At 32.6% G+C, this 64256-nt stretch overlaps 2 protein-coding genes across 4 annotated transcripts in view; both read left to right on the top strand.

Moving 5' to 3' along the window:
• Positions 1-4105, top strand: part of LOC123538650 (histone H1.3-like) — a 4666-nt gene extending 561 nt beyond the window's left edge. Inside the window, exon 2 of the mRNA XM_053520641.1 lies at positions 3767-4105. Within this exon, the coding sequence (XP_053376616.1) occupies positions 3767-4105 (339 nt within the window). The remainder of the gene's footprint in view (positions 1-3766) is intronic.
• Positions 4106-35178: 31073 nt separating this feature from the next.
• Positions 35179-60478, top strand: LOC123534052 (sedoheptulokinase-like). Of its 3 annotated transcripts, none has more exons than XM_045316092.2 (5): positions 35179-35272; positions 41000-41630; positions 43205-43380; positions 55828-56028; positions 59562-60478. In XM_045316092.2, the coding sequence occupies exons 2-5, from the start codon at positions 41026-41028 to the stop codon at positions 60023-60025; spliced, it is 1446 nt and encodes a 481-aa protein (XP_045172027.2). In that variant the 5' UTR covers positions 35179-35272; positions 41000-41025; the 3' UTR covers positions 60026-60478. The 3 variants fall into 3 exon arrangements, with proteins under 3 accessions (XP_045172027.2, XP_045172026.2, XP_045172025.2); XM_045316091.2 differs by having other exon boundaries at positions 35228-35327; XM_045316090.2 differs by lacking the exon at positions 35179-35272 and adding an exon at positions 39310-39522.
• Positions 60479-64256: the final 3778 nt, after the last annotated feature.

Here is a 64256-nt window from a genome sequence, read left to right on the forward strand (position 1 = left end):
ATGTAAAATATACAATAAAGTATGACCTTTTATGTTGCATAATTAGCATTTTAACTTCAGCATTACAACTTAATAATCGTAATCTAACCTTATTCTGCATGTGCTTCTGTCTTCGCTCAGTTACCGAGCCTGTAACATTTTCATTTATGTTGTATTGGGAGACCTATTGTTTTCCACTTTTTCAATTTTTTTGGTTGTGCTCCAAGTTAGTATCAAACCCTGGGTTATGAAGCCGACACCTTAATCATTTAAGACAACCGCTTCCCTTACCTACAGCTTCTTGACGAGTGACTTATCCCAACAAAACAATTCCAATACCAGAAGGCTCTGGCATGATATGTGACCAGGATAAACATGAAAATTATCACACCAGAAGACTTTAGTTAGTTGATTTGACCAGGAAAAATGTTCTGTGTGGTCACAGCTTTCAGTTTCACGTAATGTTAAAATCGTTTTGAGGTAACTATTTGTTCATGCAAAAGATGAAGTGAGGGTGCATATAAATCATGTAAGCACCTCTAAATGATTAATCATAAGAAACCAGTAAATAAATACATAATCATTAATTAACATTTTAAACTTTTTATTAAATAAAGCTCTTCAAAATAAATAAATATTACCATATTGGTTCTTAGCTATATAAAAATAAAACTATTTGAATGCAGAGGTTTTATATACAAATAAATTATGTAATACGTGTTCTATTATGAAAATTATAAAGCTTATCACAAAGCTTTTTTTAGTCGCCATATAGACTATAGTTGTGTCAATGCGATGCTTAAACTGCCAGAAAAAATTAACAACGTGTTTATGATGCAAATAGGGCCATGAATGAAAATGAATCATGTTGCACATCATTTGAAGGATGAATGGAACTGCCATCTGCATGTCATCTTACGGCAAACATTTGTACCATGTAACTAGCGGACAAGCAATACTGCCTTTATATCATTTGATCTACAATGTACACCAATAATATAAAACTGATGTTGCGTTCCACATGTGGTCTTATTAAGACTAAACTTACAGAACGGACACAACTTTGCGACAGACATACAAACAGACGGACGGACGAACGAACGAACAAATCAAAAGGAACATGTCATCTGCAAAAAATTAGTCGTCACACATATTCATCACCTATAGGTGTATGATGATCAAGCAGCACATTATATAGCTTATGCTGTTTGTACGTAAAATCGTCTTATTTTGAAAAAGAAGACATTTTAACGTACGTACGGACGGATGTACAGACAGACCGTTATGAAGCTTATCTTGACCCTAGGTAATAGCATGAATCAGATTACACATATATATGTATCAAAAAAGAAAAAAAAACTACGTTTTACTAAAATAGCTTTTTGTTTTAATGGCGGCCATTTTGAATGTTCTGAAAATAGAATTCAAAATAGTTGTAACCTTGGCCCTTACAGCCAAAAGTTTTAAATTGTCCCAAGCTACCGTTGTACAAAATTTGGAATTTTATCCAGCCTGTCTAGATCTTTCGAAATTGGCACTCCACTACATGGAGGATATTAATAATAAAAATTTTTTGTTTATGTAAAAACTATTTTTAAAACATCAAAAATGATTTATTTTCATTTACAGTAAAAATCAGGTGGTTCAATCGTTTTTTTTGGTTTTTCAAAAAAGGGATTGACCACTTGATTTGTAAACAACTTTTGAACACCCATCCGACAAAGCAACAACGGGGTTTTAACCCAAATCATTTGGGCCTCCAAAACCGTGGTTCGGCTAAAAAATGAAACAAACAGAAGTTTTTTAATAAATTTGGGTTTTTGCGTCTCTGTCAATTATAAAAAATTTTTTTAAAAATAAAAAAAGTTTAAAATTAATATAGTAAAAATTTGGGGGAAAAAAAAATCCCTTGACACACTATATAGGTACTAAAAGAAACAACATAAAAAATGAAGGGGTGAAATAAGTTGTCTTTTCTTCTAACTATAGTTTTTTATCATAAATGTATGGGTTAATTTTCCACTTATTCCAGTCCACGGGAGGTCATTTTTGCCCTACTTTAGCGTGAATTATGGTAAAACACTCTACCTACCTATAAAAAGTTTTTTATATAATTGAGCTATGCCGCCCAATGGTTTAAACCGGGTGGCAGGGTAAACAACTCAAACACACACACAATGGCACGGTATCTTCCGTTTTGTCAAAAACTAAAACACACGAAATCATGTTGGACTTGGAAAGGGGAGGAAAAGCGAGGGAAAGGGAAAAGACCATCTAAGGGGCAGGTTTCATTCCCAGGGGAAAATCCTCGTCTTCTGCGCAAGGGAAAACTACCCCCGAGAGATTTGGAGGGGGTGCCCCCGTGTACCTCGCCGCCGTTCTTGAATACTTGGCCGCCGAAGTGTTGGAATTGGCAGAAATCGCTAGAGACAAAAAGAGACGAGTTTTCCCCCGTAATCTCACTTGTTTCCGCAAGCGAGGAGTTAAAAAAACTGTTTCTGGTGTGACCATCGAAAAAGGTGGTGTTTCTCCCAAAAAATCCAGGCCGTTCTCCCCCAAGAAGACTGGCAAGGTTCCCAAAGTAATGTCTTTTAAATAAGACTATTAAAAAAAAACGGCCCTTTTTAGGGCCACTCAAGTACTTCCGAGAGAAAGTACATTTTTCAGTAATTGTCATTGATTGGCTACAAAGCGCAATAGGTTACTAATGAAAAACGACGCCTTACATTTATCGGGGTTTGCGAACTTTTTTGAGGTTTTTCAAGAAAGCCACTTTTTTATTTGTACATGAAAAAAGTATTTATTGACACTTTGAACTTTGTTAAAAGTAAAAATGCAGTGGGAAGGCCTCACAAAAAATTTGTGTGATAAAACAGCATTGTGTCTTTCACAATGACGAATTTTTTTAGAATTGGGGAAATAAAAAAAGATTGAATTTTTAAAATTTTTTTTAAGAACAGTTGGGTTTTTTTTTCTTGCTTTTAGAATTTAAAAGAGTTTGGATAATCAGGTAAAGCAAATGCAAGCAGACATTGTGATGCTGATTAAATTTAAACAAACCTAGCAAAAAAATTTTAAAAAACCCTTTGGCCTTACTCAACCCGTATTGGTGATTGTATTTGCGAAATGTAAGGTATTTTTGTGAACGTTATGTGAAAGCCATTTGCTTCAGATTTTGAAAAATATAAGTATAGGTGTTGTACCCTATGCCTGGCCAGTGTGTGTTTTCCACTGCCCTGTTCATTTTTTCCCATTTTTTGTAAAGTGTTTGGATGATACCCAATCCTACTACTTTTTCTTGCGGGGACTCAATGCAGACAAAAATTCAAAAAACCTAAAAAACGTAATCCTGCTAACATGAAATAAAATCAGGTAACTGCATGTGTGGTCGTGATGTGACTGTGACTTTTACTCATTTGGTCCACTTTGAAGAAGTATATTTCGAGAACAGTAACTCCAGTTGTCTAACCAGTGATTGTATTACACGAGGTAGAGTATGACCTTTCATTTGATACCAAATACTTACGGAATTAGTACAGGTTCCGAGTGAAAACGCCCAAATATAGGCAAGTACGAAAACACAAAAGTCAAAAATTACTCGCGCGCACCTGACATATTTCCATCCGGTTCGCGGGCATGTTTCTGCGCCGACCCCTTGCATATATTGACGCAATGCTGTTTTGATTTTTCTCCCCTAAATTTTGTCGGCAAACTAAAGTACACCCAAGCCAACTACAAATTTGGGGGAAATGCGGCGTCAATGCTCACTTAAAAAGGCTTTTAAAAGGGAGTAGAGGGGGCCCCTGAACAGTCCAAGGGAACCGGCGCATCTGGATCTTTCAAGCTTGGGGAAGTGAAGAAGGCTGCCAAGAAAGCTGCCAAACCAAAATCAGCTAAGCCAAAGAAGGCAAAGAGTCCCAAGAAGAAGGCGCAGCCAAGAGCCAGCGCAAAGAAGGCGCATCCAGCAGCCCCAAAGAAGGCAAAGTACCAAAAAGCCACACCCAAAGAAACAAACACCAAAAAAAGGGCTGCCAAACCCCAAAAAAGGCGCAATCCCCAAAAAGGCAAAAGGTCCCAAACCCAAAGGCAAGAAGCCCCCAAAAAGGCCGCAAAAGAAAAAACTTGAACTTTTCAGGCCCATTCCAATTTTTGGGAAAGAATCTCTTTGGTTTTGTAAATTTCTAAATGGAAATGCTCCGAATATATTACGGCCATTGGTGTTCTATGTTAAGTCTGTTACCTGACCTCATAATTTCATCATGAAAGCATTTTCTGTATTTTGTTTGCTCATGTAATGTATCTATGTATATCTATGTATATAACTGTCACTTAAATATCACTCAAGTATTGAAATATCACTTCAACATGAACAAAATTGTGGAAAAACAAGTCCTTATTCTGTGTACTGTTTGTAGCTGAAATCATAAATTGCATCCTTGTAGCTGTATTTTTGCAACTGGAGGTAATGTGAAAAAGGACAACACCACATGTGTTATAAATAAACCAGCAGTTTTAGTATCCTTGCTTAATATTAAAACCCAAAAATAAAAAAAATCATGAAAAAATATAAGTAAAATAATTCAAAAGTACTTAAAATGGAAATGGAAAACCCTATTTAAAAAGGAACTCTTTAAAAAGGCCTTTTGTAGACTAAAAATAATAAAAAAAAGAACGTGCAACACATAAAGCTTAAAGAAGTTTCATAAAATATTTCATGTTTATTGAAATTTGCGTAAATTTTCAAATTTTTCAAAAACAATTTTAAGTGGGCGCGGAAAAAAATAAATAGTGCCTAGTATCACGCATAAAGCTAATTACCTAAAAACGCCCGCAGAACTTTCTAAATTTTTACTCTATTCAGAAAAAATACTAATGTAAAACATATTCGTTTTAAAAAAAAAATACAATGGTATTTTTTTTTAAAGTTTTTAGCGAATCTATTTTTTTTGGAAATTTTAAATAAAAAAAAAGCTCGTTTTTTTTTGCTTCATTTTATTAAGCGAAAACGTAGAGTAATTCCGATTAAAAAACATTATTAAAAAAAATCTATTATTTAATTGTAAATGTGTAAAAAAACTGGGGGCACTTTGCTCCTACCCCATTTGTTTTCATTTTTCCAGAAAAAAATCTTTTTTTCCTAACCTTAAGGGGCCCTACTTCACATTCACGCATTTGTTTTCGGCAAAAAAAAGTTTTATTAAGAAATTTAATAGCTACAAAACGGCACGGGTTTAAAATTTTGTTTTTTTTCTACATATTTTCGGACGTATTGTGTAAAAAATATTCAAATTTTGGGGAAAAAAAAATAGGATGGGGTTTTTTTTTAAACGAGCGAAAAATATTTTTTTGCGAAAATTTAATAAAAAAAAAACCGCTTTTTGGCCTATTTATTAAGCGAAAAAGTAAGCAAATCCCATTAAACTCGTCTGGAGTTTTTTTGTCACTTTCATTTCATGTAAATTTATGGGTTTTTTTTTAAAAATTTGCCCGGGACAAAAATTTTAAGGGAGATTTTGTCCCCGTTATTGACGTCAAAGGCGCGAATGGGCTGTTTCGACGTCATGGGAAAAGTCAATGATCATTAAACTAAAAATACACAGATCTAAAACAGAAATATCTTCCATTTTGGTTGTACCCGTCAATAACGGGGCTCTGAAAAAAGTTTAGTTGGTTCCCCCTTAACCCTAAATTCGCTCTGATTTTTAAAGGGTTTAAAAAATTCCCTTTGAAAAGGTATATTTCAGCCAAAAATTTGGCAGGTAAAAAAAGATTAAAAAAAAATTCAAGATATTTTAAAAAAACGAAAATGGTCAACTTACTTACTCCTTTTACCATATTTTAGGGCCACGACTTTGGACAATGTTTTTAAAACCCCACGTGTTTTTTTGAGTAACAAATTAGCGCGGCGCCTTGGGACATTTTTTTTATAAACAAGATGGAAAAAAACTGTGAAAGTGGGCAAACGTTTTTGAAGGTCATCTTTTTGTTTCAAAATATTAATATATTAAATTATTCTAATTTCTTTAGTGTTACATTCTATAAGACAGAATTATTTAAGCATTTTCATAATAAGCACATTAAATGTGCTTTAAATACATTCATATATATATAAGCAAACGCACCTACCACTGGCGGTAAATTCATTCACAACAAGTGCAGTACACAGCGGTATGACCATTTTAGATAAAGTCATTTCCAGCAAACTTTGTGTCCGGTTAAAGACACTGATACAGCCCACTTTTCTGGAAATAACCAGTACTGGCCTCTTAATTTGTTGTGATACATTATAAATATACTCAGAGATGGTTTTACTTTCAAATGACTTAGACATCAAATGCACCTACGTATTGGTAATGCATGACTTTGTATACAAATTAAGAGGCCAGTACTGGTTATTTCCAGAAAAGTGGGCTGTATCAATGCTGAAGAGGTATTGCGTATGTAAGTATGTGATTCCTTAGATTTTCTATAATTTTAATATATTTTTTTCACGTGCATTTGGTGTAGCGATATGTCAAAGTACACCTAAATATTGGATGTAACATGCATGTTGTACTACAGAAAAGTGGTCTTGATTTTTTCCTACGGCCAGTAATAAAAAAAAGTTACAATAAAGTAAAATTTCAATGGCTTTATATTATAGCCACAATTTATAATGATGCTAGATAATATGCCACTTAGATGAGATATATGCATAGATGTAAGTGATTTAGGTCGTGACTTTGACAAAGAAGCAGAATAAGCAAGTGTTAATAAAGCAAACTTTATTTCTTAAGTAATAAGCCAGATAAATAGATACTTCAGGATCATAGTTTAGTAAACAACAGTCAAATTATTTGTGTAATAAAATCGCTTACCAAAACGTCTGTTCAGGACTTTTGGGGACTGAATAAGACGAAAGAACAGATATACAATTAAGCAATGATATACTTGTGTACCAGCAAGTGTGTCATCCTTTGTCAAGCTTTTCTTTTACTAGTACTTTACTAATAAATACGTTATGTCATGACATTTAATTATTATTGACATACACAACGATTGTTTTGTTTTAGAGCGTAGTAAATAGGCATGTAAAGTAAATGAAAGTTGAATACTTCTTTGTGGAAATAACAGTGCATACTTTTGCCAAGTACAGCGTTTTGGTACGTACGTTACTAAATAAGAATATGTTAAATTTTCAGTTTAAATGTGAATTTTTATATACGGTTTTTTTATATATGCACAGAGCTAAACACTTCAAAGTTGGATATCATTACAAATAACAGGGTAATATATTCTGCCGATCTAAACTTAAAACTGTCTTACAAAACTTACTTTACTTACTTATTTGTTGATGATACAAGTGTTGGTATGTTACAATATGTCCACGGAATACATACCTTACCATATTGGCCAATACTGTTTTCAGTTTGAGATGAAATACAGTCATGAAACATGTAATGCCAGTAGAGTGATAAGGGTGCACTGATTGATTTTACGCTTGACTGTGTTTGTTTGTTTGTTTGTTTTTTTTGTTTTTTTGTTGTTGTTGGTTTTTTTTGTTGTTTTTTTTTCGATTGTTTTTTCTCGCTTTTCTTCTATTTAATTTACAATCTTAACTCTTCTACTATATAAGTAAATTTATATTTGAAAATTACATTTTTGATAAGCATACATTTTTTCCATTCTAGTCCAAACAAAAATCCGCCATTTAGTTTAATCTAACATTAATGTGACGGCCGGGGACGGACCGATTTCTTATGTTAGTAAAACTTGTGGCCCAACCCTTTTGTATTATCGCACCATTGCTGTCACAAATTGACATACGAGCCTTATTTTATCTGTAGTGTAAATGCAGGTATTGCATCATCTTTTTGTAAATTTTTGAGTTATTGAGGTAAATGTCAGATTTCGTGCATAAAATACCTCTGATGTTTTTCTGTATTTCATAACATAAATTTCTAGCAAGAAAATAATTCAGACATAGATTCGTCTATAATGTCGGAAGGTGGTGTGCGCAAGGCGTATCTAGTCCAGTCTATTTAAAGGGTAATGTCCCGCCAAATACTAAATTTCATGGGATTCACGGATAATCTGTAAACTCTTGACTATTTGCATTTCCACGGGATTCACGATATAGCCGGGGAATCTAACTACTTTGGGCGCGAATTTAAATTGACAATTTGAGGCCCATTATAGTGGTTTTGGGGATAAAAACATAAATTACTGAAGTTTATAAAATATCAACTTTATTATTACTGAACCGAATTAAATGAAATTTAGATGGAAATTTAAGTTACGATTTTCCTGGTGACGTCATAACCCGGAAGTACAATGCCCGAGGTTCACTTGTCTTCACTCGCCTGGATGTGATATTCCCAGCGCAGAGCTTACGTCCCATGGTTGTGCCGTAAACCGCAAAGACGATGATTTTTGTTATCCTCTGAAGTCAGCTCAGGGATGCAATCACCTACCACCATAGGGAGCCAATACGGAATCAACGTATTCACGATTTAAAGGGACTGGATTAGAAGATATGTTGTCATATATTGTTTGTGCTACTGAAAGTTCACAATTAAATCAAAGAACTGTGTCACGTCAGATTAGAATGGAACTATAAGAACTTTTGTATCTAGAGATACTGAACTTTCTTTTTTTTTCTTTCTTATAATCAGTTGTTTTTCTTTTCATATCATCTATTCATTGTTAATAATCATCTTTTGTAAATAAATTTGTAATTATTGTAAAGGGTGTTGATTTGTTCTGATGGTTACTGTCGCCGGTACGGCCTTTCCTGTCACAATTGCAAAGTTACCGAATATTTCTTGATGTACAGTAGCACTATGTCTTGATGTAATGATAGTTTGCTGTTGCATATATATTTACATATGTATCTGTATATTATTGTCTTGATGTAAATTGACCATAATGTCTTGTGTGATAATTACAATAAAATATGATTAAACTCTAAGTAGTTATTGACAAGTAGTACCTCTCTTCAGTGTGAAATAACTTTTCTTTCACAAATATGAGGTTAGTGAAAATATCAGAGATGATTCTTTATTATGTCGAAATGTGTAAATAGCAATAAAATTCAAATTTCTAGAACATTTTTTTTTCATATGAGCCTCATTAGTGACATTGACTGTAAGTCCAGCATACAAATTACCATAATAGCTTACAAAAAGTGAATACCCTTAAAAAGGTTTGAGTACCTTTCTCAAGCTGTAAGTTCTTACGGAAGGTTCATGTTAAGTTATAAACATTTAAGTGTTTGAGAATAGACAAATCTACTACAAGTTACACATGTATATTATACATATCCCAGTTACTCCCATGTGCTAAAGGTCTGCAAATTTTGAACTTTTTATAATGTTTATACTCGTTACATTTATAACACTTCTGAAGAAAAGCTATATTGTTATGGTAAGTATCTTCTAATAGAATTGACAAAGAGTTTTTCTTTATGTTTTGCCACTTATTTATTTATTGTCTCCCAGATTACTCGCCACTGGTATGAAAACAAAAAAAAACACACTGTTCTGAATTCTAATACAAAAATGATGAATCAGGCAATAGCCGCGACAGAAATATTAAATGACCTTGTCTGCAGGTGTAAAATGTGCAGCGAAACTGATGCATATGCTTTGCACAACTATGCACAGCGGTATGTTGTTGCTCCGGGAACACTTACTCAGGTGACATGATGTGCAACAGCGTTTATATACTGGCATCAGTCTTCGGCGATCGGATGATGAATAAAGATTTATTAACGTGTTTATGTAAGAAAACAGATATGATATTATGATACTCTATAAAATCGGATCAACAGAAAAATATATGCTGAAGTATACTGGCATTTTTTAAAAAACTAAAATTTCAAGCTGGCATGTGGCATAAACGTATCCCAAATCCTCACACTGAACGAAAATGTCAATACGTTAGATGATGAGTTTCATTTTGTACTGCATTAGAATGCTCGCTTTTAATGATTTGGGGAAAAGGGTATATAATAGGGTTATTATAATAGTAGCTCGATCCAGAATGCTGTATCCGGCTAGGGTGGATTTTTGCCAGATCGGATCTCATGAGGCGCGGAAGCGCCGAGGGTTATCCGACCTTGCAAAATCACAAAATCACAAAATCACAGATCTAGTTACTGTTATAATGACCCTTTTATCATATACCTCAACCCTTTGATTGGTGTTTTGTTTTTAAACGAAATCTTCACTGTTTATCGATGTTAAAATGGAACTTTGTGAAGTTTTTATGTGCGCTGTTTATAGAACTGTGTCAGGTCTTGCATATTAATAATACAGTAAAATTCCTACTTACGACCACGCCGAAATTACGACGCACCACTAATTACGACCGACTTTGCAAGAGAATTTTTTCCTTTTTAAAACCAATGGTCTTTTTGTTCCAAAATGCGACCAGACCGTTTAACCCACTAATGCGACTCCCAATTTCAGAAACTGTTTGATTTTTTTCCACTTAATTACCGAAAATTACGACCACTCAAATTTTTCTGTATGTTCCGGAATAGGCGAGGGGAATTAACACGTGCGACATCGTGTTAACACTTAAGCTGTATAATGTTATTTTTCCTTTAAATTGCTAACAAGCCTTTTAAAGGTTATCAAAACAGCTTTATCAACCTGTTTTGATTGTCTGAAATTGTTATTTAAAGATTTTTGGTGTTTTCATCGCTATTTTAACATAAGAAATTTTTGAATAATTAATTGTTTGTAATTAGACGAATGCCCTTATCAAATTAAATGGGTTAAAATGGATTTAATTAGATCAAAATGGTGTTTGTTTTATTTTTAAATGTAAATACGTTTGGGATTTCAGCGGATGGAATGAAGTTTTGAAATGTTTGATACTGTTGTCTGCCCAGACCTTCCCCGTATAGCCTTTGTCCACTAATCAGCCCAAGACCGCTATTAAGCCAGTTTTACCAAAGAACCATGGTGGTTTTAAATGGGGAATTTACGTAGTGTCAGGAGCAGTAACTGAAATTAAAAAAGGGTACAGTCGCATTTTTTCTGCCTGTTCATTTTTACTTGTGAAATACAAGCCAATTTTTTGTACGATTTTAAGGGTTTATTAAAATGTATTCATTTTTTCATTATGGTCCATGCAAAGCTAAAAAAGTTATTTATCAAAAATTTTCTTTAAATGCTAACGGATTTGTCGTTTGGGAAAGGAAAAAACTGTATAACTCTAGGTCATGTATTGTGACTTTTCACCCAAATACAGTGGACGGCCCTCCAGTCGTTCGCAACAACAACAAAAAAACAAAAAAAATTTATTTTTCGTATGTGGAAATTAAGCTTAAGTGTCAGGGGGGGTTTGAAGTTTTACAAAAAAGGACGGGTTCTTTGATAACTGTCATGTTTTCTTCTGTATTTTACGGAGTTCCTGGAAAACGTTACAGGTTTTTTGAATCTTTTTAAAAAACAGGAATGGGCGACAAAAATGGAATAATAAAAATCTTTAAAAAGTAAAAGAGGTGTAAAACTAAGTCTGGGGAAAAGGTTCCCTAATGATTTTTCTATGCGTCAAAAAAAAAACGGGTTTAGGTCAAAAATCAGCGCCACTTTTTTTAATCAAGACTTTTGAGTAAAATATCGAAATGTTTGCTTATTCTTTCATATTAATTACCTTCACGTTTCTTCATCCCACCACACGCAATACCCCTTTTTTTTAGGCAAAGCTGCAAACATAAACCACATCTAACAATTTTATGCCCTATTTTTCAAATGTTACGGAGTTCAGGTGATAACTCTGAAGATGTCACAGAGTTCTTATGATGACTTTTGTTACTACCAGGGTGTTTTTTGAGCTATGTTTAGATACTTTTTAGCTAATTTTATTATTTAGAAAGGGTGTTAATCATGTTCTAATGTAAGATATTTATCCAAGGCAGTATTGTGGTTATATGATGTATGATATGAGTCTTTTGTAAAGTTTAAAACTATGTGCAGTATAATGACATATATATAGTAAAATGCGAAAATAGGTAACAAATGCAGTAAATTGTATTGTTCGTTCTATCAATGGATGTGCCATTGTTCGTGAACAACGGTTTACCGGATTCCGTTTGGATTGATTAACTGAATTAAAACAAATCCTTTATCTCAATTTAGGGTACATCTAAATGCTGAAAATTTGGGAGAAGCTGTTTTTTTTTTGAAGTGGTTTATATGCATTACTATGTATGACTGCTGTTGTCATCTCATGCGATTCAATTGCTTGTCTTGTTAAAGCATTTTTCTTTTCTTTACTTTACGTTGGTTGATATGTGGTACGTGAAAAGGCCATATGCTAGACGAAGCTTAGATTAATTATCCTTTTTTTCAGGATGCGACAGTCAGATGTAAATACTGTCACAAAAGATTCCTGACACCGTCTGAAGCAGTTGCTCATGTTGTAAATATTCATCCTGAAAGGAAAGTCACGATTTCAACATTTAGGCCGTGTGGCAAAATTAAACCATGCGTGACCATGCTATGACAAGAAGGAAATGATTCTAAATTAAAATTGTTATTGTATGATATTTGTTGATTAAGGACCATAATTTGCCACGCGTCAGTAGATTGTACTCCATAATCATAAAAATCGTACAATAACTAATTAATAAGTAAACGGCGACAAGAAATTATACTTAAACACACAAAAATTATAGCTTCAAATGTACATGACAATATACATATAATTTATCAAGGATAATGGTGTGTTTGCGATTTTGTTAATGTTTATCGCATGACCATTTTCATTAAGTTATAGACCCAAAACATTTGACCTTAATCCGAACGCTTTCGCATACTATGTATACAGTTGTATTAAAATTCATATCAATAAATTTTCATAAAGAATGTAATAATGATAATAATAATGCTATATATTATCAGTAACATAATTATAACTTTGCCATCATAATTCTTCTTATCCTTCATATGGTAGAATTATAAAAGTTGACGCTGAAAGAATACAGTCACAATGCGACATTACCCAGAGGGTGAATTTAAATGTTACTGGCGTAAATTCTGCGATAAAACTTAATTGGTATTATCATAGCATCTTACAGAATGCATATAATTTTCAATGCGCTGAATACTGCGTACCAAAATAGGTTTTGTCATCCTCGTACATGCATATGCTATTTGTCTTAAAGAATATCATAATGCATATTAATGTGAATTTTAAAGTGCTATCTATATAAATCCTTCACCAGAAACGACCTTTGCATTTGTCAAAATGCTATAAGATGAATAGAAATGCATTTTGAGTTTAGTTGGAAATATTGTTAAGTAAGAGGAATAGTTAACAAGATCATTATCATGAGCGTACACAGTCCCGTTAAAAGTAACATCTAGTTCGAATTAAAAATATAACACTTAAACGTTATCATTGGAACTCAAAAACACACATACCATACGTCATATAACCACAATACTGTGCCTTGGATAAATATCGTACATTAGAACATGATTAACACCCTTTCTAAATAATAAAATTAGCTAAAAAGTATCTTGACATAGCTCAAGAAACACCCTGGCAGTAACAAAAGTTATCATAAGAACTCTGTGACATCTTCATAGTTATCACCTGAACTCCGTAACATTGGAAAAATAGGGCATAAAATTGTTAGATAGTGGTTTTGTTTGCAGCTTTGCACTAAAATTAGGCTATTGCGTGTGGTGAGGATGAAGAAAGTGAATGAGTAGATAATAAACAAATGATTTCGATATTTTACTCAAAAAGTCTTGATTTCAAAGAAGTGGCGCTGATTATAAGACTTAACAGTTTCCTCTGACGCATAAAAGAAAACATTAAGCAACCTTGATCGTCAAACTTTAGTTTTACACCCCATTCTCTCTTTTTTAAGATTGATGATCACAATTTTGCCAACCGATTCCTTGTTTTGTCATACAGATATCAGAAGAACTCTGTACCGTTTTCCAGGAACTCCGTAACAGATATCAGAAGAAAACATGACAGGTCATCAGAAGAACTCCGTACTTCGTGTAACACTTCCTCCCCCGTGAGTATGATTTGAAAAATTACTGACAGACTATATGATAAGGAAACTTATAATTAGTTGTTTTTTACTACTTTTTACGATGAAAATCGAAAAGCGTTTGTATCGCTTTCCTTGAGATTGTAAATGTCTATATTTATCGTGCGTTAAGCACTAAATCCTCCATAACGCTATTGGTAGCTAACACTATTGGTAGCGGTAGCTAACACAGTTGGTAGCGACAGCGGAAAATTGTTCTAGGTTAGAGACCACCAATTGTTTTCCCATAGACTTACATTGTAACATTATGGCGTGTACAGCCTTTCATACATCGAAACATGTATATCTAATTACAAGTTTTTCAAGAACTATCTTAGTTCTACCAAAATATCGGACCTAAAACATATGAATAGTGATACTTTATTTAAGTAATTTTCGTGTGAATGAGATGACCCCCTGTTTACATCATTGACATGGCGGGAGAAATTCGTTTGATAAAACTTTTTTCAATACACATAAAATGTAGCAGATTTTGTCAAAATGTATAATAAAATACTGTAAATGCAGGGAAAAATATCAATTTTGAAAAAATAATCACTTCCTGGGTTTGTTTACATGACTGACCAATCAGAACGCACAGATTTTACCTTATTCCCAGGTATACACTTACCTCATTCCCAGTAAGTTCTCTGTACTTTTTTGAATTGCTGGTCTCTGACCTATAGATGAATATTTCGTATCACGTTTTCCAATTTTACAGTGACATTGTGAAACATGATCCATTACCAAATGTCTTAAAAAGTTTCACCAAGAAAGGTTCCGTTTTAAGAAAGATATGGACAGTTTACTGAGGTCACCCCCTGTCGATTTATAAGCCCAGACTCTGTCCCTGTCGTCGTCAGATTGCAATTTGCCGTGAAAATTTCAGTTATCTGCATTTGATTTAACTTGGAAGCTGAAATACGATTCATTCCGTAGTAGTAATGTAAAATAAGGGTTTTGAGCCAATCTGACCTTATTTAACCTTTTGACCACTTCTGAGAAAAACAAAGTCAAGCAATTAAAAACCAAAAAATAAACAAGTTTTCATAGTACTATATGAAAACCTATAGTAAAATATGATTAAACACTTTCACCAAATATATGTCAAAATCCTACCACGAAAACAGGGTCAGTTTAACCACACTTAACCTCTTGTTTCTATTTTGTAAGTGCACAAAGTTTAAAACCCGGAAGAAATTTACAGGTGTCACATTTTATTGGATTTATTTTCATTCATAAAACCGATATGTTTACATTTGTAGTACAATTTCGTTTAAACTTCCCCGTGATTGATTTACGTTTTAAAGCTGCTTTAATATAAGTGTTTTATTAAATATCCACTCACACAATTAAAACACAGGTTTGTAACCTTACTTTTGTTTTTTTTTTCGTACTTTCGGAATACCCGGATATAAATAGCTGACATATTTTCTGAAAATGTTATATTGGGATTTACGTTGTATTTTCTGAAAATGATAATGTGGGAAACCATAAATTCAACCAATCAAAAGCCTGCCATTTTCTGCCACGAAGGCAGCAAACTGTCAGTCGCTTTCACTTTGACAAAACCTTTGACAAAACTTTGGCAGGAATTTGGCAGATTATTTTTATTAATAAAATATAAGGTATTTGATTTTATTTTTAATTAGTAAGTACATTATTAGACATATAAAATCATTTTACCGTTTGAGTATGTCACACGCTTAAAAGTCCATTACACTTATACAAAGTAAACGCATCGGTCAACTTTATGAATGAACGTATTTGCGACACCGGTGTCATTTTACTATCGGCTGACTTTATGAATGAATACCACTTTTCTTTAAACTTCCCTGTTTTGTTTGATTTACATTTGATACTTCGCTTTACGTTTTACAGCTGATTTAATATAAGTGTTCTGCTATAAAACGTTTTACAACTGATTTAATATAAGTGTCCTGTTATAAAATGTTTTTACAGCTGATTTAATATAAGTGTTCTATTAAATTTAAATATATATAATATAAATGAGATTACAGAATAAAATATATTGTTTGAAAGAAAGAAGATTTACTGATAATATAAATCCTCATTATGTTACAACAAGATACGGGAGAAAAATGATAATGGCTACCTGTGCATCTTGTGGAAAAATGAAATCAAAGTTTGTTAAAAGTACAGGGGGTAATTTAGATATTCACAAAGCAATGTTACCTTTATTACCTAAAAAGGGTTTAGGTCCTTCGGGATCATTGATTTCAACTCATTTAGATTTGAAGATTGAATACTGCTTAAGCCGGTGCTAGGGGGCGTGGGCAGTGTTGCATTTTCCATTACTGCTCATGAACAGACTCAATCAAACCGAGTCTGCAATTTTCACTGTTTGCATTGTTTTCGGTGCTTCCGAGGGATCTACTTTCCAGATTTTATTTACTTCACAACAGCGAGTGTTAAGTGCTGTGTGGCGGCCGTAAAAAGTCGCCCCGACTTCATCTCAGTGTTGTTATATTTTCTGGTCCTTCGGGATCACTGATTTCAACTCATTTAGATTTGAAGATTGAATACTGCTTAAGCCGGTGCTAGGGGGCGTGGGCAGTGTTGCATTTTCCATTACTGCTCATGAACAGACTCAATCAAACCGAGTCTGCAATTTTCACTGTTTGCATTGTTTTCGGTGCTTCCGAGGGATCTACTTTCCAGATTTTATTCACACTTCCAGGATATAACTATTGTGGCCGGGAAACCCCATAGATAATAGACCCCCATCAATGAACTAGATGCGACATGTAAGACCCATGACCTTTGCTATGACAACAGCATTGATAAGGCCAAGTGTGACAAACAGATGCTTTCCGACTTAAATAACACTAAATCAAAAACATTTGGAGAAAAGATTGCAAAACATTTAGTTGTGAAACCTTTAATTAAAACGAAATACAAACTTGGGCTGGGACAAAAACGAAAGTCAAAAAACCGGAAAAGCGGGGTAGAGTATACCCCCGAAATCACATGGGCGATAAATTAGCAAAGAATTAACAAACCTTAAAAGAAAATTAGGAAAGAAGAGTGTTTGTTCATGATATTGTATCTTGGTCACTGATTTAGTTACATGCAACTTTTTCAAAATAAAAAAGGTAAAGTACTTGTTAACCGTTATTGTTATTTAGTAAATATGCTTGGGTTATTCCATTAAAAAAAAACTGGAGAATTTTTACTGAAGCATTTGAAAAAATTTTTCTAAAGATAAATTCAGGGCGAAAGTCCCGAAGACTAAAAGGTTTCCCAAAAAATTTTAGGGGTAGAGAAGGAAAAGAATTTTTAATAAAAAATTTGAATCTTTTTTAAAATAAAAAAAAATTTAACATGTCCATTTTTTTTAATAAAGGGGAAAGGCTTTGTAATAGAAAGATTTAATAAAAGTTCAAAGAGAAAAATGTGAAATATTTTACGCAAATATTTAACTTATTTAGATAATTTGCAGGATATGTTGAAAAATATAACAAAAAAAACATTCTAGTATAAAAAATGACACCACCGAAGCTATAAAAATTAAATAAGGTATGTTTACTTTAATTAATTTTTGGTTTTTAAAGATACCAAGAGTAAAAGAAAAATTTTTAAATTTGGGTGTCGGTTCGTTAAGCAAACTGAAAAGACTTTCGAAAAGGGGATATACCCAAACGGGACAGGGGAAAAATTTTTAAATTTTTAAAAAAATTAATAATACAAATCCCAGAACATACACTATTAAAGTTTAAAAAAGAAAAAAAATTTCAAGGTTCTTTATGAACAAGAACTTTTACCTACTACAAAAGGGTTTTTTAAATAGAAAAAGTTAAAATTTAAATTTGGGTACCATTAGTGAATTGGAGAAATTTAATTTAAAAAATTTAAATAATTTTAATTAAAAAATGAGTCATAAAAATCAAATTTTCTAATAATGGAATAGAAAAATGATCTTAACTTCACTTAACAAAATACTGTGCTTACAAAAAAAGTTAAAAATTTTTTGTGGGAAGAAGTCCGGATAAATTACAGCAGGTATTTTTGGGTTCAGCTGCATTAGATTTTTCCAGCTATTCCTATATTGTAGCAGTTGCGGCGCTGTCCATCAGTATTACCATAAATAATAGACAAATTTGACGAAAAAAAATTTTTTTTAAAAGCACATCATCACAAAATAAAACAACTAATAAAAAAAGCACGGATTGGAAAAGTAAATAAAGAAGATAAAAAAAGTTATTCAGGATATTTTTAAAATATTTTAAAATGCAAAAAGAAAAAAAATTTTTCAACCCTCTTAAATCCATAAGGGAAATTTTAAACTTAAGGGATATAAAAAAAAAAAGAAGAAGAGTTGTTTTAAAAAGATTTTTAAAAGAAAAAGATTTTTTTTATAAGTATTTTTATAAAAATGAGAAAAATTTACGTTGAAGGTAATATTGCATCAGGAAAAGGACTTTTAGATATTATTAAAGAAATAATCCACTTTTAATAAATTTCCCAGAACCATTCACAAATGGAAAAAAGTTATGGACCCAAGTTATAATTCAATAACCTTTTTTGAACTTGCGCCAAAAACCTTCCAAATATTTTTTTCCCTTTTCACTAACAATTTTAAATGTATTAAAAATGTTATTTTCGCAAACTTTTTGAGGGTGTTTCTGTCCTTAAAAGTTGTTATTTAACTAACGTAACTTTTTTACAAAAAAACACACGACAAGGGTGTTATAAAGACCCCCAGGGGGCATAAAAATCTTTTTTAACTGACATTTTATAAAACCATAGGGGAAAAAACCAAATTGATGGATTTTTTATTTTTAAAACCCGCCCAGAAAAAATGTTTTAAAAGCCAAAAAAGAAACAGAAGGGAAGAAAATAAAATTTGGTTTAGTTTTTTTTAAAAAAATACCCCAAAAACACAAGAAGGTTAAACAGAATGTTCAAGAAGGATTAAAATTTTAACAGTTGTAACAATTTAGAAAAAAGACTTTAAAATTTTATTCAAAAGATATAGAAAAATTAAACAAATTTCCAAATAATATAATTTTTAGGGGGTTTTATAAAGATTTTTTTCTATAAGTAAATTATATAAAGGGTTAATAGAAAGGTAGAAAAAATATTTGCCAAAATTATCTAGCACTTTAGGGAAAAATAACCCTTTACAAAAATTCATAAAAGAAAGTTCAAAAGAAGAAATCAAACTTGACAAATAGTTAGCGATAATATAAAAATCATATCTTATAAAAAAAAATGTTTAGATCCTTATTTTTTAAAAAAAAATTTTATTTGAATAACTGTGGTTGTCTTTTAAAAGAAGAAAAAAAATGCTAAAAGATTATGGATTGTCCCAGCCCCAAAAATCACGAAAAAACCCCAAAAAAACTTTGAAACCCAAATTGTGATACTAATAAAAAGATAATAAAAAACCGCGTTTTTAAAAGCCCTTGATATTAATTTGATTAATGAAAATGTCTGCGAAGGGAAAAACGGTAAAAAGTGAAATACAAAACTAAGGAAAAAAATATAAATTTAAATATTTTATTTCTTTTTTAAACTTTATTTATTTTTTTTTTTTTTACCTTTTTTTGTTTAAACGAATTTTTTTTTTCAAAATGAAATATATAATGGAAATCGGAGATCTAAAAACAATTTATAAAAATTTTGAAATTAAAGTTAATAAGAAAAGATAAAAGAATCAATTATATTTTAACTAAAAACGACTCTTACAAATACTTAAAAATCGAACTAAATTTTAAAAAGGTATAAAAATAAACGTTTTTTAAAAATAATTTTGCAAAAAATGGATAAAAATGTACAAAAAAATCGCTTATTTTCAATAAAAAGCTTTAAAAAAATTTTTAACACAAATGAAATAAAAAACCTTTACGTAAGCTTTTGATGAAATAAAAAATGAATTGGTTTTTTGGATTTCAGAAGGAAGGGGCGGGAGTAAGTCAGTTGATCCCATTATAAAATAGATAAAGTATAATCCTTTGGCTGCTCAATATTTAAAATTACCAAAAACCCTTACAACACCAAAAAGGATTAATAAATATAAAGAATATGATAACGAACTTTAGAGGGTGTCATTTAGCTTAAAAAATTTCCTGTAACCCAAAAACTTTTGAAAGAGTTTCAAATTAAAAAAAAAAACAATAAACGATCTTGATTATACTGGAATTAAATTTCCTGTTACACTAAAATCAATCCTAAAATTGAATTTTTTAAATAAAATATCTTTAATAATTTGGTTTTGAAAAACCCAGGGGAATTTATCCATTGTACATATCAAAATATCAAAAAAACACGGGAACATGTTGCAATTCTAATGTAAAATACCTGATGATGACGTAAGAGGCTAAAGCCACGTACCCAAAACATTATGTTTTGGATAAAAGACTTTAATAATAATGTTTAAAAAAAAAAAAAATGTAAAAATAAAAAAATTTTTGCAAATCATGTTTAAAAAATTTTTTTACAAGAAAAAGTTTTAAAATAACCATCCCAAAAACGTTTACTATTAATGGTCCCCAAGGGGTGAAAAAATGCCAAAAAGGGAAGTAAAATAAATTTTTAAAAATTTCAAAGGTTAGCAGTACCTTTTGTAATTTAAACTGATTTTAAAACAAAACTAAGAAAGTTTACTGCTTTACATCAATGAATCTTTCTTTTACTAAACCCATATAAAAATATATAGATTTGGTTACGGCTATAAATTGTTTGTTGTTATGATAACATTTACCCAAACCCGTTTTGGGGCCCCAATGCAGTTTATAAATTTATTGAAAAAAATGCTTGGGGAAAGGGGAAAATTTTGTAAAGCCTTTAACTAGAACTAAGAAGCAAAAAGGAAAAAGTGTTTAAAAAGCGACACTTGCAAAATTGAAAAAAAGAAATAAGGAAAATGAAAATCCGTTCGAGACCATTGCCATATAACGGGAAAAAACGAGAAGGCTCCTCAGAATGTAATAAATTTAAAAACAAAAAAATTTTCGAAAAATTTCTAAAAGAGTTTGACGGTCATTTTTTTTATGCAACAAATAGGGAAATTAAAAAAAAAAAATTTAAGTTTTTCCTAAAAATATGGAAAGAATATACATTTATGAAAGGTTTAATTTTTTTGATTCTTCCAATTAGTCTCAAAATTTATAACTTGTAAAAAATATTCCAAATTAAATATTTATCTCAAAATTTAATTAAAAAACTTTAATTTATTAAAAAAAAAGGGATTTATCCTATGATTCATGATCATTAAAAAATTAAAAAGAAAAAAATTTACCCCCCTAAAAATGAGTTTTATTAATTTTTAAAGAAACACACATATCTGACAACGAAATGAACATTAAAAATGTTTGGAAAAAATTTTAAAAATTAAAAAAATGGGAGAATATCATGATTTTTAATCTAAAAACTGACGTGTTATTTTAGTGTGATTCAAAAATTTTAAAAATTATTTTTAGAGACTAAAAATTAGACCCTTGTCATTATTTTAGTACCCCTGGTTTAGTTGATGCAATGTTAAAAATGACGGAATTAAGTTAGATTTAATAACGATATGTTTCTTTTTATTGAAAAAGGGACTGAGAGGGGGAAAAAGTTAAATTTCAAACAGATACAGTAAAGCAAAAAAATAAATATATGAAAGATTAGACCGAACTTGCAGCAAATACTTATGTCCTCGAGCCAAAAAACCTTTAGGGTTTGGGGGCCTGTGCAACCTTTACCCCGGGGAAATTTTAAAATATCCGAAAAAAAATTTCAAAAATTTAAATTTAAAAAGGTAAAAACTAATTTATATTTAATAATTTAATATAATATTATATTATATTTATATATATATAAAAATATATATAATTATATATAATATATAATATAAAAAATAAAATCCAAAAGAATACATACTATCATAAGATTTATTTTAGCCCCTGAAAAAAAAAAAATACCAGATAATTGGCTTTCCATTTGTAAAAATATTAAAACGAAAAAGTAATGAAAAAAATTTGTTCCAATTTTAAATAAAAAAACAAATTATTGCTTTTTAAAAATTTTGAACTATATACACAATTGGGTTTTAAAAGAACAAAAAAAACATAGAATTTTAACTTTGACAAAAGTCCTTGGTTATAAAAGTAATTGATTTTTAATTTTCAAAAAAGTCACGAAAAAAAAAATTTTGAAAAGGATTTTTAATTGTGAAAACTTGTTTTGGGTAAGACGGGAAATTTACGAAAAGAGGGTTAATATTAAGCTGACACTGAAAAACCTTTTATTAAAAATATAAAAAAAAACCTTCTTTGTTAGTTCAACGATTTTTAACAAGAATTTTTTTGGTATTCATAAATAAAAGAAATTTTTTATTAAACAACTTTTTTATGTTGGAATGTGCATTCAGATTATCAAATATTTAAGTATGATTTCATAAAATTTACATCAAGGAAAGTACGGGATTCAGCAAGCTTTTATTCACTGACACTGTTTCATTATGTTATGAAAAAAAAACCAAAGTGATATGGGGTTTTTTTAAAAGGGACAAAGATTTTTTTTGAAAAGTGATTCAAAACAACTAAAAATTTTATTTCGAAAAATAAAAAAAAATAATTGAAAATTTAAAATAAAACGCCGCTTTCCCCCTTTTTGAATTTTTTTTGGATTACGTAGTAAAAGTATTCATATTTATTAAAAATGAAGTTAAGTTAAAAGTGAAAAGGGAATTAAAAATTGTTTTTAAAGGGAAAATAGTTCATAAAAATTAAAAAGTATTTTGTTTAATTAAACCCAAATCATCCACCCTTTAAAATTATTCGTTCTGATAAGCTAATCTTTTCCACTATTTAAAAATAAAACACTTTTATATGTTAAGATAAAAGATATATTTTTGATAAGGGATTGATCATTAGCTTATTTTTAAATTAATTAAAATTAAATTAAAAAAATTAAAAATTAATAATAGAACCATAAATTGTTAACTAATATTTTTTAACGTTTAAAAAATTAAAATAAATAACATCATTTTTTTTTAATTCATAGCATAATTAATAAAATAGTTCATTTTTTTTTGTTTGTTTTGCATTGAACTTGAAGAATTACATTTTCATTTTTTTTTGTTGAAATTTTAATTTTCCCCTTAGCTTTTTAATTGCATCAACAAAAAAATTTAAAAGCAATTTTGTTTAATTGTTTATTTTTAAACCATTTTAACTAAACCAGGACTAGCATTTACAGTTTTTCCCTGAAATAATCCACTATCGGTATCTTCGGTTAACGTTAAAAACAATGGAGGGTTTTTTTATTAATTGTCTTTCATTTTCTTTTTTTTTAATTTTTCTTTTTATTTATATTATTGAATATTCCCTTATATTAATTATTCAAATTAAATAAAAAAAAAGTTTAACTTTAAAAAAAAACAAAAAATTTAAATCAAAAGTCTGTTTCCCTCATAAGATACATATTCATAGATATTAGATCTGAGTAACTATCCGTCAAAAGCGGAAAATTTTTTCTTGAATGATGAAAATGTCTAAGGATGAAATCAAACATGTCCTTTTTTTAATAAACTTTAATTTTTTTTCTTATACATAGATATTTTTTTTCCGATCCATGTCAAAATCCCGGCTACTTTTTACATTATCGAAAATTACTAAAAAGGATACATTATCATTCCACCCCTAAATAAAAATGTGATATTGGGCTTTTATGGTTTTTTTCTCGGTTCCCCTTTAAACCGGCCCCCCCAATAAAATCTTAATATCTATTATTAAATTCCGGTTTTTTTGCCCCAAACACACCTTTTTAAATACATTGGTACAGCAGTTTAATTCTTGTTTTTGTTTATAAATTTTTTATAAACTACGATAATTCCAGATCCAATTCAAATGCATTTAAATAGTTTAAACCGCCATATTTTCATATGTTTAAAAATCCAGGGACCCCACGGTCAAAATATTTTAAATTTTTTCGTATTTAAAAAACCGTTTTAAAAAAATTGGATTGTTTCATAAAAAATGTTTATATTCAAAAAGAAAACTTCACTTTTACTTTTTTTATTTTTTTTTCCATTTTCTTTTATTTTTTTTTTTTTTTTAAGTTTAAGAATTATTCATCTAAATCTCAATTTTTGTTGTACAACTTCAAACAGACAAATTACAAAGTATTCTTTGTTCAGCTAATTTGTGTTTCTTTTTTTAAGAAAATATTTTACATTTGTAATTTCTTCAACATTAGAGAATTGCTTGGGGATTTGGTTATTGTTTTAGTATTAACAGTAATTTTTTATCCGTTTAACGATTTTTAATACAAATCCCAACATTTATTATTTTTTTAATTTTATCTTAAATTCATTTATTTTTTTTAAAAAATGAAGTGTATTTAAATTCCCGGGACTTTTAATTTTGACGTTTTGTCAAATACTAATTTTGGGTTCGAAGCTGTTTCTTTAAATTTTTTAGCTGACTTTAAAGTTTAAGCTTCAGTATTAGTGTAATTGATTTTTCCCTTGTTTAAATATTTTTTTACTAAAAGTCCCGATCATTTTTTTGTTCTTAACTTTCATTTAAGCTCCCGGGTTTTTCTTTTTAATTTTTTTTTTAATATTTTTTAGTCTGCATACTTTAAATTTTGACGTGTGTCACATATAATCCCCAAACGAATTGTTTTTAAAGTCTTCTATTTTAGAATTAAACTCTTTTTTAAGGGTTTTTAATCTGTGTCATGGCATCCCCTCTTTGGAAGCTGCCTTTTCCAATTCAGATTTTTATTCTGTAAGTTTTTTTTGAAATAAATTCTAACAAATTTGGGGTTTTTTTTTTGTTTCTATTTTTGTTTATTTATTTCTGTTTTGACTTCTAAATGAACTATTTTTTAATTTTTTTCAGCTCAATAATCTTTTTTTTTAGTTCTTTTTTTTTAATCAAATATTATTTCTTTTTGAAAATTGATTGTATAATTTTCAAAATTGGGTCTAAATAAAAATTTTTTTTTGTTTCATCTGTCAAATAGATTTCTCTTTTCTAATAGAAATTTAAACCCTAGCTTTTCATTTCTTCTTCAAGTTTACCCCGTAATTCACTATTAATAATAATTCTTTTTTAAAAACTGTTATTAATTCTCAATATTCTTTCTTGTGTTTAGGGGTTTTTTTATACTTTTAAAATTTTTCAAGAATAGTCATCTATTTCACTTTTAACTTTTTTTTAAAAACAAAAACGTCTTGAAACTGCATCTTGGTTTTTTCTGGGTCCCTAAGTTTTATTATTTCATTCCTCCAATCTAATGCTCTGTTCATTGTGTTATCAAGTTTTTTATTTTTATGAAGATACATTCCATGTCCCCTTTTTTAACTTTTTTTGTTTTTAGTCATAATCACTTAAATCAATATCAAAATTAACTTTACTTTACGTCAGGTTCACTTTTTTTGTTCTATTTTAAAAACTCCCATTTTAATTCATAAATTTTTTTAAAATTTTCCTTTTTTTTAAAATATAAAAAATACTTATTTTTCATTAAACAAAAATTTTTAATATTTTTTCTTACAAATTTTAACTTTTTTTTTTTTCTGGACTTTAAAAAAAAAAAAAAACTTTAAGGGTATTTGGGTTTTTTAGAAAAATGCCCAAAAAGAAAAAAAAACAATTTTTTTGAGGAATAAGTAAAAAAACATTTTTAACATTTTTAAACTTACCTAAAAAAAAAAAAATTACTTTTTCTTTTGATTAAGACAAACATCAATTTTTTTCATTATTAGGAACATTTATTAAGGGTCTTACTTTATTTTTTTTTTTTTTTTGAATTTGAAAGGGTTTTAAATCTTATATTTGATTGTTAGGTTTTAAAAATTAAAATTTTAAAATTAAAAGGGTTTTTTTTTAAGAAAAAAGATTAGGACGTTTTTTCCAGATCCCAAAACCACAATTACATTTAAAAAATAATCTGGATAAAGGGGAAAGGGGTTTTTAATTATTAATTAACTTTTTTAAAATTTAAATTTCCATTTTAATATAAAAATAATTTTTTAATTACTTAAAAAACAAAATTTTACATTATTAATAAAGAATAAAAATTTGAAATAAAAAAAAAAAACTTTCAAAAGTGAATTTTAAAAGAAATAATGGGGGGGGGAAAAAAATAAAAAAGAAAATGGGTATTACATGAAATTTTTAAAAAATTTTATGAAGGAAATAAAAAAAAAAAAAAATTTTTCAAGCAAAAAGCAAACCCAGAAAAAAAAAAAAATTAGCGTTATAGGTATAAAGAAAGAATAAAAATAAATTTACCCAATTATTCCAAATGCCCCTAGGATTTAATTTTTAAAAAAAAATTAAAGGTTTGGATTTGTAAAAAAGGGAAAAGGTTTAAACCCGTCCCTATACCCAAAGATGGGGAAGAACCCGTTGGATGGGTTCCCAAATGAATTTTTTAATTATAGATTACAAGAAAAAAGAGGGAAAAAGCAGAAACGTTCCCCCGAGTTAAAATAAAAAAAAACTTAAAAAAAAAATTATCAAAGAAGAATTGAAAGAAATTAAAAAAAAAATATTAATGGGAAATAAAAAAATCTTTAAACATTAAAAATCTTAAAAAAATTTAAAAAAGATCCAAAAAACATTAGATATGAAATTGAAATAATTGAAGAAGGGAAAACCGTTTTCAGTTTAATTTTTAAAAAAGATTGATTTTAAATTTTAAAACGAAAAAAAAAAAAAAACCTTAAAAAATTTTTAATATTTTACCAATAAAAAAAAAGAATCTAAAGAAAAATGAGTTAAAAAATTCAAATATAAAAAAAAAATTGGTAAAAACGGTAAAAAGAAAAAAAACCCAGTTTTAAACAAAGGAAACATTTAATAATTTTAAAAAAATATAAAAAGAGATTGATATTTAACAAGGAAAAAAATAATGGAAAAGGGTAAAAAAAACCCCCATAAAATTAAAATGGAAAATTTAATTTAATTTTAATTAAAATAAATTAAAATCAAAAAAATTAATGTAAGGGGTAGAAAATGGAAAAGAATCTTTCAAAATTTGTTGATTTAATTTGATTTGGAAAAATAAAAAAAACAAAAATAAAAAAAAATTTTTTCAAGAAAAATAAAAAATTAACAGAAAAAAAATTACCCCCTTCAAAAAGTCTTAATTTAAAAAGAAAAAGAAGGGTTAAAGGGGCCATTGAACAGGAAAATTAAATACTTTTGAGTTAAGTTTGAGATGCAAATTTAATAATGAAAAAATAAAAAAAAAAGGGACAGGGGTGAACCCAATTTTAAAAAGAAATTTTTTACCAAAAAAATGAAAATTTTTTAAAAAAATTTTTTTTTTTTAAAATTTTAAAAAAACAAAAAAAAATTTTTTTTTGAACTTTTTAAAAAATAATAAAAAATGGTTTTTAAAAATGATTTTTCTCATTTTAGAAAAAATAAACATGTTGTTTGGTTTATATATTAAATTTACCACCTTTTGCAAATTTTTTGGGAAATATAAAAAAAAATTCGTTTTAAAATGGTAAAAAATAAAGTTTAATTACAACGGTTTTCAGTTCCAATATTAAAAAATTACATCAGAGAAAAATTAATTTTAAATGGTGTTAAATTTATAAACAACTTCTCAATAAGTTTTTTAATTTGTTTAAGTATTTTAAGGTTTTGATTTCAATTCTGATAATTTTAGTTGGATTTTAAAAAAGTCAAATTTTAACATTGCTTGGATTTTAGAAAAAAGCTTTAGAAATACTGAAGGGGAAACAACACCCAAAAATTAACAACTCTGTGGATCAATTTACATTCATTGTAATTTATTGATAATTTACTTGTTGGGTAAATTTCAGATATTTCTATGCTTTAAGTACTGAATTTAAAAGAGCTTATCCTTTTACAAAAGAACCCAAAAGAGTCGATATTCTGAAATTAATAAAAATATTATAAATTCAAAAAGAATATATTACGATGATTTGGTAGAAAAATTAATTTTTATAAATGAAACAAGTTTTTAAAAATAATTTTTTAAAAAAAATTTAAATTTAAATTTTGAAATTTAAATTTTGTTTTATATAAAGTACAAAAAAGTTTATGACAAAATAAAAGGGTATTTTTTTTATGTTGATGCTCACAAGGAAAGAAATTATACACGGAGCCTGAGGTCCCCCGAGATCCATCTCTGGTACAGGTATCTTTTACACTTTCGAAATTTTTTTTCAAGTTCATGGGTCTTCAAATTTGCACAGTGGAAAAAAGCATTAGAAACACCAGGAAAAACAGCCTTAAAGTGGAACAAAAAAAGGGTTGGGGGGGGGAGTTTGGAAATTTAGCGCTAATAAAAATTGTTGAAAAAATTTTAAAAGAAACCTGCCCGGCGTTGGTAATTTAAATTGCTAAGGAATTACAAAAAAAAAAATAACAGAAAAATAATAAGATAATGAAAGGAATTAAAAGATTAAATAGTTATTGTAGGTCTGGGTTCAGCCAGCGTAAAGTTTTAAAATTAAATTTTTAAAAAAAAAAAATAATATATAAATATACAGTTTAGAAAAAAACAATATTGTGAAAGTCGAATAAACCCCCTTTAGTTAGATAAGGCCTTAATACTGTCTTTGGGGAAAAAAGTTTAAACAAAAAAAAAAAAGGATACATTTACAATTAAATAGAAGCTCTATTTGATTGGTTTAATGGTTTTTTGAAATAAGTTTTAAAATAAATAAGCTTGCTAATGGAATATTATGGTGGTGGAGATCAATGCTTTAAAAAATAAAGCAGCTTCATTTTAATTTATCAATTGGGGGTTAAAAAAATGGGAAAATTGTATATGATTGTAAAATTTGTACAAAGAAAAAATGTAAAGAGTTTGGTTGAACTACTGAAGATTATGCAAAATCAACTGGAACAAATGAGTTTATTTATTTAACAACTGCTAGCTGTGTGATGAAATAAAGGTTTTTAAAAATTTTGAAAGGGAAATTTAAACCAGGATATAAAGAGGTAAATGCTAAAATTCCATTTAAAAAATTTTTATTTTTTTGGGTTTAAAACTAAAAAAATTTTTCCCCCAAGTCAAATTCAAATAAAATGCAGCTGACAGATGATGATGAATTAATTTTTTGAGCTAAGTGCTGTGCTGGCAGGTAAATTGTAAAATGAAATTAATTTTGGGTTCCGCATTTAATTTTCAATGAATTTGGACTTGATCTAATTGCTAAAAAATAAAAATGGGCACACCTGTTTAAAAAATGAGGGCCAAAATTTTGAAAAAAAAAAAACAAATTTCAAAAGCTTATTTTTCCCCAAAAAAGTCTTTCACATTTTTACAACGGATTTTTTGGCCCTTTTTACATTACCTTGATCAAGGCGAGGAGCTGGGGCGGGAAGGCGGGGGGCCCGCCGCCCCCAATATTTCGAGGAGAGGCGAAATGCCGAACTCGTAAAATTTTGAAAAGGCTAGAAAATATAATTGAAAATAAATACAGCGGTCTTCCATTTATCATGAAGTGCATCGGCGACTGATATGTACACAGAATCTTGTCATATCGCTGACACCTTGCCAGACCACCTTGGTGACAGGGTATTGTACAAATCGATAATCCGCAATGATCAAGGTCGCTGTATTTTCACGCACCGAAGACTCGGAATATAGGCAATACATTAATTTAATTAATGAAAGTTCATCGTATTTAATTGCTTACTTCCAAAATTGCAATTAATGTTGTGTCTCAAATTCTGCCGACAAAGGAAAGTATCTTGAGTAAAACACAAACGCAAATCGGGCTCTTTAGATGTCTTTACATAAAATATATTAAATATTTTTGACACTTAAACATATTGTTTGAAAATCAAAGGCACCAATCATAATGATTAAATTCAACGCATAAAATGTAGAAAAATCCTCATAGATTTTACAGATCTAGTTAAATTAACAAGTATTACAGCTTCTACATAAAAATATAAAAGGCCAATCAGCCTCGCAATTTTGCATTTCCAAATCGATCATTTGGTAAAAAGAACCCTGAACTCCGTTCATTCAACCCTAAACAGTGAACTGCGTTTTACCTTTATAATGCCATTTAATGACTAAAACGCCACAAGGATTGGATTACCCCTTTATGTCACGGTCTTGTGCTAGATCCCCTACTCAGGACATTACTGGTTTTACCCTAGCAAGACAGTGTCCTATCTAACATCGTACTGCCATTACAGTGTTTAAACATAGTAAACTGTAAATAGGGTTGAAAACTCGAAAAAAAAAACGAGTATGTTCAACAGATACTGAGCAGTCTAAGAAGTCGCCAGATCGCACCATTTACTCTAGCTATATGCAACATTTTCCCGGGGCCACCCCGGACCCCGTTCATAGGAGAGGGACCCCACCTCCCAAACCCACTCCCTCCGCTGCCCCAATGCTCAAATCGTCCCTACGCCCATGGTGATGACTTCCGACGAAAGTCATGTTTAGCTCTATTATAGGTTAGAGACCACCAATTGTTTTCCCATAGACTTACATTGCAACATTATGGCGTGTACGGCCTTCCATACATCGAAACATGTATATCTAATTACAAGTTTTTCAAGAACTAACTTAGTTCTACCAAAATATCGGACGAAAAACATATGAATAGTGATACTTTATTTAAGTAATTTTCGTGTGAATGAGATGACCCCCTTGTTTACATCATTGACATGGCGGGAGAAATTCGTTTGATAAAACTTTTTTTCAATACACTTAAAATGTAGCAAATTTTGTCAAAATGTATAATAAAATACTGTAAATGCAGTGAAAAAAAATACCAATTTTGAAAAAATAATCACTTCCTGGGTTTGTTTACATGACTGACCAATCAGAACGCACAGACGTTACCTTATTCCCAGGTATACACTTACCTCATTCCCAGTAAGTTCTCTGTACTGTTTTGAATTGCTGGTCTCTGACCTCTTTTGCCGCGATGGTCCGGGTTCGATTCCCGATGCGGTCGTGTTTTTTTTCTCTCTTGATTTGACATTAAAAATAGTTTAGAAATAAAAACACATATTCTAATATTCAAAATATGAATAAACATCAATTTGAAAGAAAGATAATTCAGTCCAAATGTTGACTATGTTAGTGTAAAGATACTATGTATAGTTTACTAAGAAATATACAATTGGAGGCAAAGGTCAACAGGACTTTTTCCCTGTCCGGTCCATAACTTGGCACAAATTCACACCATAAAAAGACAATGTGTTGAGCACAACTTTCAGACCCCTATTTCAAAGCTCAGGGTAACATTTAGCAGTCAAATGTTAAAATGGCTTAAAAATGGTCTGTTTCCTGTCCGGTCCAGAACTCTGCCATCCATCAAGGGATTACAATATTACTTGGCTAAAATGTTCCACATAGGAAGACGACGTGTCTCCGCAAACCCAGAACCCTAGTTAATTAAAGTTCAATGTCACAGTTGAAGATCAAAGGTCAATTGGGTTTTTTCCTGTCCGGTCTATAACTTTGTCATGCAAAACAGGATTTAAATATCAGTTGGTATAAATATTCCGCTGGACGACACAACGTGTCATGCGCAAAACCCGGACTCTTAGTTGAAAGGTCAAGGTTACTCTTTGAAGTCAAAGACCAAAAGACATTCTTTACCTGTCCGGTCTATAACTCAACAATCCTTAATGGGATTTTAATATTACTTGGCACAAATGTCCCCCTCCCCCATGGTAAGACGATGTGTCAAACGCAACTCTCAGACCCCTATTTTGGACGACTTTACACCGAACACGATTCGATCTCTAATCAAATCTTCCTTGTAGGCTTCACCATAAGAACAGTCATTTGCAAGTATCTTAAGTCGTGTGATGAATTGTTCCATGGTATTTTCACCTTGCACTTCATAGTTAAATTTGAACCGCGCAAATACAGGGTTTGATTTCGGCTGAACGTGTTTTTCAAATGCGTCGGCGGTAGCTTTTACTGATTTTTTCTGATCAGCTGTCAACAATAAAGTTTTATAAATTTCTCTTCCTTTTTGTCCCATCCATAGGAGTAAGTATGTGATTTGTACTGGTTCATCTTTCCCCTTTAACGGACCCTGGAATATCAATTCCGCGTGACCTCTAAAGGTTTTGAATGTTTCCAACAAATTCGGACTGTCCCAGTCCATTGTAAGGCGTCGGTACACCGGTTAAATCCATTATTTAAATCCGATACACTATATGCACTATATGCACATTGATTGTTAATAATCCTGACAAATGCGGATGTATTAAAATCGTTAATTTTCTGACACCATGTCTTATTGTAAAGAATGACCAACACCGTATTCTTAGTATAAGTATATGTCTATTATAAGAGTGCGCCTTAACCACTGCTGAAACAACATCCCAAACTGGGTGTGTATAAAATATACGCATGCGCTGTGAGTATACTACATTATCTACATAATGATACACAGTAGACATCAAAAGGTACAGGATAATTTAGAGCTGCATTTATTAATTTTTTATGTAATTACTATTTATCAGTTCAAATTAAACTTGGTACATCAGCATGAAGTCTTCGCTCTCTGAATACTACTTTAATGCAATATAAGATAAAGACTTGAAACTTTAAATGTATCTTTATCATCATCATCTGCATGTGTGGTAACAATCTCTGATTTGTATTTTGACCAAATTATGCCCCTTTTATACTTAAATTTTTTACAAACTTTGTTTTCTGGACATAAATTTGGTGCTATATAAGATAATTTTTTTTTTTATTTTTGTTTTTTTTTTATTGATGGAAAAAGTGCGTTTTTTTTTTCTCTCCCTCGCTATGCTGGCACATTTAAAATCTGCAATTGCATGAGTTCCAAAAATTCTTTTTATTTTAGTCCTAGGTAAACCCTCTCCATGAAAATCCTCAAAAAAAACGAACGGCTAAGAAATTCCGAGATTCTCGCGCAAGAATAAGTCTGACAATTCATAAGACGTGACTATAATTAGCATGTTATTTGTGTTGATTTTGTCACAAAACCTGTCCTTTGTCAACAACAAATAAAGTACCCCAGAACGCCCAGAATGCACCAAATGGATCCATTATTTTCATAGTTTTCCGGGGAATCATGCCCCCGGACCCCCCTATTTGCTCTAGTCTTCAAATATTTTACGCCCCCTCTTACACCAAATACTGTATCCGCCCCTGAGGTAGTCAAATTTTTAAAAAAAAGCGTTATGGATGTAAGAATTCTTTTTACAAAGTTTGGAACGATAACGCTTTTATCATATTTAGTAGACCGTTTGAAAAAAATGTTGGATAGTTCAATGAATCAGATATTCTAGATTTCATTTCAGGTTGTAGAATATTTTGAAAAAAAAAAAAGATTATTCTTCGAATACGTTTTGACTGTACTATTAGAATAGTGTTATTGGATCTATAAAATCTGCCGAGAATGATAATCGGGATAAAGAACTCTTCCTTCAGGTAAACGGCGTGAAGAACTATCCTTTATCATATCTGGCGGGAATCGAGCACGTTTTCACCGTGCAATATTAGTATTTATAGTAACAAAAAAGTAGTCCGTCATGTCAACAAAACACGATGAAAACAATCGTCTGAAGCATTTTAAAGTATATTTTCAATCGTAAATTGTCAGCCTTTTAGAAAAAGTTTGGGTAATTTAAAGGGTGGCAGGAACTAGATACATGTCTTGTCTGTCTATTAATACATTTTAAATGGACTCCGCATGCATTTTGAAGCAACCCTTGATTTTGAAAAAACATGACCAATTTTGTTACCAAATTCGTCGTTGTACGACTTATAAAAGAGTCGTAGTCGTAGTTTGATTATCTAGTCGTATACTTCGTTCCAAGACGAATCTATTGGTGTATACTTTTTATGACTTTTGTCCAGTAACGAACCCGCCAATCTTAATTATTTAGACCCACTATTTTTCCGATAGAATGAACCTTAAATAAACACTTTATGACATGGAAAAACAATTTAAATAATTTTTAAAAGTATCTATTTGTATCTTTTAAGGGACATATCTATTTCGTAAAAAAATAACTCATTATTTAAACGTTCTAACCTGTCTAATATTTCTTATGTAACTATGTTCCGTATAAAATACGGCAGGTTATCAAAAGAGTGTAACATGTAAGTTAAACTCTAATCTATCACATCTGTCAAAGAAAATGACGATATCTTCAACATTAAAGTAATAGAAATGAAATAAAAAGTCCATTTCGTGCAAGTTTGGCACACAATTTCCATTTCCTATGACGCGCTCTTAATTTACATTGTTATAAATAACAAAAATATATCATCTAAAATGACCAATCCAATGTGAAGGTTTATCTATTATTTAATAAAATAAATTGAAGAAACTTCATAAATCTTTGAAATTAATGCCGCAATTAAAAAATAAAAGTCCATTTTGTATAAGATTTTGTATGAAAATGTCCATTTCGTAAGCCGCGGTCTTGATAAATCGTACAATTTCTTTTATTCACCCGGCCAGTTTACCATCAAAATAATCATCATGTAGGTGAAACTATCCTCTATCAGATTCATTTAAGAAAATACAGATATATTTGAAATTTATGCCGTATTTTAAAAAATAAAAGTCCATTTTGTATGAGATTCTGTATGAAAATGTCCATTTCGTAGGCCGCGGTCTTGATAAATCGTACAATTTCTTTTATTCACCCGGCCAATTTACCATAAAAAAATAATCATCATGTAGGTGAAACTATCTTCTATCAGAATCATTTAAGAAAATACAGATATATTTGAAATTCAAGCCGTATTTTAAAAAATAAAAGTCCATTTTGTATAAGATTCTGTATGAAAATGTACATTTCGTAGGCCGCGGTCTTGATAAATCGTACAATTTCTTTTATTGCCCCGGCCAATTTACCATAAAAAATAATCATCATATGTAGGTGAAACTATCCTCTATCAGATTCATTTAAGAAAATACATATGTATTTGAAATTTAAGCCGTATTTTAAATAATAAAAGTCCATTTCGCGAAATGGGGTCCATTTCGCACTCTATCCCTACTGAGTACCGTTTTTCTCATATTTTCCTACCTGTTTCAAAGTGAAATAGCTCTATTATCAAAATTGAATTCAAATACTGTATATGTTTATATCTGAAATAATCAACAAATGTAGATTTTTGTAAATGCAAAATTTAATCCAAGTGTTGTGTTACAGCATATGTACACGAGCGCATTACAGAAGATGACAATGATATTAATTCATTGGTACCCGAGTTAACAAACAGACAACAATAACAACAAACCGGAAACCCCAGTTTTTGCTGGTATTAACACCCAAGTTTTTTGACATTTTTAGCCGCAATTTAACCATAAACAAAGGTGAAAGTAATATCTTTATTTATAAATAACTGTCATTGTTATACAAGTAACAATTTCTAAGATTGAAGTAAAACCTAAGAACCACTTAATCGGATGTTTGGTTATTTGGACAGTTAGTGTTAGATATCTACATGATAGTAATGGCCCTTTTCATACTTAGAACATTGGGAGTTCTTGGTCAGATCCACTTTTAGAGCTATAGGTTTTTAAATTTTGTACACAGTCTTGTTTGTCATTTGGTGGCACCTCATCAGCTAAAGTCCACCTCATCAGCTAGCCTCATTGTACCAACTATCGAACGCTACCATCTCTCGACCGATTTCAATATATCACCGGATTACCGCTTTCTGCAAAGGTACTTTACTAATCTATTGGCATTTTCATGGGTCTTTTGCCAGTTTTAGCAAAGAATTGGTAAGAGTTTTATAGAATATTTTATTCATATCCTTTTCTAACTGACTAAGTACACCGACCTCAAAAAATTTACAAGAAAATCGAATTGTTTATGTTTTGATATGTTTCCCGTCTGTCAGATCTAACACATACATGTGTTCAAATTTTCTCATTTTGATGAGAATATATATAAACTTATGGACTATTTAAATAAATGCATTAAATTTTATTGCTGAAATATTTGACTGATTTGGTGTCATGACACCGTAAAAAAGGTCGAGAATTGGTTCTCTGTAGAATGTGATTATCGATCAAACCTACCTACATGTACACTACTGTATTACGTCATGTAATAGAAGTGAACATCCCAAAATAGAATACACAGCTTTGAAATAGGTCAGTCTACCAGTCAATGTCGATATCTTATATTTGATTATTTCTTAACCTATATAATTACCACAAAATAGTGTAAAACTGGGTCGAGAGATGGTACATGGAGGCTAAATACCTAGGAATAACTATCTCCAATGATTTGAACTGGTCACAACACTAGAAAACATAACTTCTAAGGCAACCTCTTCCCTTCGATTTATTCAGAGAAATGTCAAGACAGATAACATAAAGGTCAAAGAAGCTGCATACACCACCTATGTCCGCCCCCAGCTAGAATACTGTTCAACTGTGTGGCATCCCTGGCAGAAAACCCTCACCCATAAACTTGAACGAGTCCAAAGGTCAGCAGCTAGGTATGTTATGAATGATTACAACTATACAAGCAGTGTAACTGAAATGTTGAAATCCTTAGAATGGAAAACTCTCCAGTACCGTAGGTTAAACTGTTCATTACTTTTGTTTTTCAAAGTAAGGACCCAGACCGTTGCTGTTGACCAAGGTTACTTGTCCCCATTAGAAACCTGAACTACTTGATCCCTTATTCCAGCACTCAATACTTTGCTAACTCTTATTTCCCTAGAACCATCCGTCTCTGGAACTCCCTCCCCACATCAGTCAAAGCTAGCCCCAGCCTCAGTATCTTTACAGAGAGGCTGGCGGCGGTCACTATGTAATTCTTCCATTCTGTCCTATTTTAACTGTAGCATACTGTCCTTTTATCTTTTACTTTTAATACTGTAATATACTAAATTTCTTTAACAACTGTTTCTTTGACAGCGCCGACCAGTCATAATCGGAAATCGATTGTTGGTTGTAACGATGTAGATGTAGATGTGGCTATCTGTTCTGTTCTGAGATTTCCACTGTTGACTTTAACGCGTACGATGCGCCCAAACTACGTTGGTAGAGATGATGATATCACTATTGGTGATCCACCACGAATAATATAATCCACTTTGAATATAATCCAACACCATGAATATGAATCACTAGCCCCTTCACATTTAATAAAATTATGTAGCTATTAGCACTTTCTTATCTTAAAATACTCATTAATGCTTTGATCATAATTAGGTCAAGAGCCATCTCTCTCTCTCTCTCTCTCTTGCATTTTGTTAGAATATCATCCTTTTTATTAGTAGTGACAACGTGAGCTTTTGTGTCCGCTTTATGTCTGTCTTGTGTCATGTGTCAACAATTTGTAAAAAAATCTTCTTCAGAACCACTGGGCAAATCAAAGAGCTATAAAATAAACAGATCGGCAACTTGAAAGGCATATAGAGTAAATCTCGCCAACATCTCGTGACGACTGAATGAGATCTCGTTGTAAGCGTCTGTTGATCATGATTGATCAAGTCAGCAAACGCTTTGAAACAAGGTTACTTTCGGGTCATTTGTTTATCATGATAATGGTGCATTTTTAATGTTATTAGTATTTTCTACACGGGGAAGGAATGAATTTATGATTGAAAGTCTGAGAAATCAACAGTTTTCGTTTGAAAAAGGACTCAAATTGGTTTATTACGTGCCGGACGTACCACCAGTTTTATACTTCAGTAAGCGTCTGTTGATTTGATCATGATTGATCAATTTGGCAAACGCTTTAAAATAAGATAACACGCTAACATGTGATGACGCGGGATTATCCCAAGTTGCCATTCTGTGTATTTTATAGTTCTTTGGGCAAATTTACACCAACCTTAACAAGAATGATCCTTGGGTGGCCCCCTTTCAAAATTTCCCAAAGAATTCAATTCCATGCAGAACTCTGGTTGCCATGGCAACCGAAAGGAAAAACTTTGAAAATCTTCTTGTCAGAAACTGTTAGCCGGATTTTAAAAGTATTTTGTAGAAATGATCTCTAGGTGACCTATCAAAATTGCCTAAGCCTTTGGTGGCCCCCTTTCAAAATTGCCCAAAGAATTTAATTCCATGCAGAACTCTGATTGCCATGGCAACCGAAAGGAAAAACTTTGAAAATCTTCTTGTCAGAAACTGTTAGCCGGATTTTAAAAGTATTTTGTAGAAATGATCTCTAGGTGACCTTCCACCAAAATTGCCTAAGCCTTGGGTGGCCCCCTTTCAAAATTGCCCAAAATGTAGAAATGATCTCTAGGTGACCTTCTACCAAAATTACCTAAGCCATTTTGTTTTGGTAAAAAACATGGCCCCCAGGGGGCGGGGCTATTTTCCCCATATGGGTAGAGACCACCAATTGTTTTCCCATAGACTTACATTATAACATTATGACGTGTACGGCCTTCCATACATCGAAACATGTATATCTAACTACATAATTTTCAAGAACTATCTTAGTTCTACCAAAATATCGGACGAAAAACATATGAATAGTGATACTTTATTTAAGTAATTTTTGTGTGAATGAGATCACCCCCTGTTTACATCGTTGGCATGGCGGGAGAAATTCGTTTCATAAAACTTTTTTTCAATACACATAAAATGTAGCAAATTTTGTCAAAATGTATGATAAAATACTATAAATGCAGTGAAAAAAATATCAGTTTTGAAAAAATAATCACTTTCTGGGTTTGTTTACATGACTGACCAATCAGAACGCACAGACGTTACCTTATTCCCAGGTATACACTTACCTCATTCCCAGTACTTTTTTGAATTGGTAGTCTCTGACCATATGGCTATATTGTAAATTTCAAAAATCTTCTGCTTCAAATATTTCTTCTTCTTCAATATTTTAAACTCTTCATAGGTGTTTGTGATTAAATCAGCACCTTTTTACTGATAAGAATAACTGTTAAAATATAAATGGATTAACTTGCTAACCTGTAGTATGTTATACTTTAATTTAAACCTAGACTGATCTTAATAAGAATTATTCTTATGGAAATCATACCAACCATATGTAAAAATAATGGAACTTTTTCTTGTCTCTCACCTGACTTTCATTCAGTTCAGTATCACAATTTTATTTTAACCAACGAAATAAATGTATCATGTAAATTTAAATTTAGTTTTTCTGTTACTGTTAGGCTGAAAATAAAAGCAATTCATTTTGATAAGTCTTATTGACATTGGGTACAGATTTGCCATGCACATTCACTCATTTTCAATAAACAGGTCCATTTTAAGAGTTAGGTCCATGTTTCAGAGAAAAAAGTTTGAACATTATTAAATCATAAAAAGAAGGCAGTGTTTTACATGAAAATTTAACACCATATAAAACATTTATATTATTCTACAAATCCATAGTCAATTTATCAATACATGTATTAAATTCTGGAAAGGAAATGCATGAAAGGACCACATTTCTGGAGTTTTTTAAAAAGCTGTTACATGATTTTGTTTGGAAGCATTTGCAACAACGTACCAGTGTTTAAGTGTATAAGTATCCAACTTCATGCGACAGAACAATAAAACATATATTGGGCAAGTAAGTTGTTTGTCAACTATTTTATATAATATTGTTACTAAATAACATCATCATTCGGTACATAGTTTAGTTTAGTAAAATTCAGCTGTGTTAGAATAAATTTTATTAAAATTCCTTTTCTCCATTATACATGCATGCATGAAGTCAATATTTTCCACCTTACTAGTCTAAATCATAGAGGGAACAATGCTTCACTTAAGATATATTATCTGGCGTTGTTGAGTCTCGGACAGAAACATGAAATGGACCTAATTATTGAATAATCATAATAATAATGTACCTACCAGTTTTGCATTTTCGATGTTGCCATCTGACACAAGAGTCACAGGCACCAGCATGTTGCCTTGGACGAACCTCCTTATTGCACTCTTTGCAGGGAAATTGCATTTCAGTAATCCAACAAATTTACATAAAGTTTTATTTTAACTCTAACATTATTATCAAAAGTACCTTTGATCATCAAAGTCACATTTTCAATCATTGAACAAACAAATGGATTAAAAGATAACCTTGTAAATAACTTATGTTTGAAGTTTTTGGTCATCTCTAATATACAACATAGAATAAAATATCTTTTTTTAAGTGTATTAACCTAATTATGAAACATGAAATTATTCATAATTATACATTTTCCCCCCAAAATAACATTATAATCATATTTACTAACAGAAACAAATTTGGGGTGAAAAGTCTTCATATGCTATAAAACACCAGACTTTTCACTCCCAATTTGGGGGTGAAAAGTCTTGGGAGGAACAGTCTTGGGGGTGAAACGTCTGACAACCCTAAATTACACCAGATAAATATTTCTGTTAAAAATAGGTGAAGTTACTGCTGCTGTTTAAAATCATTCCAATTTTGTTGTTAATTGTTGTGCAGTAATTGTACCGAGACAATGAGAATCCTTAAAAATTCCTCTTTTAAAATGCTGATGAAAAGCATAGATTTTATTAAATGTGATCGTAGAAATAAGAATATTTCTAATAGAATGATTTTTCAAAGGTGGTCAATCAGATTTTAGTCAACTGATTAATTAGTTTAAAACTGAATCATCTCGGATCAAATTGCACTTGAATGTTATCCAGTATATGAAGTTGTGGACCTAGAGTTTTGTTTGGGATTTTACTCAATAAGTCCAGAGTTATGGCCCTTGACTTAGTTCAAAATACGCATTAACTTCAGTTTTAAAGAAAAATCATTTTTAGCCAAAATCTGGAGGTCAGTGTCTTTTAAATATATACCAGTAGTTAAAGACTGTTGACATTCATTATTGTATACTTTTATTTTTAAAATGTTTCCAATTAAAACATTTCATGAAACAATTTTCCTTGTTCCAAGGAATTGTTGGTATCCCCTAAATGATGAAAAAGAATGCCTGATGTGTCAATATCTACACGATATGAAGACTTTGATGTTGTGATTTATAAAAGATGCTACACCACTTGTAAAATCAGTATTCTCTGTTGATGTTTTTCAGATATTGGCTAGAAAAAGTCTTCAGTAATGGCAACATCAGGCTCATGTTTGGGAATTGACCTTGGCACAACCTCAGTTAAAGTTTCTCTGATAGACATCCAGTCAAAGTTGCCAGTTTTTTCCACATCTGAGCCAACAAATGCTGATATTGATAATGAACCTCGGAAATCAGAGCAAGATGTGTCGAAAATTATGCATGCTGTTTGTATATGCTTGACAAGAATTACTGATAAAAATAGAGCTTGTGTAAAATGTATATGCGTTTCTGGTCAAATGCATGGGATATTGTTATGGAATAGTGATTTACAAATGAGTCTAGAAGATGAAAAATTGGAAGTACGTAACACAAGCAACCTATTTACATGGCAGGATCATAGGGCCTCGAGTGAGTACATTGCAGCTTTACCGAAACCAGACTCCCATCAGAACAAAGCCACTGGTTTTGGCTGTGTTACCTTGTTTTGGATGGCACAGTTTCAGCCGGAAGTGCTGGTACATTACAATACAGCCGGAGGTATCATGGATTACTTGGTAGTGTTGCTGTGTGGGCTTGATAAACCTGTAATGAGTGATCAGATAGCCTCCAGCTGGGGATATTTCTCATCTCAAACAAACACATGGAATTTTCAAATGTAAATATTTTTTTTCTTTTCTATTCTGTTTTGTAGATTTCTAATACTATTTATTGTTGTTATGAAAGTACATGGAATTGATCTGTAAGTGTCAATAACAGTGAAACACCTCTTACTTGAGCAACGATGACACAAGCAACCATGTTCACTCTAGCAATTCATGTTCTGTTTTCTGTTTGGATCACTTTAAATCCAGGATAACATTCTGCTCATCCCCACTTGTGACTATTAGTGATTGGTGTTTGACTGTACTGGTCAATGAATAATATACTGGTATCCCTTATATACCTTTCCATTTATCTGTTTATAACTTTGAATGTTTTGTTGGTATTTAGAAGCATGCCCTGTAGCAGAGTGACCCTTACCTTGGTAATGGTGAAATCTAAAACAATTAATCTAAATCATTTTGGAACTAGAGTTATCACTAATGGCGACTAATACCCCCAGATGCCACTGTGATACAGTACCAGATGCCACTGTGATACAGTACCAGATGCCACTGTATCACAGTACCAGATGCCACAGTGATACAGTACCAGATGCCACTGTGATACAGTACCAGATGCCACTGTGATACGGTACCAGATGCCACTGTGATACAGTGAAAGTAAAATGTTGTGACCTTTAACTGTGAGATTTGTTCTTGCCATTGGATCTAGTAATCTTAGTTATGCACTCTGCAATGTCATCTTGATGAACAGTCGATGCTGATGTCATGAAAATCCTTCCAGCCATTATTTGTTTTTCTCTGTTAATGGTTGTGCTCTCTTTTTCAACAGTATTTTAGTTATGCAATTGCAGGCAGTTACTCTACCCAGTGTTCCTCAATTCTGTACCAGAACTTAACCTGTTCTCCACAAGTAACTGCCTACTTCTCTACATGAATCAGAGGTGGAGGACAAATATTTCAGACACAATATCTTGTTTCAAATCGTCAAGGGGAAAAAACACATTGCCCAGGAATCTGTAGCTCTGCACTCTCAGTGGTTAAAACGATATGGAGCATAAACAGATTTAAACTATTTGGTGTTTGAGTGGAAACAATGTACAGACAGACCAACAGACATACATAGTTTCAATGTAGCCACATTATTTTGAATCTGGGTTATAATTGTGCTACATACAAACCTTCATTGAAATACCTGCACTGTAGCTGAGATTCTTTTCAGCTCAGTTATTTGAAGAAATAGGAAGGCTTGTATTTGCCGTGGTATTCAGCCCACTGTCAGTTGTTCTCAGGTTGAAGTTCCATGGCATGGTTCTCAAATTCACTTTATTTTCTTAACTATCTGTCATCATCAAAACCACATGTGTCAGTTTATTTTCTTAACTATCTGTCATCATCAAAACAACATGTGGCAATTGACCTTGGACATCTCTTGGTTTAGGGTCAGATACCTAAGAGGTAAAGGTACTTAGTGTCAGATATATTGTAGTGTCGGCTTAAAAATACAGACTGAAATATTTTCCTAGTAATGAACCTAAGTGTAATTTTCCTAGTGTTAATCTATGCTGTTAACAGACTTTTTTCTTTGCTGTTTACAGACTGAAATGTTTCTCTATGCTGCTTACAGATTGAGAGAGGCCAATTTTCCCGTGCATGTACTTCCTGTTGTTGAAAGGTCAGGGTCGCAAGCAGGAACACTATGTACAGAGTGGTTTGGTATACCAAAGGGTACACCAGTATTGGCAGGTCTCGGAGATCTTCAGTGCTCGTTTGTCTCCGGATCTGAGGGAGAGACAGATGCTGGTAAGATTATTATCAGACAGAATTGCCTGTAGAAAAGACATAATGGATTTTACCTTAGGCTGCAAGGCCTGTTCAGCATTCTTTTTTCCTTTTTTGGAGTGTCTAATACCACTCTGATTGGGAATTCCTGAATAATACGAATAATTAAGAAAAAATAAGTTCCCAAGTGTGGTTTATCGTAGAATAACCCGTGTTTTGAGTTCTTATGCGTAAGAATATATCACAAAGGCCGTAGGCCTGAGTGATATATATTATTTGGCATAAGAACGAACAACCAAGGGTTATTCTACAATAAATCACACTTGGGAACTTGATATTTCGATTCTAACACGACATACTTAAATCAAGTGTTAGAAAAAATGGTAACTACTTTTTACGACATAAACTACACTTTGTGCTAAGCACCTGGATTTGGCTGTTGAAATTTAGGGGTGTAACGATACATTGAAATATCGATGCATTGCAATCCTGAGTGTCTAGATAGTATGCATCGATAGAAAAATCATGATCCAATAACAATCACCGATAGTTCCTTCAACAATTGATAGTTTCGATAGTTTTGAAATTTTAGTAAATATAGAAATAATTAATAGCTTTCATTCACGCCTTGGAAATTGTTGATGTCTCCATTACAATAATTAACCTCACAGACTTAAACTACCATAAAGGACTGTATTAACAGCAATTATAAATAAAAAAAAGTGCTGTGTCGTACACTGTAATGCCAGTTGGTAGTTTTACTGTATAAAACATGCATTGCAATAGTAACATGCAATAAAATAGTATCGCAATAGTCTTTCATCAATACTATTGCAATAGTCAAAATTGGCCTCAATAGTCACCCCTATTGAAATTTTATCCATGTATTCTCCCCATTGCTTAAGGATTGCAGCAAATATTGTGTAACATGGCCATCAGACCTTTCATAAATTACCCTCCAGTCCCCAAAACCACGGCGAATCTAGCAGATTGTTCCCATACGCAACAGATTAGTTGTTAATGTTATTTTGCAGCCAAACTTTTTTGATGTTGTACGCAGATACCACGATTTTCATGCTAGTATTTACAAATGTCATGTGACTTTCATTCATAAAAAGAGTTGCACGCGGGGGTCCTTTGCACGTACATGGGTTATCCTAAAATAACAGTTTAAAGTAAATGATTTTCTTCTGTGGGCATGTAGGTTATTTGCTGGTCGTGTTAGAATGTATGGTAGACAGTATTAAAGGAATAAGGTCAGTAATTCGGTCGAAAATGTGCTTCTGTGGTCTAGTCGAAAGAAGTCCATAATAAATAGATCCTAATTTTCCCATTTTTTGCGCAAATTCGTGTAAAACAAGTGCTTTAATCACCATTTTTCTCTACTAGATTACATTCTGCATGAAATGAGATGGTTTTCATGTTCATATACCCCACATGGCAAGTTTTGCAGATCGAAATCGGAAGTAGGTGTTTACTGCATGGACGAGAGCAAATATGCGCCATTTTTAGGATAGCAGACCACAACTGACTGGCATTTCACTAGGAACTACAAAACCCCCTATTTTCTTTTCATTTTTTCGTTAATTTGTGATAGAACTTTCATGAAAAATAGGTGTAGGAAAAAGTGATGTTCTCTAAAGATACGTAAAGACGACCTGAAGTTGTCATTTTTTATATGAAACAAAGAAGGATTTGAATTACTGACCTTTAACCTATAAGAGCTGAAATAAGACTTTTCTCGAAACACATTGCGATTAGTCTTAATAGTCATAAATTGGTTGTATATGATATAAAAGTGTGTTTCCAATACAAAATAATAATGAAATTTGAAAAATTTTGAATTTTGACCATATTTTGAGTAGATGCACCTATTTCAGCAGCGATTACTGGGATTAAAAAGCCCAATATTTTGTCTCCAGAATGTCAGAATATGCACAAAATGCATCCTTCTGGGTCTTATTCATGACGGAATGAATGATATTTCAGAATCCCAGTGAAAAATAATGCATACAAGTGAAACTTTTACCAAAATATACAATATAAGGACCATAGTGCCAAAATTTAGCCCAGTAAATGGGTAGGGGGTGGCATCTATTAAATGTCTTTATTTCTCTAAGATCTCGAAATTTCACAATGAAACTTGGCAATATGTGTGGTATTACATCTTTCTTGAAAATAGAGATGAAAATGATGTGAAATTTGATAAGAAACATTTCTTATAATAGGGAATTGATCCTACTAGGGTAACATGCGATATACCAAATGAGATATATTATCGAATTAAAAAATGTGTACTTCAGGCACGTGCAAAGAGCGTCTGACATCGTTTTTTTTTTTTTTTTTGAAGAATACGCCTTTTCCTTGTGCCTAATAAGCATCTACATAACTTGTCTGAACCGCAACGTCTTGCACATCAGTACAAATATGGACAGTGATGTTTTTACCTAGACTATTCAAAGAATAGTCTAGCTATTCTACTCACCCTGGCATCGGCATCACACCTTGGTTAAGTTTTTGCATGCAAGTACATACAGCTATCATTTAAAGGCATATAGCTTTCAAACTTGTTTTTTCTTTTTCTAGGTCAATTACCAACCTCACTGGGTCAAGTTCCATAACTCTGACATGTATTTTGAGCCAATTATGACCCCTTTTGGACTTAAAAAGTTCTGGTTAAAATTTTACATGCAAGATAGTATCGCTAGAACTAATGCAGATATTGAATTGAAACTTTACATGTGTCTTCGGGGTTATAAAACTACTTGATAGCACCAAGTCCCATAACTCTGACCTTCATTTTGGCCAAATTAGAAAATTCTGGTTAAAGTTTTGCATGCAAGTACATACAGCTATTATTTAAAGGCATATAGCTGTAAAACTTCTTTTTTCTTGTTCTAGATCAATTACCAACCTCACTGGGTCAAGTCCCATAACTCTGACATGTATTTTGGGCAAAGTATGTCCCCTTTTGGACTTAGAAAATTCTGGTTAAAGTTTTACATGCAAGTTACTATCTCAAAAACTAATGCAGATATTGAATTGAAACTTTACATGTGCCTTCCGGTAATAAAACTAGTCCCATAACTCTGATATGCATTTTGGTCAAATTATGTCCCTTTTTGAACTTAAAACTCTTTTGATATTTTAACATTTTGGGTAATATTTTCCTGCTTTTGGGACAATATTTTGAATAATCGAGCTTGGCTGTCTTATGGACAGCTCTTGTTATTCCAGAATCTACCTTAAGACTGATAGGGAATCAATCCTGCGCAAAGCGACGAAAATAGGGATCAATCCTATGTTGGCAGATTCCCCTATGGTAACATGCAATATACCGGATGAGATATTTACTGACAACTTGAAAAATGTGTACTTCATTCTGTGCAGTCATTAGACAGTCCTTTTCATATTGTTATTGGATCGATTTCTGATTGTGGCAGTGCCTTATTTCATATTAAAACAGTAAAAGTGGAAATTAAATAAAACATTAAATAATCACATCAATAAACATTTAAAATGTATGTTTAAGGAGGAACCACACTATAACTTTTTTTTCAGAGCCCAAGTTATTGAGTGGTACCAACAAAAACTGGAAGATATTTCTGATTTAGATCTGTGTATATTTTTACGTTTAATGCATCAGTGACGTTTCCATGACGTCGCAAACATGACCACTTCGCGCACTTTTGACGTCATATATACGGGGACAAAATCTGCCTTGAAATTATTGTACCGGCAATATTTTTAGCTCACCTGTCACAAAGTGACAAGGTGAGCTTTTGTGATCGTGCGGTGTCCGTCGTCCGTCTGTCAGTCCGTGCGTGCGTCCGTCCGTCCGTCCGTAAACTTTTGCTTGTGACCACTCTAGAGGTCACATTTTTCATGGGATCTTTATGAAAGTTGGTCAGAATGTTCATCTTGATGATATCTAGGTCAAGTTCGAAACTGGGTCACGTGCCTTCAAAAACTAGGTCAGTAGGTCTAAAAATAGAAAAAACCTTGTGACCTCTCTAGAGGCCATATATTTCACAAGATCTTCATGAAAATTGGTCAGAATGTTCACCTTGATGATATCTAGGTCAAGTTCGAAACTGGGTCACGTGCCATCAAAAACTAGGTCAGTAGATCTAAAAATAGAAAAACCTTGTGACCTCTCTAGAGGCCATATATTTCATAAGATCTTCATGAAAATTGGTCAGAACGTTCACCTTGATGATATCTAGGTCAAGTTCGAAAGTGGGTCACATGCCATCAAAAACTAGGTCAGTAGGTCAATAATAGAAAAACCTTGTGACCTCTCTAAAGGCCATATTTTTCATGGGATCTGTATGAAAGTTGGTCTGAACGTTCATCTTGATGATATCTAGGTCAAGTTCGAAACTGGGTCACCTGCGGTCAAAAACTAGGTCAGTAGGTCTAAAAATAGAAAAACCTTGCGACCTCTCTAGAGGCCATATATTTCATGAGATCTTCATGAAAATTGGTCAGAATGTTCACCTTGATGATATCTAGGTCAGGTTCGAAAGTGGGTCACGTGCCTTCAAAAACTAGGTCAGTAGGTCAAATAATAGAAAAACCTTGTGACCTCTCTAGAGGCCATATTTTTCATTGGATCTGTATGAAAGTTGGTCTGAATGTTCATCTTGATGATATCTAGGTCAAGTTCGAAAGTGGGTCATGTGCCTTCAAAAACTAGGTCAGTAGGTCAAATAATAGAAAAACCTTGTGACCTCTCTAGAGGCCATATTTTCCATGGGATCTGTATTAAAGTTGGTCTGAATGTTCATCTTGATGATATCTAGGTCAAGTTCGAAACAGGGTCATGTGCGGTCAAAAACTAGGTCAGTAGGTCTAAAAATAGAAAAACCTTGTGACCTCTCTAGAGGCCATACTTTTGAATGGGTCTCCATAAAAATTGGTCAGAATGTTCATATTGATGATATCTAGGTCAATTTCGAAAGTGGGTCAGTAGGTCAAATAACGAAAAAACGTTGTGACCTATCTAGAGGCCATATTTTTCATGGGATCTGTATGAAAGTTGGTCTGAATGTTTATTTTGATGATATATAGGTCAAGTTTGAAACTTGGTCAACTGCGATCAAAAACTAGGTCAGTAGGTCTTGAAATAGAAAAACCTTGTGACCTCTCTAGAGGCCATACACTTGAATGGAACTTCATGAAAATTGGTCAGAATGTTCACCTTGATGATATCTAGGTAAAGTTCAAAACAGGGTCACGTACCTTCGAAAACTAGGTCAATAGGTCAAATAATAGAAAAACCTTGTGACCTCTCTAGAGACCATATTTTTCAATGGATCTTCATGAAAATTGGTCAGAATTTTTATCTTGATAATATCTAGGTCGAATTCAAAACTGGGTCACATGAGCTCAAAAACTAGGTCACTATGTCAGATAATAGAAAAAGCGACGTCATACTCAAAACTGGGTCATGTGGAAAGAGGTGAGCGATTCAGGACCATTATGGTCCTCTTGTTTAATGTAAACCCATAAATTGTACATGAAATGAAAGCTGACATGAAACTCCAGACGATGATTTAATCGGAATTGCTCTACGTTTTCGCGTACTAAAATGAGAGCCAAAAAACGAGTTTTCTTTTTACCTAAACTTTCCACAAAAAAATAGCTTCACACAGCATTAAAAAAAATCCATCCGTAATTTTTTTACCAAAATTGAATATGTTTTACACTAATACGTCCTACGTCCTGTAAATATGTAGTAAAAAACAGAAAGTTTTACTGTGCCGTTTTGTGGCTATAAGAACTTTTTAAGCATCACTACAGTAACATTTTTTGACGCTGAAAAAAATGACGTGAATGTGAAGTAAAGTGCCGCCAGTTTTTATTTACACAGTTAAAATTAACTGTAATTTATTTATTATTAGGTATAAGGCCATGTCATGGCAACGAAGTAGATTTGAAGTGGCTTTTTTTGACCATGTCCGGAAGGTTTTCAACCCAGTCGGGTCCCTTTTGACATAAACTTGTACCCTTTTAATACATGGTCGACTAGGTATGGGTCCTGGCTACGGATTAAGACCATGTTCGAAAACCTGGGTGACCCATATGTGTCAGGGGAGGTAATACATGGAGGAACGGTATTGTATTAAATTCATACTGAATTTCAGCTGATAATGACACTATGTTAGATTTTGACCCCTATTCAAGTTTCTACACTCCAGGTACCTACCTATACCATATATGAATATGTTTGTAGATTCTTAGCTTCACATTTAAGCTACTTACAAGTCCATATGATGCCATCAGAGCTCAGGACAGGTATCAGAAAATGACCAAACTTGTTATTTGCAGTAGGGTGCTGGCCAAGACTAAGCTGGCCCGCCCCGTGGAGCCGTGAGAATTGCTCCAAAGGTGTCATTGGACTCAGTGAAGGTAGTGCTTGAGCTTTCAGGACTGCCTTGTCTGCTCTGAAAAGTTCATATTTTGAGAATATTACCGGAATTTGACCTATGACCTTGACCCCTAGTCGACCGGGTTCGAACCTAACGTGGCCTGTTTTCTCTAGGTACTTGCTTACCATTTGCAACAAGGTATCATTTATTAAAATCGGACATCAGGTTATGACTCCTCTGACAAGGCCAGCCCCTCTATTTAATATATGAAGAAGTATGCATATTTTCAGAAAAAAGATACATTTTGAGACGGTTCTCCGACGAAACCGTCAGCGACAAAAATATACAAATTACATATCTGCTTAGACAATGTTTAGATATAATTCATAAAAGTTATTTCATTAAAATATCTTGTGTTTGGAACATTCTACAATTATGTGAAGCTAATAAAAAACACTGCCTTTTACCGTATGGAAAAGTACGGATATACAGCTTTTCTCCTAAATTACGTACAGACGGACGAAAAGATGTTGTCTTTTTTGTCACAACTTTCAAATTTTGTCATTTTCTGACAAAACAAGTTTAAATTTGCAGTTATTTCGCCAAAGTAAATATTTTATAAGCATTTTTTCCTTATTTTACGGCAAATATTTAAAGTCAAAAATGGTAAATTTCAGCAAATGTTCCCAACAGCGTGCTCATCCGGGAAGACAGTTGTTTTTCATATTCGATTAGACAATATTTCCAACTACTTATGAAAAGAAATTTCAGTTTGATATCTTACTCTTAACGCTTTTTATAATAAAAAGAAATTGATAAATTTTTTCGAAAAAAATGCGACCAAGATTAGCATTATACGGTCCCTATAGCAAGTCTGCAGATCGTACAGACGGACAAAACTTACCTAAAACTATTTATTTCCATAGAAATAATTGATATTCGCCAAAACGTGTTACTTAAGAGCCTTAGTTGATGTAAACTATTTTTTCAGAAAAATAAAGTGTATTTTCGTAATGTTTTTGCTTTTTGACATATTGGCACCCATGTTCGAGCCCGGACGACCCTTGGGGTCGGGTTTGAGCCTTATGCTATACCTTTATGAAATAGTTCTTGAATAGTTCTACAAATGAATGTAACTTTCATTAAGATATCTAGAGTAATATATCATATACCTAGTAATAAAGAAGCGATAAAAATCGTAAAATATGCGCCGAGAAATCCATGCAGAACTACACGCTATTATCTGAGTCTACATGTCTTTTTGACCACACCAAGCACGTGATCGTGATCGGCCAATTTGCTCTGAAAAAATGTGTAATATTTTATGCTATTATAGACAAATTCGGACATTTCTGTAAAATTGCTACATAAATATGGTACGCTTTATACAAAGTATATAAAATATGTTAACTATTTGCGTTGTTAAATAGGCTCTGGTCTATAACTCTCTTTTGCGGAAAATGTATTAGCAATAATTTTGTATATGTTAGAAGAGTTTCAAATAATACATGTTTATATCTTGCATAACTTCGAATATGACCACGCAGATAACTGAAAGGAAATTTACACTAGTGTTTCCACTGATGTGATAATTATTCTTATCACTATAATCGAATGCCATAGTCTCAGCCTATTCTTTAATTAGTACTTATCCTCGCAGAAACATAATATTTCCATATTTCGGGTATGAACGGTAGATATTCGGATCTGGCAGTATGTTAACTAATGATAGTGTTACCATCTGTGTGATTACACATTCCATAAAAGCTACCACAATTTCTAAATAATGGGATAACTAATGCAATTTCACGTTTGTCTGAACGTTGCGTAACTTGTCAATTCTTCAAAAACAATTTGAAACGGTGACGTCGAGAAAACCTAAATTTGTTGACCTAGTATCAAAGCATAACAGCTAATTACCTAAAAACGACACCGCAGTACTTTCTTAATTTTGACGGTTATTCAGAAAACATACTAATGTAAAACATATTCAGTTTTAATAAAAAAATTACAATGGATATTTTTTTAATGCAGAGCGAAGCTATTTTTGTGGAAATTTTAAGTAAAAAGAAAAGTCGTTTTTTGGCTCTCATTTTATTAAGCGAAAACGTAGAGCAGTTCCAATTAAATCATCATTAAATAAAAATCTATTATAGTTAATTGTAAATGTGTAAATAAAAACTGGTGGCACTTTAGCTACCTACCCTTTTTGTTTAGCATGTTACCAGAAACAAACTTTTTTTGCCTAACCTTAAGGGCCATTTCTTCACATTCACGTCATTTTTTTTTCAGCGTCGAAAAATGTTACTGTAATGATGCTTAAAAAGTTCTTATAGCCACAAAACGGCACGGTAAAACTTTCTGTTTTTTACTACATATTTACAGGACGTATTAGTGTAAAACATATTCAATTTTGGTAAAAAAATTACGGATGGATTTTTTTTAAATGCTGAGCGAAGTTATTTTTTGTGGAAAATTTAAGTAAAAAGAAAACTCGTTTTTTGACTCTCATTTTATTACGCGAAAACGTAGAGCAATTCCAATTAAATCATCGTCTGGAGTTTCATGTCAGCTTTCATTTCATGTATAATTTATGGGTTTACATTAAAAAATATTGCCGGTACAATAATTTCAAGGCAGATTTTGTCCCCGTATATATGACGTCAAAAGTGCGCGAAGTGGTCATGTTTGCGACGTCATGGAAACGTCACTGATGCATTAAACGTAAAAATATACACAGATCAAAATCAGAAATATCTTCCAGTTTTTAGCTCGACTATTCGATGAATAGTCTAGCTATTCTACTCACCCTGGTGTCGGCGTCGGCGTCGGCGTCACACCTTGGTTAAGTTTTTGCATGCAAGTACATACAGCCACCAATTAAAGGCATATAGCTTTGAAACTTATTTTTTCTTTTTCTAGGTCAATTACCAACCTCTCTGGGTCAAGTCCCATAACTCTGACATGTATTTTGAGCAAATTATGCCCCCTTTTGGACTTAGAAAATTTTGGTTAAAGTTTTACGTGCAAGTTACTATCTCCAAAACTAATGCAGATATTGATTTGAAACTTCACATGTGTCTTCGGGGTTATAAAACTAGTTGATAGCAGCAAGTCCCATAACTCTGACTTTCATTTTGGTCAAATTATGCCCCCTTTTGGACTTAGAAAATTCTGGTTAAAGTTTTGCATGCAAGTACATACAGCTATTTCTAAAAGGCATATAGATTTGAAACTTATTTTTTCTTTTTCTAGATCAATTACCAACCTCACTGGGTCAAGACCCATAACTCTGACATGTATTTTGAGCGAATTATGCCCCCTTTTAGACTTAGAAAATTTTGGTTAAAGTTTTACATGCAAGTTACTATCTCCAAAACTAATGCAGATATTGATTTGAAACTTCACATGTGTCTTCGGGGTTATAAATCTAGTTGATAGCAGCAAGTGCCATAACTCTGACCTTCATTTTGGCCAAATTATGCCCCCTTTTGGACTTAGAAAATTCTGGTTAAAGTTTTGCGTGCAAGTACATACAGCTATTTCTAAAAGGCATATAGATTTGAAGCTTATTTTTTCTTTTTCTAGATCAATTACCAACCTCACTGGGTCAAGTCCCATAACTCTGACATCTTTTTTGAGCAAATTATGCCCCCTTTTAGACTTAGAAAATTTTGGTTAAAGTTTTACATGCAAGTTATTATCTCCAAAACTAATGCAGATATTGATTTGAAACTTCACATGTGTCTTCGGGGTTATAAAACTAGTTGATAGCAGCAAGTCCCATAACTCTGACCTTCATTTTGGCCAAATTATGTCCCCTTTTTGACTTAGCAAATTCTGGTTAAAGTTTTGCGTGCAAGTACATACAGCTATTACTAAAAGGCATATAGATTTGAAACTTATTTTTTCTTTTTCTAGATCAATTACTAACCTCACTGGATCAAGTCCCATAACTCTGGCATGTATTTTGGGCAAATTATGCCCCCTTTTGGACTTTGAAAATTCAGGTTAAAGTTTTACATGCAAGTTTCTATCTTCAAAACTAATGCAGATATTGAATTGAAACTTCACATGTGCCTTCGGGGTTATAAAACTAGTTGATAGCAGCAAGTCCCATAACTGATATGCATTTTGGTCAATTTATTCCCCCTTTTTGACCTTAAAACTCTTTTGATATTTAACCTTTTTGGGTAATATTTTCCTGCTTCTGGGACAATATTTCGAATAGTCGAGCTTGGCTGTCTTATGGACAGCTCTTGTTGTTGGTACCACTCAATAACGTGGGCTCTGAAAAAAAGTTATAGTGTGGTTCCTCCTTAAGTTAATTTATCTTCATTTTATGTGTCAATTATCATCATTTTATGTGTCAATCATTATTCTTTACCTTTGCTGGTGTTATATAATGATGTAAAACATTTACGTTAAAAATCTGACACTGAAGACTTTGTATGTGGACCAAAATATGCAACAACATATGTATGTGATTTTTTTTTTTTTTTTTTTTTTTTTTTTTTTTTTTTTTTTTGATTTAACGTCGCACCGACACATGATAGGTCATATGGCGACTTTCCAGCTTTAATGGTGGAGGAAGACCCCAGGTGCCCCTCCGTGCATTAATGTATGTGATTAGAACAGTTTTTTTCAATGAGATTTTGAAAAAATTAATTTTTTTAAGAAGGTACAAAGTTGATGTATGCAAATTTGACCGTTAAAGTGGTCAGTCATTCCTAAGCAACATTTTATGACATTTTTCAGGAATTGTTTATTCTGTTAAGAGATTTATTTCAGGAACTAAAAGACAACTTACATAGAGCTACATCCCAATTAGAAACTAATATTTAATTGATTTTTTATAGAATTTTGTAATTATCCCCCTTTAATATCAAAGTAATTTAAAAGCTGAGTATTTTTTATTTCAATACAATTTATAGTTTACATTTGCATTTGATATCGGGATATTTTAACAATCTGAACCAAAAGACAATTATTGAAAGAGTGTTTAGCTTTTGAATTCACTATATTTCCAATCTAACCAAAATAGGCAACAGGAGGTAATAATATTTATTGATTTCAGCTACATATACAATTGTAAATACAAATAAAGAAGGAGTTACAACTGTTTTGCGCTAAGCCAGCGAAATATTTAACAAATTGATAAATAGGTCTTATATTTATATCATTCTTTAGGTAAAGTATGTTTATTAGTCTCCTAATGGTTGAAAATCAGTTTCAGGGACTATAGGATTGTGCTTTTCTGCCTGTTCATCTGTCCATTCATCATTCTGCCATTCCATCTGCAATATTATGCAGGAAACAAATCCTTTTGACATAGGACCTCCAAGTTTAACCAGGGGTCTGGATTTGCACTGTATTATTTGGTACAAATGTACACCATAATGAGAAAAGCTGACACTAGCTCAAAGGTCAAGATCACACTTGGAGGTCAAAGGTCAACACAGTGTTTTTCCTGTCTGGTCTGCAGGGACAGCATTGGTCGCGAGTTCAATCCCTGGGCGTGATGTACTGTGAAATCATTTAATTTCGTGGGCACAGAATTTCGTGGTTTTGGTCAAACAGCAATTTCGTGGGGATATGAATTCTTGGATTTCAACTTTTGAACATAAAATGAATGGGAATTTTACTTGTTCATTGTGATTAAATTTTGTGGACTGACTCAACCACGAAATCCACATAAAATTAGTCTCCCACGAATATTAATGATTTCACAGTATATTCTCTATGACAATTTGATAAAAGACATTGTGTCTGACATCATTCATCCTTTACCTCTGATAATTCGTGTAGGGAAGTTGGCAGTTACTTGCAGAGAACAGGTTTGTACTGGTACAGAATCCATGAGCACTGGTTAGGTTTACTGCCCACCGTTACATGACTGAAATACTGTTGAAAAAACGGCGTTAAAACAAAACCAAACCATAATGCATCAATCCCTTGCTAAAAGGTCAAGGTAGCTCTCTGAGGACAAAGTTCAGTAGGATTTTCCTCCTGGCCAGTCCATATCACTGTACGTTAGACTTCACAACTTATTGGAATATCCTGAAGTGTCCAGATGTTAATTTTTATTTTTCAGTGATAAACATGTCCACGTCCAGTCAAGTCTGTTATCCGGTGCTGAGTTCTGAGTTTATTCCTCGGCGATGCGAGACACCTTCCCCCATCAGTTTCTTCCCTTTCTTTAACCAGAAGTTTTTAGCGGTGGCTGCAAGCCTTAATGGTGGGAATACTTTATCAGCATTTGTGAAGATGTTACAGAATTGGTTTGGATCATTTGGTAAGTCCATACACCATACTGGCTCAAGTCCATACACCATACTGGCTCATGTCCATACAACATACTGGCTCATGTCCATACACCATACTGGGCTCATTTGGTAAGTCCATACACTATACAGGCACATTTGGTAGGTCCATACACCATACAGGCACATTTGGTGAGTTCATACACCATACTGGCACAAGTCCATACTGGGCACATTTGCTAAGTCCATACACCATACTGGCTCAAGTCCATACACCATACTGGCTCATGTCCATACAACATACTGGCTCATGTCTATACACCATACTGGGCTCATTTGGTAAGTCCATACACTATACAGGCACATTTGGTAGGTCCATACTCCATACAGGCACATTTGGTGAGTTCATACACCATACTGGCACAAGTCCATACTGGGCACATTTGCTAAGTCCATACAGCATACAGGCTCATTTGGTAAGTGCATATACCATTCAGGCTCAAGTCCATACACTATACAGGCACATTTGGTAAGTCCATACAACATTCTGGTTCTAGTTCATACACCATACAGGCACATTTGATAAGTCCATACAGCATTTTGGCACAAGTCCATACACCATACAGGCACATTTGATAAGTCCATACAACATTCTGGCTCTAGTCCATACACCATACAGGCACATTTGATAAGTCCATACAACATTCTGGTGCAAGTCCATACACCATATTGGCTTATTTGGTAAGTATCTACAACATTCTGGCACAAGTCCATACACCATACAGGCACATTTGATAAGTCCATACAACATTCTGGCTCTAGTCCATACACCATACAGGCACATTTGGTAAGTCCATACAACATTCTGGTTCAAGTCCATACACCATACTGGCTTATTTGGTAAGTCCATACAACATTCTGGCACATGTCCATACACCATACAAGCACATTTGATAAGTCCATACAACATTTTAGCACAAGTCCATACACCATACAGGCTCATTTGGCAAGTCCATACAACATTCTGGCTCAAGTCCATACACCATACTGGCTCATTTGGTAAGTCAATACATCATACTTGCACATTTGGTAAGTCCATACACCATCCTGGCTTATTCATTTTGGTAAGTTCTTACAAAACACAGGCACAACTGGAACCTAGATGTCAGTATTTTTCCATATTTCATATTTAGGTTGTGAGATCATTTTTGACATCAGAGTTTTATGTGTGTTGTCCCAATAAAAAGTTCTTTAAAAGCTACAGTTTCAATATTACTGATGCCAAAGAACAACTTCATATAATTTATGTAATAGTTTCAAGTGTGTATGTGTATATAGTTATCACCGTAGATTTACATAGAGAAATATGCACTTGTTCTTTAGCAGAATATTGCACTCCTAATGTTGCCCAGTATTTCCACTACAGAACTGATGCATATTTCTAGATACAGATATAATAACCTAGCAATGTCAGAGGTCATTCAAATATACTACATGCTGTAAGTACACTTTACAAAAAAACCAGGAAAAGTGACAAAGTTACTGGCACATTCAATCAATTCAGTGTATAAATTGGTTTGTTTTACAGATAATGTTTATTAATTAATTCAGAATGTAACAAACACATTTTGCTTGAAGTTAACTGTACTTACATTGTTTTGGCACAGTTCATTTTAACAATTTTGCATATTTTCATAGGTGTTAAACACTTTAAGACACGCAATTTGCCAGATGAGCAAGTGCTGTAAATTGGGCTGTGACTTTAATGACTTTAATTTTGTCATATGATAGGCAGCAACTATATGAATGTTGTTAAGAATGCATGGCCAGCAAACCACACTTGGCCTTTCTATTTATATGTCTTCCCTTCTGGCTACGTGGCTAAATCTCACTGTATATAAGACATATTTTTGCCTCATTCAAAAAGGAGTTGGTATATTTTGCTCTTGTTGCTAAGACAACCTGGTTTCCAATCAATAACTAGAGAATACTTAGTGGTCAAATATTGTAGGATGATTGGCTGTGAAATGTGATTACTTATTTTAAGTTTAGGGGTATGTTCGTTGGGATCACTGACTTTGAGACTAAAAATGCTTTTCTATCTTTGGCATATGGTGGCCAAACTTCATAAGACATGTCTGTGATGGTAAGATTACTCTTTTTGATTGAAGGTCAGGGTCATAGTGACCTTGAGACTGAAAATTGTTTCCAATCAATAACTGGAGAACACTTTTCCCTACAGTTGTCAAATATCTTAGGGTGATTGCCTGTGTTGAGTGATTCAGGAAGTCAAGGTGATGTCGAGACTAACAAGAGCACCGCCTTGCGGGTGCCGACGCTCATCTGGTTTTTTTTTGTGTAATAGAAATATTGTCCTACCCATGATTTTCTAAGTCTAAAAAGGGCCATCATTCTTGCAAAAAGCAGGATAGAGTTATGTTTCTTGATGTTTAGTGTCCACTTATGATGGTGAAAAACTGTTGCAAGTTTTAAAGCAATAGCTTTGATAGTTTATGAGAAAAGTTGACTTAAACATAATACTCAACCAAGAAAATGATTTTCTAAGTCCAAAAGGGGCAATAATTATTGCAAAAAGCAGGATGGAGTTATGTTGCTTGCTGTACAGGGTCAGCTTATGATGGTCAACAAGTGTTGCAAGTTTCAAAGCAATAGCTTTGATAGTTTAAGAGAAAAAGTTGACCTTAACATAAAACTTTAGCAAGAAATCTGATATTTTCTAAGTCCAAAAGGGGCCATAAATCTTGCAAAAAGCAGGATGGAGTTATGTTTCTTGCTGTACAGGGTCAACTTATGATGGTGAACAAGTGTTGCAAGTCTTAAAGCAATAGCTTTGATAGTTTAGGATAAAAGCTGACCTTAACATAAAACTTAACCAAGAAAACTGATTTTCTAAGTCCAAAAGGGGCAATAAATCTTGCAAAAAGCAAGATGGAGTTATGTTTCTTGATGTACAGGGTCTGCTTATGATGGTGAACAAGTATTCCAAGTTTCAAAGCAATAGCTTTGATAGTTTAGGAGAAAAGCTGACCTAAACATAAAACTTAACCAAGAAATCTGATATTTTCTAAGTACAAAAGGGGCCATAAATCTTGCAAAAAGCAAGATGGAGTTATGTTTCTTGCTATACAGGGTCAGCTTATGATGGTGAACAAGTATTCCAAGTTTCAAAGCAATAGCTTTGATAGTTTAGGAGAAAAGCTGACCTAAACATAAAACTTAACAAGGCAACGCCGACGCAGACGCAGACGCCGACGCCGACAACCGCTCAAGTGATGACAATAACTCGTCATTTTTTTTCAAAAAATCAGATGAGCTAAAAATGAATATTTGGTGCTAGAGTGGACAAACTTCATAAGATGATTGCCTATGGTTAGTGGATGCTCCAGTTTGGGGTCGTAAGGTCAAAGGTCAAGGTCACAATATACTAGGCTGAAAACGTACACACAGTAATCTCAGACTGGCCATTATGTTGAGATGCCTGTGTTATACAAACAGCTCTTGGTTGTGGTATACTTATATTTTTAGTATTTTTATATATCACCAGGTGTAGCACTGGACAAACAAGATATCTGGCAGAAGCTGACGGACCTGTCCACAGCTAAAACTCCTGATGGTGTAAATGGACTTTCTACAGCTACAGTCTCTGATACAGGCGTGAAAGGACTGGTTATCCAGCCACTGCTTTTTGGTGAGAGACATGATCCAACATTGACTGGTTCTGTATCTGGTGCTCATGAAGATAACCTATCTCTAGGCTGTGTCTTCCAAGCTATGTGTGAAGGTCTGGTGAACAATCTTCACCAAATGATGCCAGTCTCCATGTTAATAGAGAGCGGAATAACCTCACTTGTTCTTACTGGTTCTGTGATTGATAGACAACCGTATGTGAAAGATTATGTGAAGAAGTTGTACGCACCACTTACGGTTAAAGAACAATCAGGGATAGATGCCTCAGTAGGGGCAGGAAGGATTGCATGCAAATTTTTAGAAACTTTGTCTACACACTAATTGATTTATTCTTAAATCTTCATACTGCTGGTGGTGTCGCTGAATTTAACTGAATTTTTGGTTGCATCGCTGCAAGAATAATCCAGACAAACAAATGAAATTCATTATTTTATCTTGAAAATATGAAAATCACATATTCATTTTCACATGAAATATAGCAGTGATTTGGCCAAAATTATGAAATATTATGCCAAAGAAATCAAAATGAGTTCATAGAATTAGGGCATTAAGCCAGTTTATAAACTGCTGAACCCTGGCAATATGATGTGTTTTTGCAGGTCGCAAAAGGTGCTAAAAATTCAAATGCAAAAAACTTTTACAGTTATATAAAAGAATATTTTTATTACAGTATATTTGTGCTTTTTATTACAGTATATGTGTGTAATGAAAGCTTGTGCTATTATTATTGTTTTCCATGCAGTTCCAGGAAATGAAATATACTGCTATCAATTATTGGGTTTGCTACTGATGCTCCACTGAAATGTTTTGGGTCAATATGGCAAGTGCATGGGTGGGGGTGACGGGAATGGGCTAGGCACTAGCCGAGTTTCCGTTTTTAGCTTGACTATACAAAGTCCTACTCGACCTGGCGCCGACGTCCTCCTGCATCCGCACTTTGGTTAAAGTTTTGATGTACTTTCTCTTTATCTTTGTTATTACTTGATGGATTCACTTCAAACTTAAAATAGTTGTTCTTCATCATCACCTACATCATGTGGCACAAGGTTCATAGCTCTGGCACCAATATTTCATGAATTATCCCCCCTTTTTACTTAGAATTTCAGGTTAAAGTTTTGGTGCACTTTCACTTTATCTCAGTTATCACTTAATGGATTAGATTCAAACTTAACATAGTTGTTCAACATCATCACTCACATCATATGACACAAGGGCCATAACGTTTGCACCAGTATTTCATGAATTATTCCCCCTTTTTACTTAGAATTTCAGTTTAAAGTTTTGGTGCACTTCAAGTTTATCTCAGTTATTACTAAATGGATTTGATTCAGACTGAGTGTAGTTGCTCCACATCATCTCCCACATATGACACAAGGTCCATAACTCTGGTACCAATATTTAATGAATTATTCCCCTTTTACCTAGAATTTCGGGTTAAAGTTTTGATGCACATTCACTGTCTCGCATATTACTAAATGGATTTGATTCAGACTTAAAATAGTTGTTCAACATCATCACTCACATCATATGACACAAGGACCATAACTCTTGCACCAGTATTTCGTGAATATCAACCCTTTTACTTATAATTTCAGGTTAAAGTTTTGATGCAATTTCACTCTATTACAGTTGTTACTGAATGAATTTGATTCAAACTTAAAATAGTTGTTCCTCCTTATCTCCCACATCATATGACACAAGGTCCATAACTCTGGCACCAATTTTTCATGAATTATTTCCCCTATTACATAGAACTTAAGGTTAATTTTGATGCATTTTCACTATATCTCAGTTATTACAAAATGGATTTGATTCAAACTTGAAGTAGTGGTTCCAAATTATCAAACGTATCACATGACACAAGGTGCATTACTCTTGCACCAATATTTCATGAATTATGCCACCTTTTTGCTTAGAATTATACTTATCTAATGTTTTGATACACTTGATCTTTATCTCTCTTATTACTTAATACTTCTGACACAGACTCAAGCTATTATCCAGTATCTTCATCCACATTCGAGTCATTACACTCCAGTGACAGCTGCAGCTTCTTCAAATGTGCCCAGTTTCACTACCCAGCATTGAAATAGTCAAGCACGCTGTCTCCTGTGACAACTCTTGTTAGCATATTAATTCCACATATCCAAATATTTCTGTGGAGGGTTACTTACAAAAGCAATAACTGTTTTGTTTTTGTCAAATGGTCAAACATCATAAAATTTGATGAATCAATGGTCATGACTCGGCTGAAAATCATTAAACCAGAACATTCCAACAATATGCCCAATAAGGCTAAGCACTGGTCTCTCCTGTATGGCTTGGTAGAAATCCACTCAATAATATAAGAGAAGTGGCCAAAACATCATAAAATTTGATGAACCAAGAGCTGGAACTCCACTGAAAATCTTCAAACTAGAAAATGTTGAGGATATGCACACGGCTTGGCAGTGATCACACTTAATGAAGTTTGGTATAGATCTGTTGAGTGGTGTCAGTGGAGTTTCATGGACAAACTTTGTGACAGACAGATGGACAGCAATTAATCAACATGTCCTCCCCTCCACATGTGGGAGACATAATAACAATCCTGTGATGTTTGACAACTCTAGGTTAAATACTTTATTTGGACAAAAGGACAGATAGACATCAGAATAGACAGATCCACCTTGGATTTATGTGAAGAAGCTGTCAGTTACTTGTAGAGGAAGTGTGTTCTGGTGCAGAAACCAAGAATACTGGTTCAGTTAAATGACTGTCATTAAATATTATGGAACTAATGTTGAAAAATGGCTTTCAACCCAAATTAAACAAAGTAGTGCAAGGTGATTGCCTATTATATGATCCTGCATGTTTTGTTAATTTCAGAGATGTCAGTAATTACTTTTAGTGTTGCTGTAGGAGGACTAAAACTAAACAAGAGGACCATGATGGTCCTGAATCGCTCACCTCTTCCCACATGACCCAGTATTGAGTATGACGTCGTTTTTTCTATTACTTGACATAGTGACCTAGTTTTTGAGCTCATGTGACCCAGTTTTGAACTTGACCTAGATATTATCAAGATAAAAATTCTGACCAATTTTCTTGAAGATCCATTGAAAAATATGGTCTCTAAGAGAAACCACAAGGTTTTTCTATTATTTGACCTATTGACCTAGTTTTCAAAGGTACGTGACCCTGTTTTGAATTTTACATAGATATCATCAAGGTGAAAATTCAGATCAATTTTCATGAAGATCCATTGAATAATATGGCCTCTTGAGAGGTCAAAATATTTTAATAATTTTAGACCTACTGACCTAGTTTCTGACCGCAGTTGACCCAGTTTCAAACTTGACCTAAATATCATCAAGATGAACATTCAGACCAACTTTCAAACAGATCCCTTGAAAAGTATGGACTCTAGAGAGGTCACAAAGTTTTTAGCTCACCTGTCACAAAGTGACAAGGTGAGCTTTTGTGATCGCGCGGTGTCCGTCGTCCGTCCGTGCGTGCGTGCGTGCGTGCGTGCGTCCGTCCGTCCGTAAACTTTTGCTTGTGACCACTCTAGAGGTCACATTTTTCATGGGATCTTTATGAAAGTTGGTCAGAATGTTCATCTTGATGATATCTAGGTCAAGTTCGAAACTGGGTCACGTGCCCTCAAAAACTAGGTCAGTAGGTCTAAAAATAGAAAAACCTTGTGACCTCTCTAGAGGCCATATATTTCACAAGATCTTCATGAAAGTTGGTCAGAATGTTCATCTTGATGATATCTAGGTCAAGTTCGAAACTGGGTCACGTGCCTTCAAAAACTAGGTCAGTAGGTCTAAAAATAGAAAAACCTTGTGACCTCTCTAGAGGCCATATATTTCATAAGATCTTCATGAAAATTGGTCAGAATGTTCACCTTGATGATATCTAGGTCAAGTTCGAAACTGGGTCACGTGCCTTCAAAAACTAGGTCAGTAGGTCAAATAATAGAAAAACCTTGTGACCTCTCTAAAGGCCATATTTTTCATGGGATCTGTATGAAAGTTATTCTGAATGTTCATCTTGATAATATCTAGGTCAAGTTCGAAACTGGGTCATGTGCGGTCAAAAACTAGGTCAGTAGGTCTAAAAATAGAAAAACCTTGTGACCTCTCTAGAGGCCATATATTTCACAAGATCTTCATGAAAATTGGTCAGAATGTTCATCTTGATGATATCTACGTCAGGTTCGAAACTGGGTCACGTGCCCTCAAAAACTAGGTCAGTAGGTCAAATAATAGAAAAACCTTGTGACCTCTCTAAAGGCCATATTTTTCATGGGATCTGTATGAAAGTTATTCTGAATGTTCATCTTGATGATATCTAGGTCAGGTTCGAAACTGGGTCACGCACGGTCAAAAACTAGGTCAGTAGGTCTGAAAATAGAAAAACCTTGTGACCTCTCTAGAGGCCATATATTTCATGAGATCTTCATGAAAATTGGTCAGAATGTTCACCTTGATGATATCTAGGTCAAGTTCGAAAGTGGGTCACGTGCTGTCAAAAACTAGGGTCAGTAGGTCAAATAATAGGAAAA

The sequence above is a fragment of the Mercenaria mercenaria genome, chromosome 12 (assembly GCF_021730395.1).
Source record: "Mercenaria mercenaria strain notata chromosome 12, MADL_Memer_1, whole genome shotgun sequence".
In the NCBI taxonomy this organism is placed as follows: domain Eukaryota; kingdom Metazoa; phylum Mollusca; class Bivalvia; order Venerida; family Veneridae; genus Mercenaria; species Mercenaria mercenaria.

Excerpts from the sequence above, each read along its gene's own strand:
- LOC123534052 (XM_045316092.2), top strand. The coding sequence starts at position 41,026 with ATGGCAACATCAGGCTCATGTTTGGGAATTGACCTTGGCACAACCTCA. Across the intron at positions 43,381-55,827 it reads TGAGGGAGAGACAGATGCTG|TGATAAACATGTCCACGTCC; the intron begins GTAAGATTATTA and ends TTTATTTTTCAG. Across the intron at positions 56,029-59,561 it reads GAATTGGTTTGGATCATTTG|GTGTAGCACTGGACAAACAA; the intron begins GTAAGTCCATAC and ends ATATATCACCAG.